General features: G+C 44.1%; 2 protein-coding genes across 2 annotated transcripts; one reads left to right on the plus strand and one right to left on the minus strand.

Annotated features, from left to right (window-relative positions):
- Positions 1-13751: 13751 nt before the first annotated feature.
- LOC125540820 (uncharacterized) lies at positions 13752-15493 on the minus strand. The gene is made up of 2 exons (XM_048704370.2): positions 15294-15493; positions 13752-15110 (listed from the first exon to the last, which is right to left on the minus strand). Exon 2 carries the CDS (start codon positions 14982-14984, stop codon positions 13869-13871), a length of 1116 nt encoding a protein of 371 aa, XP_048560327.2. The 5' UTR covers positions 14985-15110; positions 15294-15493; the 3' UTR covers positions 13752-13868.
- Positions 15494-45560: 30067 nt separating this feature from the next.
- LOC147987883 (uncharacterized) lies at positions 45561-50907 on the plus strand. The gene is made up of 2 exons (XM_087542532.1): positions 45561-46782; positions 50789-50907. The coding sequence occupies exons 1-2, from the start codon at positions 45561-45563 to the stop codon at positions 50905-50907; spliced, it is 1341 nt and encodes a 446-aa protein (XP_087398658.1).
- The last annotated feature ends 21182 nt before the right edge of the window (positions 50908-72089 follow it).

The following is a 72089-nucleotide window of genomic DNA, read 5'->3' on the forward strand; positions in this document are numbered from 1 at the left end:
GAGGAGGGCGCAGGAGGAGTCCTACTCCTTCCGGGAGTAGGACTCCCCCCCAATCCTATTCCAACTAGGATTCCCCGAAGGGGAAAGAGAGAGAGGGGGGCCGGCCACCTTCTCCTAGTCCTAATAGGACTAGGGGAGGGGGGAGGCGCGCAGCCCTTGTGGGCAGCCCTTTCACCTTTCCACTAAGTCCCATTAAGGCCCATATGTCTCCCGGGGGGTTCTGGTAACCTCCCGGTAACCCGGTAAAATCCCGATTTCACCCGGAACACTTCCGATATCCAAACATAGGCTTCCAATATATCAATCTTTATGTCTCGACCATTTCGAGACTCCTCGTCATGTCCATGATCACATCCGGGACTCCGAACAACCTTCGGTACATCAAAATGCATAAACTCATAATATAACTGTCATCGTAACCTTAAGCGTGCGGACCCTACGGGTTCGAGAACAATGTAGACATGACCGAGACACGTCTCCGGTCAATAACCAATAGCGGGACCTGGATGCCCATATTGGCTCCTACATATTCTACGAAGATCTTTATCGGTCAGACCGCATAACAACATACATTGTTCCCTTTGTCATCGGTATGTTACTTGCCCGAGATTCGATCGTCGGTATCCAATACCTAGTTCAATCTCGTTACCGGCAAGTCTCTTTACTCGTTTCGTAATACATCATCTCGCAACTAACTCATTAGTTGTAATGCTTGCAAGGCTTATGTGATGTGCATTACCGAGAGGGCCCAGAGATACCTCTCCGACAATCGGAGTGACAAATCCTAATCTCGAAATACGCCAACTCAACATCTACCTTTGGAGACACCTGTAATGCTCATTTATAATCACCCAGTTACGTTGTGACGTTTGGTAGCACCCAAAGCGTTCCTCCGGCAAACGGGAGTTGCATAATCTCATAGTCATAGGAACATGTATAAGTCATGAAGAAAAGCAATAGCAACATACTAAAACGATCGGGTGCTAAGCTAATGGAATGGGTCATGTCAATCAGATCATTCAACTAATGATGTGACCTCGTTAATCAAATAACAACTCATTGTTTATGGTCAGGAAACATAACCATCTTTGATTAACGAGCTAGTCAAGTAGAGGCATACTAGTGACACTTTGTTTGTCTATGTATTCACACATGTATTATGTTTCCGGTTAATACAATTCTAGCATGAATAATAAACATTTATCATGATTATAAGGAAATAAATAATAACTTTATTATTGCCTCTAGGGCATATTTCCTTCACATGTTACTTGACCATGACGAACCTACGAACTATGAGGAAGCGATGATGAGCTCAAATTCCGTGAAATGGCTTGAGGCCATGAAATCTGAGATAGGATCCATGTATGAGAACAAAGTGTGAACTTTGGTGGACTTTCCCGATGATCGGCAAGCCATTGAGAATAAATGGATCTTCAAGAGGAAGACGGACACTGATAGTAGTGTTACTATCTACAAAGCTCAAATTGCCGCAAAAAGTTTTCGACAAGTTCACGGTGTTGACTATGATGAGATTTTCTCACTCGTAGCGATGCTTAAGTCTTTCCGAATCATGTTAGCAATTGCCACATTTTATGAAATGTGGCAAATGGATGTCAAAACTGCATTCCCTAATGGATTTATTAAAGAAGAGTTGTATATGATACAACTAGAAGGTTTTGTCAATCCTAAAGGTGCTAAGAAAGTGTGCAAACTCCAGCGATCCATCTATGGACTGGTGCAAGCATCTCGGAGTTGGAATATACGCTTTGATGAGTTGATCAAAGCATATAGTTTTATACAGACTTGCGGTGAATACAGACTTGCGGTGAAGCCTGTATTTACAAGAAAGTGAGTGGGAGAACTACAGCATTTCTGATAAGTATATGTGAATGACATATTGTTGATCGGAAATAATGTAGAATTTTCTAGAAAGCATAAAGGAGTGTTTGAAAGGAATTTTTCAAAGAAAGACCTCGGTGAAGCTGCTTACATACTGAGCATCAAGATCTATAAAGATAGATCAAGACGCTTGATAAATTTTTTCAATGAGTACATACCTTGACAAGTTTTTTGAAGTAGTTCAAAATGGAACAGTCAAAGAAGGAGTTCTTGCATGTGTTTCAAGGTGTGAAGTTGAGTAAAGACTCAAAACCCGACCACGGCATAAAATAGAAAGAGAATGAAAAGTCATTTCCTATGCCTCAGTCATAGGTTCTTTAAAGTATGCTATGTTGTGTACGAGACCTATTATGTACCTCACCATGAGTTTGGCGAGAGGGTACAATAGTGATCCAGGAGTGGATCACTGGACAGCGGTCAAAATTATCCTTAGTGGAATAAGGAAATGTTTCTCGGTTATGGAGGTGACAAAGAGTTCGTCGTAAAGATTTACGTCGATGCAAACTTTGACACCGATCTGGATGACTCTAAGTCTCGATCTAGATACATATTGAAAGTGGGAGCAATTAGCTAGAGTAGCTCCGTGCAGAGTATTGTAGACATAGAAAATTTCAAAATACATACGGATCTGAATGTTGCAGACCCGTAGACTAGATCACTCTTTGGGTGTTAATCACATAGCGATGTGAACTAGATTATTGACTCTAGTAAACCCTTTGGGTATTAGTCACATGGAGATGTGAAGTAATCACATAAAGATGTGAACCATTAATGTTAAATCACATGACGATGTGAACTAGATTATTGACTCTAGTGCAAGTGGGAGACTGAAGGAAATATTCCCTAGAGGCAATAATAAAGTTGTTGTTTATATTTCCTTATATCATGATAAATGTTTATTATTCATGCTAGAATTGTATTAATCGGAAACTTAGTACATGTGTGAATACATAGACAAAATAGAGTGTCCCTAGTATGCCTCTACTTGACTAGCTCGTTATTCAAAGATGGTTAAGTTTCCTGACCATAGACATGTGTTGTCATTTGATGAATGGGATCACATCATTAGGAGAATGATGTGATGGACAAGACTCATCCGTTATCTTAGCATAAATGATCGTCAAGTCTTACTGCTATTGCTTTCTTCATGACTTATACATGTTCCTCTGACTATGAGATTATGCAACTGCCGAATACCAGAGGAACACTTAGTGTGCTATCAAATGTCACAATGTAACTGGTGATTATAAAGATGCTCTACAGGTGTCTCCGATGGTGTTTGTTGAGTTGGCATAGATCGAGATTAGGATTTGTCACTCCGTGTATCAGAGAGGTATTTCTGGGCCCTTTCGGTAATGCACATCACTATAAGCCTTGCAAGCAATGTGACTAATGAGTTAGTTGCGGGATGATGCATTACAAAACGAGTAAAGAGACTTGCCGGTAATCAGATTGAACTAGGTCTGAAGATACCGACGATCGAATCTCGGGCAAGTAACATAACGATGACAAAGGGAACAACGTATGTTATTGTGCGGTTTGACCGATAAAGATCTTCGTAGAATATGTAGGAACCAATATGAGCATCCAGGTTCCGCTATTGGTTATTGACCGGAGACGTGTCTCGGTCATGTCTACATAGTTCTCGAACCTGTAGGGTCCGCATGCTTAACGTTCGATGACGATATGTATTATGAGTTATGTGATTTGATGTACCGAAGCTAGTTCGGAGTCCCGGATGTGATCACGCACATGGCAAGGAATCTCTAAATGGTCGAGACGTAAAGATCGATATATTGGAAGGCTATATTAGGACATCGGAAAGGTTCTGAGTGGTTTGGGTATTTTTTGGAGTACCGAAGAGTTACGAGAATTCGCCGGGGGAAGTATTGGGCCTTCATGGGCCTTAGTGGAAAGGAGAGAAGGGCCACAAGGGGAGGCCGCGCCCCCCATGGGCTGGCCCGAATTGGACTAGGAAGGGGCCAGTGCCCCCCTCTTTCCTTCTCCCTCGCCTTCTTCCTTCTTCTCCTACTTGGACTAGGAAAGGGGGAAACCTACTCCTACTAGGAGTAGGAATCCCCCCCCTTGGGCGCACCCCTTGTGGCTGGCCCTCCTCCTCCTCCCCTCCTTTATATACGGGGGAGGGGGGCACCCCATAGACACAAAAGTTGATCTTTAGCCATGTGCGGTGCCCCCCTCCACAGTTTTCCACCTCGGTCATATTGTCGTAGTGCTTAGGCGAAGCCCTACGTCGGTAACTTCATCATCACTGTCACCATGCCGTCGTGCTGTCGAAACTCTCCCTCGACCTCAGTTGGATCTAGAGTTCGAGGGACGTCACCGAGCTGACCGTGTGCAGATCGCAGAGGTGCCGTGCGTTCGGTACTTGATCGGTTGGATCACGAAGACGTTTGACTACATCAACCGCGTTACTTAACGCTTCTGCTTTCGGTCTATGAGGGTATGTGGACACACTTTCCCCGCTCGTTGCTATGCTTCTCCTAGATAGATCTTGCGTGATCGTAGGATTTTTTTTAAATACTACGTTCCCCAACAGGGGGGGGGGTTGTAAGGAGGCTTGGGTTACCTAAACTTTGATATGAAGAATAAATCTTTCCTGGCAAAATGTTTGTGGAAGTTAGAGAATGAGGAGGGTTTATGAAAAAACATGTTAAGGGAGAAATATGTGAAGGGAGAGTGTATCTCTGGAATTAGACCAAAACCAGGAGACTCCTAGTTCTGGAAGGGAATTTTGAGAGGACTGGGTGGTGGTGGGCAGGTGACAAACCACTTAATCAATCTCATCCCAGATTATATAATCTTTGTTTTACAAAGAACATTAAACTGACATATGTGATTACAAAAGGGTGGGACCAGTCCTGTTTTAGGAGGACTTTGTGGGGAGATACTTTAGCACAATGGGAAGAAATCAAGCAGGAATGTGCTGATGTGTCCTTAAGTGATTCGAAAGATGAATTAATATGGTCCCTTAGTGCTAGTGGTAAATACTATGTCAAATCCTTCTATAGCCAGTTGATTCTTAATAATCTAAACTTTCCTTTCAAATATATGTGGAAGATAGAAGTTCCTCTAAAAATTAAAATCTTTGTTTGGCTGATAATGAGAAGTAGCATTCTCACCAAACATAATCACCTGAGGAGGGGTGGTCCATGGTCTAGAGACTCCGAGTGTGTGTTCGGCGGGGAAGAGGAAACGGTTGACCACCTGTTTCTAAAATGCTCAGTTGCAAAGTTTTTGTGGTGTATACTTCAGAATTCTTTTGGTCTGGGGTGCTACCTGATGACATGAAAACCTTGCTAACTAATTGGATTTCCAGATTTGGCAAGGAGAAGAACAGAAAGAAATTGTGTGTTGGAATTTTTGCTCTTCTATGGTCAATTTAGACTTGTATAAATGATGTTTGCTTTGAACGCAAGTCCAAATTTCTACAAGACCAGATTGTCCATGGAAGAGCAAATTTGGATTTGACCCTTTTGTGATTCTTCATAAATCTTACTTTCGCGAATATGCAAAGCTTGAGTATCATTGCATTGATAGAAGGAGCAGCGCATGCAGGCGTGAACATGGTGCCCAAAGCAGAGAGACAAGGAATGCTCGGCCTGAACAGAGGATACAACACAGCTAAACCAACCAAGCCCAAACAAAGAGCGGCAATCCCAAACCAACAAGAACACCAACATCACCGGAGCCAAGACCGAGGACACCGTGAGCGAGCAAGATGGCGCCTTCAAGAAGGAAGACGATGCCGTCGCCATCTAGTCCGGAGGGACTGGACCTAGGGTTTCCCCTGAGCTCGAAGAGGGGCTCAGCCGAGGGCCATGGCAATGCCTCCAAGGGGGACACGACATCCGCAGACGCCGTCGCTGCCAACATCGGTAAACCGAGCACGGGTTTCTCCCCGGCCTGAGGCTAAGCAAACTCAGAGCCGCTGAATCTAGAAACGAGGATGAGGAAGTCAACGTTGGTCGGAGCCACCATGACGGAAGGGGGTTGGCGGGCTGCACTTGCCGCCGGAGAATGTCACCACCTCCGAACCCACGAGCATTCTTCATAAATCTTGTCACCTGATTGAGTCTTGGTCTATTTTGCAGAAAAAAAAGAGGAAAACCTAAAGGAAATGAAGTGGGCGGTAAAACTTCTAAGAGGGAGTAACAAGTGAAGTCTTCCATGCCTCGAAAGGGTGGCGCCCTAGAGTACTTAGGAAGTTAGGATCGACGGTGGCTGATATTGAAGATCTTCAATGGATTGGTGCTCTTCTACATCCTTTTTGCTGTTGCTGGGGAAGATTGGAGCTTATGTAGTGCGCTCCGGAAGTTTCCTTTTGCTTTCTTCCTAGCTTTATTTGCAGTTTCTGACTGGCACTTGTGGGTTAGTGTTTGTAATGATGCACGAGACTGGTTATGTTTTGGTTGTGGTGGTAGGTCTAGCTTTATCTCTCTTTATCTAGGGGTCATGACTAGGTCGGCATCGGCGGGACTTGGGCACTAGGTCGCCAGGAGGGAGGCTGGGACGAAGGGAGGGCAGTCTCCTTTCTCGGCATGGTGCAACGTGCACCGGCGCGGGTTTGTTGATCTTGGGGTGCCAAAACTGCCAATAATGCCATGTTAAAAGTTAAACACGGCATACGTGACCGAGTCGGATTAGTTTTAGTCACGGATTAGTTTTTACGTCGTGAAAGCCCCACTTGACTCAAGGATTGGGTTTGGTGCTATATATACATACTAGCAAAAAGGCCCGTGCGTTGCAACGGGAGAAAAAATACCACACGCTCTTAATTTACAAAAAATGTTCTATAATCTAAGAATTTGTAACTATTTATTAAATACATGAAAAGTTGTTACAAAAGTTGTTAAAAAGATATAGGACTTTTTAATCATAAGAAGAGATGTTTTTTTTTGTCTGGAAAAGAACATTTTTTTTGTGGTCTCCTATTGACGAAAGTACTTGCGCCCCTATTTTATCACTATTTCTTGCCATACATGTCATAGGTATTGGTCCCTGTTTCATTACTATTTATATCTTATCAAATTTGTCTTTTATTTTATTTTTTGTCATGCATGTCCTCTCTTTTTTCTTCTTATATATAGGAGAATAGCGCAACATCTCATCTATATCGGATCTCCTCCGCATTTTCTCTTTTATTTATTTTATAGCGGACATTCCATTTTTATTGGTCCTTCTTTTATTTCTTGTCATGCATGTACATTCCATTTTTATTGATCCTTCTTTTATTTCTTGTCATGCATGTCCTTATTTATTGGGTGTCTCTAGCAAATTTAGATTGAATTTTATGAACAATCCTGATTTTACTGAGGTGTTCATCCCCAATCTGAATCACTACCGGTATGAAAAAAAAGACGAATAATGCATTGTTGATTAACATTGCAGCCTAGATAGTTTTTTAAAATTGTTAACAGGTAAAATAACATCATATTCAGATTCTACATATTTTTCTGATCAAATTTCATATATAACATGTTAAATTTGGAGTTACGGTTTAAAAGATATGAGTATTTTAAAAAACATTTGATATGTACTACGGGTTTAATGTCAGAAATGCCAGGGGGTTTTCTACAAAATAGCATGACGGACTAAGAATACCTATTTCTTTTATTAGTAGGTATAAATAAAATAAAATATATATGTATATATATAAATATAAATATATATATATGTATATATATATATATATATATATATATAGGTATAGAGGTATAGATATAAGCCCACCACCGTACGTCGTGAAAGCAACCAAGAAAACTCAAGGCTAGCTAGGCTCGAGACGAGTTCCCAGCCCAAAGCAAACGGCAGTTGTGTACGTGCTGGATTGATCCGTCGATGGGATCTTTATTCTCCTCCCCTGCCGCCGCCGTCAGCACCGAGTTGGATTAGGGCCGCCCTCTCTCGGTCCAAGAAGAGCACATCGCCCGCTCTATGTCAAAAGAGATGCTGGCTAGCATCCAGAAATTCCTGGACAGACCAAAGGCTGGCGTTCCCCTCTTCACACAAGAGTATGTTGTAATTCCTAGCTACTGGACTACTTTGCGTTGAGTAACCAACCAACGAACACTTACAACTGTAAAACCTTTTCATCATGTTTATTTATTTATTTGATATATTCTTGTTTATTTCATGACAGAGAGATGGTCGCCTCCCGTATTTCTGTGCTTGTCGACCTCGCCCTCGAACATTACAACTCCAACAATCCGGTACGATAAAATCAATCTCTCCCTCTCTCTCTCAACTTCTCTTACTTGGACATGCATCCGTGTGAGTGCTTAGTACTTATGCCTGAGATCGATCGCTACGAGCCTACGATGCAGGATGCCGAGTTCGAGTATCCTGCGCGATCGACCACGGAGATGAATGCCGCCTGCATCGGTTTAGGGGAACTTTCTGGTATCACCTCGGCTTTACGGCTCGCCCGATGGATGCAACCGCCGAGAAGCAGCAGTTCTTTGCCGAGCTATATTTCGATAGACGCTCCAATCAATTGGCCGTTGAAACGTGCACCATCTTAGGTACTACCTAAATTTATCTTTACATTCCTACCAACTAATTGTGTTTGTTGGCAAAACTGGAATTTATTATTGTTATGCATCTTGGCTAACTCTCTATCTCTCTCTTAATGTCAACAGAGAAGCCGTTGTGCCGCTTTACCAGGACGTGTGCATTTTGTCTAGACGAATCCAAGATTTTGCACCCAAGCCATGAAGAATTTGTGTGTGGAAAGCAAGTTCACGAAAAAGAATTCTTCCGCAAGAGGGATATGCTAATGCGGCCATTTAATTCTTTTGTGATAGCTCCTGATGTAGATAGCGCCGATGATCCATGACTCGACTCTTATGTTATAGCCTATGTATTGATGTTGTAACATAACTATGATTTTCATCATTTCTTTCCTTGGACTAGGTAATTGTTGTAACAGGGGCACACATATCCTAGCGAGTCAACACTAATCAGGTCTAATATATCCTTTTAAAATTCTCATGTGTGGTAGGCCGCATTGTTGACCCTTTTTTAACCATTAAATCACTCTTCTTCTTTTCTTTTCATGGTACATGGAGTACATATTCCTTTCTTTGGTGATCGTTCGTTCTTAATTTCTTACAACAAATCAATCAAATTGATTATGTATTCAATCTCGATTCATCATTGTCAATTAGCCTTTACATGGCCCTCTGCGATCTTGACAACTATTGATTATAAATCATATTTTTTGATAAAGGATTATAAATCATATGGCTGGTTGCTAATTTAAATTTCACATCAAGACTAAATCTAGCCTTAAACAAGTTCAGGAAATAATCCAATCCTTTTAATTCACAACTTGTAATCCCACGTAAAGCTTGCATATACTGAGATTAAAAAAAAGCAAGCAAGCGAGCAAGTCGGACACCATGTGGAGGGCACCAGGGCAGTTCCACGATGGTCACCACGTCCGGTTGCTAGCCGTGTGCACGGTATATATGTACCTGCACTCCGATGAGGATGGGCTGGGTGTCTCCCTCCACCTGCGTTCAGCGACGGCCTAAGCGTGCTCGTGGCCGACAACGCACAACCGCGGAACCACCTCACGTGCAAGGCCAATTCCAGCATGTACATTCCACCTAGATTGCACGTCGAGAGGATCCTCAGCCGTCAGCCGGCCAAGGCGCTCCAGGTGCCCCGGCGCGTGCAACCAGCCTGGAAGAGGTCGCGACGCTCGTGGCATCCGTCTCGCGAGCAGGCCAGCACATGAGCAAGTAGAAAAAGGGTCAAATATGAACCGGCACTAATGTGTCGGTTCCAACGTCTAGGCGGGAGGAGCTCTTTAGTACCGATTCGTGGCGAACCTTTAGCACCGGTTTGTGTCACGAACCGGTGCTAATGAGAGTGATGGCAGGATGTTGTCAGAGTGGGGCCCCTCCAGCACCTTTAGTACCGGTTCGTGCCACGAACCGGTACTAAAGGTCGTCCTATATAAACCCTTCGTCCATCAACACTCTGTTCTCCCCCCTTTCCCCTCTCCCTCTCCTCTGTTCTTCCCTTCTTCCTTTCGAGTTCATCACAAAATTTGCCCCAAATTTGTCAAGATTTGCAGGCCCCCATCCATTCAAATGATCATAAAGGTTAGCAACTTTGTCCTTTCATCTCTCATTGCTAGATTAGCTCTTGCATTGGTTTATATAGTGATTAATTGTGGGTTTTAGTAATTTGGGAGGAATTATCACTAGTAGAAAACAGGGCTATGGTCCAGGCCGGCTCAACCCATTAGTCCCGGTTCAAAGTAGAACCGGGACCAATGTGGGCATTGGTCCCGGTTCGTGAGCCCAGGGGGCCGGCCGGGCCACGTGGGCCATTGGTCCCGGTTCATCTGGACCTTTTGGTCCCGGTTGGTGGGACGAACCGGGACCAATGGGCCTGGCTCCTGGCCCACCACCATTGGCCCCGGTTCGTGGAATGAACCGGGACCACAGGCTCCCTTTTAGTCCCGGTTTGTGCCACGAACCGGGACTAAAGGGTTCGCCCTCGTTGCACCTAGAGTTTAGTCCCACCTTGCCAAACGAAGGGCGCCCACACCTGCTTATGAGCCCGTCCCTCTCTGCGTTGTTGAGCTCCTCTCAAAGTGAAAATAGATGCACCTATAGAGGAAAATTGGACCTAAATTCATAAATAGAAATGAATTATGAATTTATGTTTAATTTTCTCTATAAGTGCATCTATGTTCACTAACAAAGAAGTTTTTATTTTTTGTGACCTAAAATAAATAGCAAGGAAAAAGATTGACTCAAAAATCAATTTTAACTATTCTACAAAGTGTTTTCACACAAATTTAGTAAACTAGTGATTCACACAAATTTCAAAGAATTCAAATTTTAACTATTTTAATTTGAAAACTAATGGCACTAGTAAAGTTAATCACAAACTTGAGATTCACACAAATTTCAAAGAATTCAAATTTTAACTATTCTAATTTGAAAACTAGTCGCACTAGCAAAGTTAATCACAAACTTGAGATTCACACAAATTTGAAAGAATTCAAATTTTAACTATTCTAATTTGAAAACTAATGGCACTAGTAAAGTTAATCACAAACTTGAGATTCACACAAATTTCAAACAATTCAAATTTTAACTATTCTAATTTGAAAACTAGTGGCACTAGCAAAGTTAATCACAAACTTGAGATTCACACAAATTTCAAATAGTAAAGTTATTCATAAACTAGTGATTCACACAAATCTTAAAAAATTCAAATTTAAACTATTCAAATTTTAACTATTCATAAACAAATTTTGTGACCTAAAATAAAAAATAAAGCAAAAAAAAGAAAATGAATAATGCAGAAAACAAAACAAAAATCTGGAAAAAAAACTTATATTAACAGGAAAAATCTGGAAATTTTTTTGAAATTACTACGAAACCCAACATCTTGGTCCGCCCCGCAGGCTCTGCGGCCGACACCATCTCCGCCACCCTGTTTCTTGGAGGGCGCCATCTCCGACCAGCCGGTTTCTTGGCAGTCACTTCTTCGCCCTGCCAAGTTTCTTGGAGTCTACTTTCTTCGATCCGCTAGTTTCTTCGTGGACTGCTGCTCCGCCCCGCCGTGTTCTAGGAGGCGCCTGCTCTGCCCCGCCGCCGTCTTCTTGGAGGCTCCTACTTCGACACGCTGTCGTGTTCTTGGACTTCCTTGCGCCTCCTTCCCGATGGCCGCCCAAGATCCGGAGGGTGCGTACGAAGTCACCCCCTGACCCGGGCATTCAGGTGAGTCGAGTTATTTGCTGCAGCAATTTGGACTCCTGCACGAGGTCGACCATGAAATTTAGGGAAATTTGTGGAAGGGCCAAGTCCAGAACAACTCATTTTATACTAAACATTTATACTTATTTTTAACTCATTTTATCATACATTCAGAGCTAATATAGTTTTAATAACTTATGACAACATGATGTGATAACGTTGTTAAATATTAATAACAAACTCATGGTACATTTGTAATGTTCGTCGTTTAAAATATGCATCCACTGTGCACAATCTAATCGTGTTTGTAATATAAGTGACATTAGATAGTTTTGACACATTACACCTTAAAGATTTCAATCCAATCCCATATATGAGAGAAAATAAGAACAAAAAATACAGTTTTGAAATGTTTTCATGGATTCATTGGTGATACTAGCATAAATAGAGTTTATACATTTCTGGTATGAATTTATGGTCTCGAAAAATACCCTGATAGCGATGTCTAGATTATGATTAGGCTTCGTGAATAGAAAATTCTAGAATAAGAATTTTTAATAGAAACAACAGGACTGTCCTTTCCTAGGTAATTTTTGCCATTATGGCATCCACCCATCAAAGGATAAATCCAAAAATGCAAATGAGAGGCAAAACTTCTTTTTTAGGCATTTTATTAAAAAAACTTTATCCAACCCTTCCGAATTTGTATAAAATATATATAACCGATAGAATTAAAGTTGTCTTCTGGGCAAACAAGTTTCTTAGGAGTTCTGTCACTATTATTTCATAGACGATATGGTTAATTACATGACTGATGCTTTGAGGAGCTTACGACTATAACGACATGCTGAGGGTACCTACACTTGCAGGATGCCTCCATTGACCAGTGGAGTACTATCATGCGAAAAACCCTGGAAGAAAAAACTTCTTACTGCCATTACAGCCACTGCCTCACGAAAGCTTAAGACAGAACAAGAGACCTTACACACTGTACATCAAGGTTCACAGGACTAAACCCTTAAAAGACCGTTACCTTCACTAAGTCTACCTTGTTGACAATAGCGATCCACTGAACTTCAACTTCATCCCTAGGGTGCATGATTACATGGGTGACTGGGACTACGACAGCTACTGCCTAAACACCCTCCTGACCCAGACCCGGGGTTTTATCGACCGGCAAACCGGACAGCCCACTGTCTTTGAGCCCGACGTCACGGGGGTTCTGACACTGTGCAGGAACAACTCCCAGCACGCGTCCAGGTTCATGGAGCGGTTCATGGTGCTCATCTAGAGTTCGACTTCCCTGGGCTCGTGGCACGCCATCAGCACACCTTGTTTAGGGCTGGGCTACTGCACCTTTTCAACCTTGAGGCCATAATGCATGGGCTAATCTGCGCTCGCAGGAACTCTTGAGAAGATCATGCATGGCGACCTCCAAAGGGAAGAAATGCATAGAATCTCCGGCTCACGGCAGGATTTATAGTGTTTAGCCAACTGATTCATATTCATATTCGTTCGCTTGTGAATATTGCTAGTTGAAACTGTACATGCTATAGGCGAATTTTGCAATATGAATAGTCAGTAGTAGTCTGACCACGGACTCGTTTGCTTGTGATCCCCCCTACATATACAACCTGCCATCTACAAGCACCTCACGTTTCTTGCATGTTCTTCTCTCTTGTTTTTGCCCTTTGATATACTCTAGCAACAGCAACAGGCTCCTTTGCAGGCGCAGCTTCCAGCGTTTTGCCGTTGTCGTGTTTTCTGCATGCGCTTCCACCCTCCCTCCCTCCCTTGCACATCCTTCAACCGCTCCTTGCATGAGCGCCCAATAGATCGATGGCCCAGCCACACATACCTGTACAACATTATCCACTGTTAGGTGCACTAGGATCAATGATTAATAAGGTTCAATATGAGATCTAGTTAGTTTTGTTCAACCATAGGACCATGGCCATCTTCCCACATATATATGTTTCAGCAAGAGATCTAGTGACAATACTCCCTCCGTCCCAAAATAAGTGACTCAAAACCGAGTCACTTATTTTTGGACAGAGGGAGTACATCAATAACTAGCATACCAAAAAATAGAATACACGGATCAAGTATCGCACAACTTCCAAGCAAACAAAACTTTTTATTGATTCCACTTTCTAGGAGGACAAAGCACAACATGAACCAGTGACAGTCAAGCAAGGATTTTGGAACAAGCCAAACGGGTTTCTACATCCAAAATGCTACAGGCATAAAGTGATCTTTATGACTAGACACTATGAAGGAGCGCGTGGAGCGGTGATCTGTGATCCGCAGCTCTCCCTTGTGATTGAACTTGAGCTCAAATATGGTGATATGGAGCACACAGCCATCATGGTCTCCGAGATCCTGTTCCTCCTCCACTCGCTCCCGTTTCACGCACTCGACGAGGCAGAACTTGCTCGTGCCCATGTAGGTGAGAGAGGCTCCCATGTGCGGCTTCCGGTCCTTGCAGAACAACTTCTCCTTGGTTGTCTGGCAGTCCAGCTGCAACGTTGGAGTCGTGCTGTGGCAGCTGGGGGAGGCAACTTGGCAAGCAGAGATGTAGCCATCCCACCCAAGGCCAACCCAAGCGTTGAGCTCCCTGTCAAAGTGAGCTTGGCCGGTGAATGGCAAGGCCCACTCCCCATGCCATCTCCACACAGAATCCTTGGTGTTGAATGAGTAGGTGCCCATGCAACCTTTGCTAGGTGCCGTCATGAAGTTAGCTGTGGACATGAAGATGGTGCATCCATCCGGGTGTAGTGCATAGGAGTTGACTCGGCGGTGGAACGTTGGCGGTGGTGGCGGCAGAGTCTTCCAGGACCAGCCCTCGGTTGGTTGTTGCAGCGCATCCGGGGCGGTGGACCCCCATGACATGACCCCAAAGGAGTGTTGTTTCACGCGGAAGTGGTAAGATAATGCATAGAGCATCTCACCAACGACCACGGTGATGCCGAAGCCACAGACCATGTCAGCAGGGGCATGGGCGCCAATCGTCATTGCGGCCGTCTTGGTGTCGTAGATGAGGCTGCATCGCTGGTTCATGAAGGTGAAGATGTTGGTGCCCAAGGCAGAGAACGACATGCCGGGATGGGGTACAGTGCCAACCGGGCACTCTAACCGCAGGGTCGGAGGCTCCGGGAGGTGCCGGGCAGCGCCGCTGTGCTGGTCATCAGAGTCAGAGTCAGAGTCGAAGCTGTCGGCTTGGATCTTGTGGATGCTGTACCCCTTGGTCCAGTCATCCAACACGAGGTACAGATGCTTGATCCGCCGCGACCTCTTTTCACCGCCGTCGCCGGCATATCCCCGGCGCTTATTAGACATCCCCACTGCGATTTGACAGAAGACCTAATAGTAATAACAGAGTAATCTATCTAATCCCCCTCCTGCTGCAGCTCTGTGTTCACCAATCAAGCGTTCGAGCCTTGAATTTATGATGCCGCTGCCTCCCTGCAAAATCAGAGTGTTAGAATCGGAATTGGAGGGAGTGGAGGAGTTGGATTCCGAAAACGATTAGCAATCTGGTGGCGTGACGGAGACGACGGCCAGATCAGACGAGATCGGTGGTGAACACCTACCCAAATCAATTCGCATCTAGTAGCAATCACGGAAGCAAAGGGATCTGCTGTGTACCTGCCCTGCCTGCGGTGAGGGCGAATCGGGGACGGACGATGGCGCCAGACTGCGCCGCCTCGCCTCCCCGTCAAACCAGTGCGCCAGAATCAGCCCTCCAAGAATCAGTCCGGCGGCGGTGGAGTTAGCGCGACGGAGAGCGGCCGCCCAAGACCCAGGAAATATATGGCTGGTGTTTTCTTAGCAGAAAAGTATTCGTGGACGCTTCCCTTCCCGTGCGCTCGCTAATCGCCCCGCTAATGCGTGGGTTACAGCATCTCTAAAATCGTTTTAGAGAATAAACTGTAAAACATTTTTACAATATTTTTACTGGATAACGTGTGTACAGAAGAGATCCCGTATAAATCCTTCACGTCAAGTGTGGAGCCCACTAGTCAGTAGTATAATTACCTATCCATATCGTTTTCCTATCTTCCTCCCGAAGAAAGGAAAAGTGATCTAGCTTTCGGCTCGCGCTCCACCGCCGTTCTCCGGCGGCTCCCCTCGTCGACGACCCTGGTTGTCGGCGGTGAGGGAGGGTCGTCGGATCCACGCGTGTGGATAGTTTTAGGCTGAAATACCTTAGTTTTTTAGGTTGTTCATTGTCTTGCCTTCGGCGACGGCGATGGTGGCGAAAAAATTCTTCAAATCCTCCTCAGATGAGATGATTGGTCCTATCGTTGGGGATGAATTTGGAATACAGTCTGTTCAAGCAAAGATGGTGTGGCGGCGGCATCCTCGTGGTGGACATGTGTCCTCGGGCTCCGCCGTTGCGACGGCGTCTGCTCCAACGTCGGCGCGGAGTTTGGAAGATAATCCAGGAGCGGATGCATATTGTGGTCTGCATCGACGACATCTGAAAGACGGAACGTGTGCCGGGTTCATGGTTGATGGATGGCAGGTGTGATTTCCTCCTTGAGCGTCTTAGTCATGGTGGGGTGTCAGATCTGGAGTTTGATGGCGTGTCCGGGGTTTTGCCCCGGCCTGATTCGTTCAACGTCAATGGCTTCATTTTTGGGGAGCCACCTTGGAGGTCCTCAAAGCTGCTTATTAGCGATGGAGCCCTTACAAACCGGAAAAAAAACTTATATTAACAGGAAAAAAAAACTTATATTAACAAAAAATCAGGAACCGGGACTATAGGCCCTTTTTCTACCAGTGTATATGTGGTAGTATTTGATTTATATGCAAATTGAGGTCAAAATAACACTTAGTTTGCATATGTAGGTGTGGTTTACTTAATGTCTTCTAAATCTCCGTTGTAACCACCGTCGATCACCCACACCGTCCCGTCGCCGGCACCACCTTGTGGTGAGCCTCTTGTTCATGAAATTTTATATAAAAAATTGATGTTTGTGTGATTTGGATATATAGTTACTCATATAATTATCTTACCCGTACGTTGTTTGTTATACATAGTGCCATGGTTTTGATATCCGTCCCCGTCGGCCCTCGTCCTTGTTATGATTCGGATGTGGTATATTCTCTTTTAAAAGTATTTGTTGCATTTCGTGTTTATGACAAATTATGTCCATTAAGTTGACATAGATATTTTTATCTAGGAGGTATGTGAACCGGATGTGCATGCAGATTTCACTGGATCTTGTTAATCATTAAAGTTGATGAAGGAACAGTTGAAGTACTGAACTCACTACTTAAAAAAGAAAGTGACTACACCATCTTGTTTGGGATAGTCAACAGGTAATTTCAATCATTATTAACTATATCTCGGCCTATTTAGTTCGTCATTTCCTGATATGAACTATTTAATAACCCCTTTATTCATTTTCTTTGTCGGCGGGCAGGGCTTGGGCAAAGTTCATCAGCGTCACTCCAGGCCAATGAAAACGAAAGCTGAAATGGTATCGACCCAAGGTAAGTAATTAAGTAGTACTAGCTAGCTAGCTGCCATCTGTTTAATTAACATGCTTGATTAATTATTATCTGATCAAATTCCATTGTCGTAAAGGCCCTGAAGCAGGCGTCGGGGACTGATCTGTATGCACACTACGTTTGCGAGAACATTCACATGATGGCGTCCGAAAGGAGTAGATCTCAAAGACAGGACTGGGTACGTTTGTAGAACACTATTCACAATTTTTACACCATTATCGATATCTAGTCACACAACTAATACACCTGCATATTGATCTCCTTCTTAACAATTCAGAGAGGTGCGGGAGTAGCTCCTAGCAGAGGAGCGCATACAAGCAATTCAAGAGGAAATAGCGGGATTTTTGCTCGACCAGGTCATAGATCCCAAAGGAGAATACTATTACCCGCTACCGCCCCCACGAACCACTTCCAATTGTCATCGTGCTCTGAAGGCACCAATTAGGCTAATGCCACTGGCTCCGAAGGCACCAATTAGGAGAAAATGTATATAGCTAGCTAATTGTATATATATACATGTGTGTATGTGTGAATTAATGGTGGTTGTGAGACATTCGATGATATATATATGATCGGTTCTACTAGAAATTCTATTTATATATATGCATAACGTGTACAATATGTAGTATCGTAAAATATCAGCAAACAAAAAAGAATTAAATGGAAAACACAAAATTAAATGAAAAAGAAATCATAAACCCAAAACCCCCCAACCTTTTAATACCGGTTGGTGTCACCAACCGGTACTAAAGGGCTCCCTGCCCCCGGAGCTGGCTCGTGCCACGTAGTGGCACTTTAGCGCCGGTTCGTGCCAAACCGGTACTAAAGAGGAGGGGGGGCTTTAGTGCCCACCTTTTAGTGCCGGTTATGGAACCGGCAATAAAGGCCTTTACGAACCGGTGCTATTACCCGGTTCTGCACTAGTGTATGTACGCGGCACCTGCAGCGCAGGCGAACCTCGAGTCGTCGACTGCACTTGGATTGGATGGACCTATAACTAATTTCTTATTCACACGGTCATGGATTTGATTGTTGCATGAAACATAAGGTTTCTTCTTTTAGCGTACACATGTCGCGAAATCTAAAACAGCAAACACGCCCCTAAGGATCTAAGAGCATCTCTAGGGTATCCCAAAAAAATAAAACAGTTTGTTGTATACCGCAAAATCCTTTTTATGGGAGCGTGGTAGATCAGACAAAATAGATCCCTTAAAGTGTTACTGCAAATTTAAATAAAAGCTTTGCAGCTAGAACACGTTCGTCACCATAGTGCGTACATATGGATACGAAATTCGCTCTAGAAATTTAAGCTTAGCTTGACAGCGTCCTCACTCGTCGAAACAGAGGTAAAACTTCGCGCCGTCTTGCGGAGCGTGTTGGGGAGGTCATGCTCCTCCTTGGCGGCAGCGTGGCGGTCGGTGACACGTTCTTCTCCGGGCGCCAAATCTTTCTCCATGGCGATGAGCTCCACATCGGCTTCCCAACACCTCTTGAAGTGCGGAAAGAGTTGGTCGTGGAGCACGTGGAAGCCGGCCCAAGGGCTTTGCCTGTAGTCTCACACTTGCTTCAAGCGCCGTGGATCCACGGCGGGCTGGCTAGAGTTGTCGGCCTCCGCGTCATGCCGTGCGAGCTTGCCCGGAGGCAACCCGCCACAACCGCCAACACCACCAACCATCTAGGAGGCAAAAAAATGGAGGAGATGCGACGGAATTTGTCGCCGGAGTTGACGAGGGCTAGCGGCGGGGTAGGCGGATTGCGGAAAATGGGATAGGGTTTTCTAACCCTAAAAGCCCTCGGCCCGTACATATAGCACCGGAGGGGTGCATATGTGGGTCGTCTGTATTTATAGGCCGTTGGGCTTTTGCAGGATCTGCTCGGCCCGTGAAAAACCAAGAACCTACAAAATGGCCTGAATTTTACGAGCTGGTGAGGTTTTGCGTGTTGGGGATCGTAGTAGAAATTCAAAATTTTCTACGCGACACCAAGATCAATCTATGGAGTAATCTAGCACCGAGGGAAGGAGAATGCATCTACATACCCTTGTAGATCGCTAAGCGGAAGCGTTCAAGTGAACGAGGTTGATGGAGTCGTACTCGCCGTGATCCAAATCACCAATGATCCTAGTGCCGAACGGACGGCACCTCCGTGTTCAACACACATGCAGCCCGGTGACGTCTCCCACGCCTTGATCCAGCAAGGGGAGAAGGAGAGGTTGGGGAAGACTCCGTCCAGCAGCAGCACGACGGCGTGGTGGTGGTGGAGGAGCGTGGTACTCCAGCAGGGCTTCGCCAAGCACTATGAGAGACGAGGAGGAGAGAGGTAGGGCTGAGCCCCCATACCTCAAGTATATATAGGGGCAAGGGGGAGGGGGAGGCGCCCTAGGGTTTCCCCTAGGGGGGCGGCGACCAGGGCAGATGGGATCTCCCCCTTGGGTGACTTGGCCCCCAAGCCAGGAGGTGGGAACCCTAGATGGGGCGCCCCAAACCCCCTGGTCACGTGGGAATAGGTGAGGGGGGCGCACAGCCCCTTAGTGGGCTGGTTTGCCCCCTTCCATTGGCCCATGAAGCCCCCCCAACACTTGTCGGGGCTCCCGAAACACTTTTCGGTCATGCTGGTCATCACCCGGTACCTCCGGAACACTCCCGGACTCCAAAACCCTTCTTCCAATATATCAATCTTTACCTCCGGACCATTTCGGAACTCCTCGTCATGTCCGGGATCTCATCCGGGACTCCAAACAACCTTCAGTAACCACGTACATCTATTCCCTATAACCCTAGCGTCATCGAACCTTAAGTGTGTAGACCCTACGGGTTCGGGAATCATGCAGACATGACCGAGACACCTCTCCGGCCAATAACCAATAGCGGGATCTGGATACCCATGTTGGCTCCCACATGTTCCACGATGATCTCATCGGATGAACCACGATGTCAAGGATTCAGTCAATCCCGTATACAATTCCCTTTGTCCAGCGGTATTGTACTTGCCCGAGATTCGATCGTCGGTATCCGATACCTTGTTCAATCTCGTTACCGGGAAGTCTCTTTACTCGTTCCATAACACATCATCCCGTGATCAACTCCTTGGTCACATTGCGCATATGATGATGTCCTACCGAGTGGGCCCAGAGATACCTCTCCGTCACACGGAGTGACAAATCCCAGTCTCGATTCGTGCCAACCCAACAGACACTTTCGGAGATACCCGTAGTGTACCTTTATAGCCACCCAGTTACGTTATGACGTTTGGCACACCCAAAGCATTCCTACGGTATCCGGGAGTTGCACAATCTCATGGTCTAAGGAAATGATACTTGACATTAGAAAAGCTTTAGCATATGAACTACACGATCTTTGTGCTAGGCTTATGATTGGGTCTTGTCCATCACATGATTCTCCTAATGATGTGATCCCGTTATCAACGACATCCAATGTCCATGGTTAGGAAACCGTAACCATCTATTGATCAACGAGCTAGTCAACTAGAGGCTTACTAGGGACATGGTGTTGTCTATGTATCCACACATGTATCTGAGTTTCCTATCAATACAATTATAGCATGGATAATAAACGATTATCATGAACAAGGAAATATAATAATAACTAATTTGTTATTGCCTCTAGAGCATATTTCCAACAGTCTCCCACTTGCACTAGAGTCAATAATCTAGTTCACATCGCCATGTGATTAACACTCACAGGTCACATCGCCATGTGACCAACATCCAAAGAGTTTACTAGAGTTTAATAATCTAGTTCACATCACTATGTGATTAACACTCAATGAGTTCTGGGTTTGATCATGTTGCTTGTGAGAGAGGTTGTAGTCTACAGGTCTGTCACATTCAGATCCGTATGTACTTTGCAAATCTCTACGCTATACTTGGAGCCATTTCAAATAACTGTTCTACTTGGAGCTATTCTAAATTGTTGCTCCATTATATGTATCCGATATCTCTACTGAGAGCTATCCGGTTAGGTGTTAAGCTTGCATCGACGTAACTCTTTATGTCGAACTCTTTATCACCTCCGTAACCGAGAAATATATCCTTATTCCTCTAAGGATAATTTTGACCGCTATCTGGTGATCTACTCCTAGATCACCTTTGTACCCTGTTGCCAGACATGTGGCAAGGCACACATCAGTTGTGGTACTCAGCATGGCATACCGTATAGAGCCTATGACAAAAGCATAGGGGACGACCTTCGTCCTTCCTCTTTCTCCTGCCGTGGTCGAGCTTTAAGTCTTAACTTCATACCTTACAACTCAGGCAAGAACTCCTTCTTTGGCTGATCCATCTTGAACACCTTCAAGATCATGTCAAGGTATGTGCTCATTTGAAAGTACCATTAAGCGTTTTTTGATCTATCCTTATAGATCTTGATGCTCAATGTTCAAGTAGCTTAATCCAGGTTTTCCATTGAAAAACACCTTTCAAATAATCCTACATGCTTTCCAGAAATTCCACATCATTTCGGATCAACAATATGTCATCCACATATACTTATCAGAAATGTCGTAGTGCTCCCACTCACTTTATTGTAAATACAAGTTTCTAACAAACTTTGTATAAACCCATAAACTTTGATTACTCCATCAAAGTGTATATTCCGACTTCGAGATGCTTGTTCTAGTCCATGGAAGGATCGCTGGAGCTAGCATACCTTTTAGCATCCTTAGGATCGACAAAACCTTTCTGATTGTATCACATACAACCTTTCCTTACGGAAACTGGTAAGGAAACTTGTTTTGACATCCATCTGCCAGATTTCATAAATGCAGCTTATGCTAACATGATTCCGACGGACTTAAGCATCGCTATGGGTGAGAAAATCTCATCGTAGTCAACTGCTTGAACTTGTGAAAAACTCTTCGCCACAAGTAGAGCTTCATAGACGGTGACATTACCATCCACTTCCGTCTTCTTCTTAAAATCCACATGTACCTAACAGCCTTACGACCATCAAGTAGTTCTTCCAAAGTCTACACTTTGTTTTCATATATGGATCCTCTCTCGGATTTTATGGCCTCGAGCCATTCTTGGAATCCGGGCCCACCATCGCTTCTCCATAGCTCGTAGGTTCATTGTTGTCTAGCAACATGACTTCCAAGACAGGATTACGTACCACTCTGAAGCAGTACGCATCCTTGTCGTCCTATGAGGTTTGGTAGTGACTAGATCCGAAGTTTCATGATCACTATCATAAGCTTCCACTTAAATTGGTGTAGGTGCCACAGGAACAACTCATGTGCCCTGCTACACACTAGTTGAAGTGACGGTTCAATAACCTCATCAAGTCTCCACCATCCTCCCACTCAATTCTTTCGAGAGAAACTTTTCCTCGAGAAAGGACCCGATTCGAGAAACAATCCCTATTGCTTTCAGATCTGAGACAGGAGGTACACCCAACTGTTTTGGGTGTCCTATGAAGATGCATTTATCCGCTTTGGGTTCGAGCTTATCAGCCTGAAACTTTTTCACATAAGCGTCGCAGCCCCAAACTTTTAAAAAATGACAGCTTAGGTTTCTCTAAACCATAGTTCATACGGTGTCATCTCATCGGAATTACGTGGTGCCCTATTTAAAGTGAACGTGGTTGTCTCTAATGCCTAACCCATAAACTATCGTGGTAATTCGATAAGAGACATCATGGTATGCATCATATCCAATAGGGTGCAGTTATGATGTTCGGACACACCATCACACTATGGTAAATAACAATTATTTAGGTTTAACACCAACCCCGATGGTAGACGGAGCATGCGATGTTTGATCACATCAACCTTGGAAACTCTTCCAACACCTATCGTCATCTCACCTTTGGCTAGTCTCCATTTATTCTGTAGCCTTTTATTTCGAGTTACTAACACTTAGCAACCGAACCGGTATCTAATACCCTGCTGCTACTAGGAGTACTAGTAAAGTACACATTTAATATAATGTATGTCCAATACATACTTCTGTCAACCTTGCCAGCCTTCTCATCTACCAAGTATCTAGGGTGGTTCTAGTTCAGTGATCGTTCCCCTTATTACAGAAGCACTTAGTCTCGGGCTTGGGTTCAACTTTGGATTTCTTCACTAGAGCAGCAACTGATTTGTTGTTTCATGAAGTATCCCTTTCTTGCCATTGCCCTTCTTGAAACTAGTGGTTTTACTAACCATCAACAATTGATGCTCCCTTTTGATTTCTACTTTCGCGGTGTCGCGAATAGCTCAAGGATCATATCTATCCCTGATATGTTATAGTTCATCACGAAGCTCTAGTAGCTTGGTGGCAGTGACTTTGGAGAACCATCACTATCTCATCTGGAAGATCAACTCCCACTCGATTCAAGCGATTGTTGTACTCATACAATCTGAGCACATGCTCAACGATTGAGCTTTTCTCCTTAGTTTGCAGGCTTAAGAAACTTGTCAAAGGTCTCATACCTCTTGACGTGGGCACTAGCCTGAAATCCCAATTTCAGTCCTTGGAACATCTCATATGTTCTGCGATGTTTCAAAAACGTCTTTGGTGCCTCAATTCTAAACCATTTAGTATTACGCACTGAACTATCATGTAGTCATCAAAACGTGTATGTCAGATGTTCGCAACATCTATAACTGACGCTTGAGGTTCAGCTCACTGAGCGGTGCATTAAGGACATAAACCTTCTGTGCAGCAATGAGGACAATCCTCAGTTTACGGACCCAGTCCGCATAATTGCTACTCTCAACTTTCAACTAAATTTTCTCTAGGAACATATCTAAACCAGTAGAACTAAAGCGTAAGCTACGAGATAATTTGCAAAGTCCTTTTGACTATGTTCATGATAATTGAGTTCATCTTATTATTTCATGAACTCCCACTCAGATAGACATCCCTCTAGTCATCTAAGTGATACATGATCCGAATCGACTAGGTCGTGTCCGATCATCACGTGAGACGGACTAGTCATCATCGGTGAACATCTCATGTTGATCGCATCTTCTATACGACTCATGTTCGACCTTTCGGTCCTTCGTGTTCCGAGGCCATGTCTGTACATGCTAGGCTCGTCAAGTCAACCTAAGTGTTTCGCATGTGTTTCGAGGCCATGTCTGTACATGCTAGGCTCGTCAACACCCGTTGTATTCGAACGTAAGAATCTATCACGCCTGATCATCACGTGGTGCTTCGAAACGATGAACCTTCGCAATGGTGCACAGTTAGGGAGAACACTTTTCTTGAAATTTTAGGGAGGGATCATCTTATTTAAGCTACCGTCGTTCTAAGCAAATAAGATGTAAAACATGATAAACATCACATGCAATCAAATAGTGACATGATACGGCCATCATCACTTTGCTCCTTTTGATCTCCATCTTCGGGGCTCCATGATCATCATCGTCACCGGCATGACACCATGATCTCCATCATCATGATCTCCATCATCGTGTCTTCTTGAAGTTGTCTCGTCATCTATTACTTCTACTACTAAGGCTAACTGTTTAGCAATAAAGTAAAGTAATTACATGACGTTTATGTTGACACAGATCATAAACAAATTAAGACAACTCCTATGGCTCCTGCCGGTTGTCATACTCATCGACATGCAAGTCGTGATTCCTATTACAAGAACATGATCAATCTCATACATCACATATATCATTCATCACATCCTTTTTGGCCATATCACATCACACGGCATATACTGCAAAAACAAGTTAGACGTCCTCTAATTGTTGTTGCAAGTTTTTACGTGGCTGCTATAGGTTGCTACCAAGAATGTTTCTTACCTACGCCAAAACAACAACGTGAATTGCCAATTTCTATTTACCCTTCATAAGGAACCTGTTCATCGAATCCGATCCGACTAAAGTGGGAGAGACAGACACCCGCCAGCCACCTTATGCAACTAGTGCATGTCAGTCGGTGGAACCGGTCTCACGTAAGCGTACGTGTAAGGTTGGTCCGGGCCGCTTCATCCCACAATGCCGCCGAATCAAGATAAGACTAGTAACGTCAAGATGATTGACAATATCGACGCCCACAACTGCTTTGTGTTCTACTCGTGCATACAAACTACGCATAGACCTAGCTCATGATGCAACTGTTGGGGATCGTAGCAGAAATTCAAAATTTTCTACGCAACACCAAGATCAATCTATGGAGTAATCTAGCAACGAGGGAAGGAGAGTGCATCTACATACCCTTGTAGATCGCTAAACGGAAGCGTTCAAGTGAACGAGGTTGATGGAGTCGTACTCGCCGTGATCCAAATCACCGATGATCCTAGTGCCGAACGGACGGCACCTCCGTGTTCAACACACATGCAGCCCGGTGACGTCTCCCACGCCTTGATCCAGCAAGGGGAGAAGGAGAGGTTGGGGAAGACTCCGTCCAGCAGCAGCACGACGGCATGGTGGTGGTGGAGGAGCGTGGTACTCCAGCAGGGCTTCGCCAAGCACTACGAGAGACGAGGAGGAGAGAGGTAGGGCTGCGCCAAGAAAGAGATCAAATCGCGTGTTGGGCAGCCCCCATACCTCAAGCATATATAGGGGCAAGCGGGAGGGGTAGGCACCCTAGGGTTTCCCCTAGGGGGGGCGGCGGCCAGGGCAGATGGGATCTCCCCCTTGGGTGACTTGGCCCCCAAGACAGGAGGTGGGAACCCTAGATGGGGCGCCCCAAACCCCCTGGTCACGTGGGAATAGGTGAGGGGGGCGCACAGCCCCTTAGTGGGCTGGTTTGCCCACTTCCCTTGGCCCATGAAGCCCCCCAACACTTGCCGGGGCTCCCGAAACACCTTTCGGTCATGCTGGTCATCACCCGGTATTTCCGGAACACTCCCGGACTCCAAAACCCTTCGTCCAATATATCAATCTTTACCTTCGGACCATTCCGGAACTCCTCGTCATGTCCGGATCTCATCCGGGACTCCGAACAACCTTCGGTAACCACGTACATCTATTCCCTATAACCCTAGCATCATCGAACCTTAAGTGTGTAGACCCTACGGGTTCAGGAATCATGCAGACATGACCGAGACACCTCTCTGGCCAATAACCAACAGCGGGATCTGGATACCCATGTTGGCTCCCACATGTTCCACGATGATCTCATCGGATGAACCAGGATGTCAAGGATTCAGTCAATCCCGTATACAATTCCCTTTGTCCAGCGGTATTGTACTTGCCCGAGATTCGATCGTCGGTATCCGATACCTTGTTCAATCTCGTTACCGGGAAGTCTCTTTACTCGTTCCATAACACATCATCCCGTGATCAACTCCTTGGTCACATTGCGCATATGATGATGTCCTACCGAGTGGGCCCAGAGATACCTCTCCGTCACACGGAGTGACAAATCCCAGTCTCGATTCGTGCCAACCCAACAGACACTTTCGGAGATACCCGTAGTGTACCTTTATAGCCACCCAGTTACGTTATGACGTTTGGCACACCCAAAGCATTCCTACGGTATCCGGGAGTTGCACAATCTCATGGTCTAAGGAAATGATACTTGACATTAGAAAAGCTTTAGCATATGAACTACACGATCTTTGTGCTAGGCTTATGATTGGGTCTTGTCCATCACATGATTCTCCTAATGATGTGATCCCGTTATCAACGACATCCAATGTCCATGGTCAGGAAACCGTAACCATCTATTGATCAACGAGCTAGTCAACTAGAGGCTTACTAGGGACATGGTGTTGTCTATGTATCCACACATGTATCTGAGTTTCCTATCAATACAATTATAGCATGGATAATAAACGATTATCATGAACAAGGAAATATAATAATAACTAATTTGTTATTGCCTCTAGAGCATATTTCCAACATTGCGGGATCTGCTAGAGATGCTCTAAGGGCATAGGATAGTGATACGGGAGTCGGCCATCCAACCATATCTATCAAATGTCCATATACATTTCCAATAGAATTTAAACAAATCAAACAAAATTCATGCAAACCGGACGATTTTCATTTAAACCGGACCAAATTCATTGCATTTTTGACATATTTCAACTAAAAAAACAATAGACACTTTTTCAACCTTGTCTAAATCTTCACCGGCCTTGGAGGCGTTTGTGTTGTACGCCCTATCTTTCCCATGCCCTGCAAGCTCAAGGGCCAAGAGCTTCAGGAAGTGAAGTTGCGGGAGATGAACATTAGGACATGGGACACGGCCTGACGCCATCGGTGTTGGCATTTCGGCGGGGTGCAGGAGGACCAATGCTACAACCTCCAGCTCCTCGATGAGCATTGGCTCGTGGAGGGACAAATCACTAGCGAACAGACAAATGAGGATGTCGTCGTGGCCATGGTCATGGAGGATTGCATAAACAGAATGACATACGTCTGTAAGCAAAAGTAGCAAATACATTGCATAAGCAAAAGTTTTAAAAGAACAAGTAACAAGTAAAAGTAGTTTTCTCTTGATCAGGAGAGACAGGTATTTGAGAAAACCAGAATAATCATCTAGAAAGCAAAAAGTGTATACCCGTAGACAATCTTTCTAACATTTGATCTGTAAAAGACAAAGGAGAATGATCTTTTATAGTAGGCTTACTTAATTTTCTGAAATCTATAACCATACTATAACTAGCTACATTTCTTCTAGGATAAGATCATTTTTGTTATCAAGAACTGTTGGGAAACGTAGTAGAAAATAAAAAAATCGCTCTACAAACACCCAGGAACAATATGAAGATGTATAAAAGGTTTGGATCACGATCGTTACCGACTCCGGAGTGCAGCGAAAGTAGACAAGTCGGTGTAGATCTTACTTGGATTCCCTCAAACCGTTGATGACGATCCCTCGAACGGAAGACCGAAAGCACGACCTCTCTACTTGGTTGCAAACGTACGATTTTCACGATCCGACAATGCTTTGCCGTCTAGAGCTTATCATCGCTGTAGAATTAGAGGGAGAAGATTAGAACCATACATGGCTTCTAATTATGAGGATTATAGAACTAGGTCAAGATCTAATTGATCAACCAGGACCAACTAGAATTAGAGCTAGAACTAGATGAACTAGAGGAGATTCCAAAACTTGTATATCAAAAGGACCTAATACCTCAAGTATATATAGGTTACAGGGGAGGGAGGGGCTGCCACCAAGGAGGGAAAGACTCTCCTTGGGGTGTCGACCAAGGGGGAGGAGTCCTCCCCTTATAGGAATGGGGCGCCACTTCCTGTTGGGCCTTCGTGGCCCAATACTCTTTCCCCCACTAGACCTTTTAAGGCCCGTTGATATTAAATTAAATGTAAAATCCCTCTAAAAATTACTAAAGCCTTTTATCATTAATTTAATACCTTCAAAAACATTTTCCACCTATATATTATTTATCGGGAATATCCGGTATTGCTCGATAATCTCCGAAACCCTTCCGATGACCCCAAAACGCTTCCAGTTCTTCTTGAAACTATTTTGAAGATTAATGAAATAATTCAACAAATAAATCCTCGATACTCTCATCCTACTAACACTCAACATATCATGATTACCTTAAGCTTGTGACCCCATAGGTTCGGTAAGTCATAGACATGAACGAAACCCCTTCGTACAATGACCGATAGCGGAACCGTGGACGTCCATATCGATCCCTATGATTACACGAATGAAATTCGTGTAAAACTTTGGTTATCATGTGATGTTCCCTTTGCTTCATGATATTTTACAAAACCCAAGCCGATCGTTATCCTCCTGAGTCATGCACATGCTCACTATACCGTTCTTCTCGTTACCATTTTTGTTCTTCTTTCCCGTTGAAGTGTTTCGCCATCCCCGTGACATAGTCACCAGTGTCTGGCTAGACGATGATGGATGATGTCACACCGAGAGGGCCCTAAGAATATCTCTCCGTCGTCTGAGGAGCAAATTCCACTCTCGAGCTATCTAGTCCCTTGTCAAACTTTTCGATGTACCTGTAAGTTCTAATTATGATCACCTAGTTAGAGATGATGTTTGAGCAACCCCAAAGTAGACCATGCAGTAGGAAGTGACTAAGATACTCTCACGGTCTGATAAACTAAAAACACATGTTAACACTGTGTTATAATAATTGATTTCAGACAATATTATCTCAAAGTATAACAAACAAGTTTGGGTCAATTCAATATGGTCGTTTTTCTAACGTCATACTCTCAATGTTGTGTTAGGACTATCGTTACACTTAACAATATCCTAAGATTCGGAAAACATGATCACCAACAACACTTGATCCAGTCTTAGAGGCATGACCGAGAACCTATTCTTTACTTCTTATCATTCCACACGTGCATATGAGTTTTTCACCGAATCACATATTCCAGGATCATAACAATTATAGAATGAAACATAAACTCTTAATTATAAACACGAAAAATATAATAATACAATATTATTGCGTCTAGGGCACATTTCCAACAGGATCAATAATAAATGCCAACTTTTCTTAGAGACACAATGAAAATGACTTACCCATCTACCCAACTATTGGATAAATTATACCAGCCTCCAGAAGCTTTACTATTTCATTTTGTACCACTTTCTTCATCTTAGAATTTAAGCGGCGTTGATGGTCAATAATAGATTTAGCATCTGGCTCCATATGAATTTTGTGTTGACACATACTTGAGCTAACGCGCTTAGAGATCATCCACATTATATCCAATTGTAGCATGATGTTGGGTTAGAGTTTTCAACAATCTCTTTTTCTCGTGCACTGAAAGATTGGAATTGATAAATATAGTATATATCTTTTTTCATCAAGATAAGCATATTTTAGTGTATCTGGGAGTTTCTCTAGTTCAAACGCATGATCCACCTCAGGGGTGGAGGATATCCCAAAATCTGAATAGGTATTATGTTTAAGAATAGGCTCTTGCCTAAAGAATATTTTATATATCTCATTTGTTTCACTCATATGCATATCATTCTTAGGATCTAACAAATATTGTTATAAAGGATCAATAGGAGGCACAACAACAGAAGCAAGACGTACCAACAATTACATCTTCATTAGGTGAATCTCTAACATGATGTTGTTTGGTGAACATAAAAATTTAAATTCATGAGATTGATCACCAAACTTAACTTTAGCCTTTTGTTTAGAACAATCAATTTCAGCTTCAACAGTGTTACAGAAAGGTCTAACAAATATAATAGGACGGAAATTATATTGTTCAGGTCCAAGTACTAAGAAACCAGTAGGATATTCGATTTTACCACACAAGACATCAACGTCTCTAATAATCCCAATTTCTTTTATCTCGTTAGGTGAAATATCATGCATGACTTCTTAATAAAGAGAAAAAAGAATTGCACTTATACTGACACCAATATCACATAAAGCATGATAGCAATGATCATCAATTTTTACAAAGACAACAGGCAAGCTAGCTACCCCTTTATTCTATCTTTCTTATTTTGTTCATTTCTAACAGGTTTAGCAATTCTAGTAGCATCTCCACAGAAATAAATAACACGCTCATCAAAATTTTCAACCAAAAAATCCTTAACCATGACAATTGAAGGTTCTATTTTAATTTGTTCTAGGAAACGCCACCACCAGTAAGTGTAAAACACATAACCACATGTGGCTTTAAGCTCATCAGCATCAGGTACCCAATTTGCCTTGTGGTACCCTTGGATACCTGGTATAGTGAAGTCCATAGCTCGCGCTACCTTTTTTATGAAGCCACATCACATACACAGAGATGACACGTGACGACGCATATCGTTAGAATTGATGAAAATGTATAAAAAAATGTGTGGCTAAGTTGTTGTATCATTTTTATGAGAACTACGTGTCATCAGAATTGACAAAAATGTATCAAATGTGTGGTTAAGTAAGTTGATGTATCATTTTTACGGGTTTCATAGTTCAGGCATAATATTGTAATCGTGCTACAAGTTTACACATCATGGTCGTAATTAATAGTGTTAAAAAATGGTTGTAATTAACTCTTCTAAAAAAACCTTATCTTTTGCCCCCACTTTTGGTTGCTATTTGATCATTCCCTATGAGGCTATGACATCTCGGTCCCGCACACAATAACCAAATTGCCCCTCGTTCCCCCATCCTCTTCGGATCAATCTCCTCTTCGTGCTCGGCCACGGCGGCGTCCCTCCCTCCGCCCTCTGCCTTTGCCCCTCCTCTTCGTGCTCGCCCACACCCCACCCCAGCTGGTCGCCGTCCTCGGTCACGGCGGCACCCCTCTGTCTTATCCTTGCTCCGGTACCGGTACCACCACCAGATGGCCCGATTCACCCCCGTCCACCCTCTCCCCCTGGCGGCGACCTCCACTGCGGACGCAGTTAGGGACTGCAGAGGCTTCCCAACGAGCGCTGCCCCCCTCTCTCTCTCTCCGACTACCCCACTTTGACATTGGATAACATTCATATGATCCCGTCTTCCTTTGTTCAGCTATTCTACAGATGGACTTCACTATGTATCTTTTGAATCACAGGCAACAGGAAATCTGGTGATGGTGTGAAGTGTGCACCAACATTTTCAAAATTACAAGCCAGATCTGCAACAACAAAGACTTGTTTTGCTGTCTTTCATCGCATTGCAAAATACAGACATTCCGATATTCTATTATAGCAAGTTCTTAATGCATTATATCATCATTACGAGCCATGGTGATAGAATGCCCCAAAGAAACGGGTTTAATCTGCAGCACACTGTTTCAATCTCTGCCCCATTTTCATTTTTCAGTCGGCAAGTAGAAGCCCATAATGCTAAAATTTAATCCTGAACTGAGTACCTGAGTTTCTGCTTACGGACTGTATATGTTACCTTAATTCAACAGATAAAGTTTGAGCGTAGCAGTGCATGTGTGTTTGTCTTGGGTCTTCTACAGATTTGAGTTGTAACACATCATACTTGCAATCTTGTTTTGTATGTGGCTTTCTCCCACATTAATCATTCTGATGTGTTACCAGATCTTCCCTTGGATCCTCACATGGACTTCGTGTGAACTCTTAATTCTCTAAGACTAAGAAGAAAATTGAATAGAAACTGCAACGGCATAGCTAGTAGTGTCAGTTGCACGTCCAATGGAAGTGAGCATGCAGTTGGTGCTAAAGGTGATGATCGTTTAGCTGATGTTGACTCTACCACATGCCATCAGTCTGATCTGCCATTGAACATTGACATTGGTAGCAAGATGGTACTAAGTTGAATTCCATCTTATTGCAATATTTGTGCTTTATTGAACTGTTTTTTATACTTGAGACTTTCAATTTATTCCTGTGCTTTGTTAGTTAAACACTTATTTTTTATCTTCTCAGTAGTTAACTTGTATTGTTAGTACCATACCATGCTTTACTACATGCCTACGTCATTCTTGTGATCAGTAGAAAACTCTTATGCCACTATTGACATGCAGAAAAGTTTTAATGGCTCATCTCTAATTAGCTAAACACGTGAAATATGGGATATGGCCTACTCATTTTGTGTAATTGGGTGATGCTATAAGCAAAACAATGGCCAACTATGAGTACTAACTGCATCCTTTTTCCTACAGAAAACTAATCATTATACTGGTGCGCAAAAATATTCTATCATCTTTAGTGAGATTTAAATGGGAAACAGAGGCTAGGGGAATATGATTGGTTCAGTAAACATGTGCACAGTTTCTTCTTGGAAATGCATTACACTTTATGCAGCAAATAATCTAAATATTGATGGTGAATAAAATGGAACAAAAATTTGGATAGAAACAAATGATTGAATGGTGGCAGAAATTTCAGTACATGGTAGAAGATGTGCTATACAGTTCATACCTTGTGCATAAAAGTATTTGTGTAATTGTGTTTAATTTATGAGACAATACCAGTCTTTTTATGTTGAAACATCAAACACCACAACACCAAACTTTTGTGGCCTCATTTATCTGTACATGAAGTTCTGTTCTGGTAATAGTGTCCATTATACAGGGTATGCTGTTCGTTTTCTTAACATATTTTCCAATATTAATTCTTGAAAGTGATACTAGCAAACCATACAACTATTATTATGCTGTGCTACTTGAACATTGTGCCAAAGAAGTTATGATACTTCGTATTTGCTCAATCAGGTATCCAAGCGGTCTTCTCGTGCTGGCAAATAAGTTAGGGAAAACATGCAGGGAACAAACTGTTAGGGATGAATTCTTGAGGGGATGAAGAGAGGGTTGTGATGGACATCAGTATACTTCCCTCGGGGTTTGTAGATTTTAGTGACTTCTTAAGGGGGGTGAGTTAGATTTTGGTGAGGTATGCACCCTATGATCCTCTTCTAGTAGTTATTTATAGATGAAACAAGGAATAAAATATTTTAGTTAGTGACTATGCTTGGTCTGTGGTTAAGTAATGTGTGAGGATCTTCGTGATAATGACGAGCTCATCGTGCATACATCAATGATAATATTACTATGTTAGGAATCTATACTACTTTTGAAATATTGAATTAGGTTAAAGATATCATTAGTTGTTAAAGATATCATTAGTTCTATTCTTTAACTTGCAATTATGTGTTCCTTTCTTTTCCAAAAGATTGCTACTGTCGCCGCTGCTTGTTTAAGTTTCTAGATCATGACCAATGACTTTATTGCTGCTTTGTTGAGTTTCTAGATTTTAATTTAAGACCATATATTGAATTTCTCACATTTCATACCTTGAAACATGCTGCTCATGATATCACCAGAAGTTTGGGAAAAGAATTTTCCTCTACTATGCAATGCCGTCCTTTTGCCTTGTACTCTATATAGTAGACATGAAATGATTTTGGGAATTCTCTGCTTATAGGATATAAACAATGAGCACAACGTAGAACCCTTGTTTAAAGGGAAATAGTATGTTACATTTCTTGACAGGCAAATAGAGAACTGTATGCCAATATTATCATTGTGTTTTTTCTGTAACATTTGCATTTCTCATCTGGTTGCGACTTATGACCCAGCGCTGAGAATATATATACAATACAATTGAGGAAGTATAGAGAAAATGCAAAATTAAGGCTAGAAGTTAACCAGCTGCTGTGGGTAAAATGGAGAGCATCCAAAACTGTTGACCTAGTGGGATTTCAGAGCTCTCAACTCATCATCCAGGCCAAGTTGAGTATTGAGCCCAAATGTGCCTCAGGAGAGACACATACGTATACAAACATGCATGGATTGTCCAACATAGCCATAGTCCTAGATTGCCTGCTTAGGAATGATAGCCCAACCTTTTGGATCTACATGCTAAAGACCCAATGAATTGTCTGATACATGTTTAGAAGTGTAATTGAACATTTTGAGACCCCAATTTAACAAGACTAAGAGTACTCATGACCAGAGGGACTCCAACTCCATGGCGCTAGCGGATCACCAAAGAACAGCCTCCTCTCGAATTCCTTGAGCAAGAAGAGAGACAGTAGGAGTTCTCCCCTTGTAAACGCACTCATTACGATGTTTCCAAATGAGCCATGCAACCACCATGAGCAAGGAGTGGAACCCCTTGTGCTGCCGAAAATCAATCAATAGTGATGCTTCAGAGTTCAGACCACCAAATTTGGAAGGATAGATGGTGTTGACTCACTAGAACTGATTGCACTAGGCCAACAGATCGAAGGGTCTCCAACCAAACCTGTTTGGTGAAGACACAGTCAACCAACAGATGAGTAATAATTTTCTCCACCTGATCAGAGGGGACATTTTGAGGGGTGAGTCAAGCCTCGGTGTGCAAGGAAATTAGTAGTCCAGCAGCGGTTGTGGCAAACCAACCACGAAGTGCTTCCTTCACTAGTAGGAGCCCAAGATTTCCAGTGTCGGCTTGGGTCAAACTTGGTGCTGCCCTCAAAGAAGGATTTGCAAGCGGATCTGGAAGAGAAAGTACCTGAAGTAGTAGCAGTCCAATTTGCCTGTCCTCGACGTTCTCTTGCAGCTCCACTACAGCTTAAAGTTCCATAATCTGAAAAAAAAATCCTTCTAAGGCTTGAATAATTGCCAGTTATTGCTAATGACTAACCCAGCAATTATCTTTTTTCTGACAAACGTAAGCCCCCCAAAGGAGTAAAGGACCCCCCTGCATATATTAAAACAGATCATAGTATCGGAACATAGAAGTCCCAAATTTCAGAAGCAACCTGGAAATAAATATTACAATTCGTCCCAGAAGGGACACGTACACCACCCACCGCCCATGGACAGCCCGTGTGTCAGTCTGAACCACAGGAGTCGCTTCGAGCTTTGGAGCGGCTTCCATGTCACTGCTACTGACCGGAGCAGGCCTGGCGGCCGGCAACACCGCAAGTGGCCTGCGACGCACTCTAATGACCCCTCTTGGCTTGCGGGTTATGCAGCTACCACCGTGGCGAGGATGAAGCCAAGGGATATGCCGACGGCATGAAATAGGATGAAGCACATGCTCCAGAAACCAACAGATAGCCCCTGGATAGGGCAGAAGGGACCGCAAATGGTTCCAGTAAAGGACAGCCTTGATTTGGTGCATGGAGATGAAGGGGCCGTTTGGATTTATGCCCACACCAGCCCGACCAAAACGACGGCGTGCCAAAATTTTGGCGAAGGAAATAGCCACCGGGAAGTCGCCCACGCGCTAGTGCAGAATCACAAGTCTGGCCAAAAAGTTGGCTGTGAGCCAAAAACTTGGCTGCAATCCAAACGCTGCCGAACCTGTGGTCAACGTCCAAAATTTTGGAAGGGCAGCTTGGGGCTGCCATCCAAACAGCGCCGAAAGGAAAACATCACCAAATCGGAAGAACTGGTGCCAGAGCATGCCGAGAAAACATGCACCGATTCTCAACTTTCCTGCTCGAACCAGATGCACTAGTGCAGAACCGGGCAATAGCACCGGTTTGGAAGGCCCTTTAGTGCCGGTTTAGGAACCGGCACTAAAGTGTGGGCACTAAAGCCCTCCCCCTTTTAGTACCGGTTCAGCACGAACCGGTGCTAAAGGGAAACCACGTGGCACGAGCCAGCTTCGGGGACCGGGAGCCCTTTAGTACCGGTTGGTAACACCAACCGGTACTAAATATTTGTGGGTTTTTGTTTTATTTTGTATTTTTCAATTAAATTTGTGTTATCAATTTAATTTAGGATTGTTTTACGTTATAATGAGTTGTAGTCGTCGTCATCATCATCATCATCGCATATTAATAAATAAATAAACTTTAGCTAGCTAAAAATCATCATAGTCGTCTAATTACCACTATTTAATCATCATAGTCATTACCGCTAGCTATCTAATCATCACCAACGCTGGCTAGCTTAAAGAGAAAACATTCACTTTGTAACAGAAGCAAAGATATCATCAAATTCAACATAATCATCACCAACAACGAAGTTCAGGACACGGACATGAGACAAGTATTAATTAAGAGCATGAACTAGTAGCTACTCCTGCTGCTCCCTCTCAGGTAGAATAGCATAGAACATGTATAGCTCTCCTGATTCATCATACTGGAGCATGCAGATGAATCTGTCTCCTAATCTTGGGTTGCGCTTCTCCTTGCTGCCCCCTAATACTTCTCTGCGATCGTTAACAATTTTGCTCCAATCTTTCACTATTAAGCATTCTTCGCTTTCAGAAATCTTGAATGCACTCATGTGTAATGTAGGAAATCTTGGTCGTAATCTAACCATTGACATGCGACATTTTGTCTCGATCCACTGAGGCACAACTGTCACCGGAAGTCCCTGTTGAAGAACATCGTATAGTAATTAATATACTAAGCAATGAAAGTTTAACTTCAAAAATAATGTATGCAAAAGATGCACTAATTAAGGACAAATATTTAAAATCTTACCATCTTTTGATTATAGATATGACCGTAGTTCAATACGATCATCATTGGTCACACGTTTTGAGTACTAACATTTCTAAGTTCAGAAAAAAAAATTGTCTTGACAGTATTAAGATCCTCAAGCCATGAAACATAATGACTTATCTCCTCGCAGTTTAGTTGAGCCCCGGGGCAGTAGTAGGTCCTGTCTACCAAGCGCCGGACATGTTTGCTTGAACCGAAATAAGTTGACAATACAAATTAGTTGTCAACTATTTTTGAATAAACTGTATCAAAGACATAAACATATGCATGCATGGTTGAGAAAAACTTACCAAATGGTAGAACTGGAGGCGTTTGCACATCGACCCAGATGTCTATATTACCTTCAATATCATCTTCCGGACGAATATCAAAGGTGATAACCATATCAGGCTCAAATGCATAAGCCTTGCATAGTGCTTGTCAAGTTTTGCATTCAAAATGGGTGTATGTGTGTCTTCATTATATAATTTGACGTTGAAAGTATACACATGCTCCGTCTTCAAGTAAACTCTCTTTACCTCCATATCATCTATAGCACTAAAACCTATCTTATCCAAGACAAAAATTCTTGCATGGCAGGGATGCGCTAGTAGAATAGTGAAAATTTAAAATTATAAGTTGAAGCAAATGAAGCATAAGTTTTGCATTCAAATAATAATTGACAAAGTGACTTACTGTATCAACTTCGAATGTCTCATCCAGCTTGATGCTGAAGCGTCTACCATCAATAAGGAAATTTTTGTCGCACAGGCCGCGCTGGTCTTCACAGTGTTCGCACATAATGAAATCTTTTTCATCGTCAGATGACATTTCCTATGTTCATATAGGTGAAACATTAAACACCTATATCTAGCCAAATATATATTCATCTAACATTTGACATTAATATATCTAACTATATTCATCTCTAACAATTGACATTACTATATATTTAACTTTTCTATCTAATTCATCTAACATTCAACATTAATCTAACATTTATATAAACTCAAAATATATAAAAAATTAAATAAACAGAAAAACTCATTAATAAATAATATTTTAATTAGATCATCAAATCTCAGATACCTAAATTTTCTTACTAAAAATAAACTAGTTGTATTAATTATTGAACTAGTTCAAATCTCATATACCTAAATAAACTAGTTCGACAATTTTCTAACTAAAAATAAACTAGTTATATTAATTATTCAACTATAGTTCTAATCTCTAGTTCGACAATTTTTCTATCTATCTAGCTAATTCATCTAACATTCGATATTAATCTAACATTCGACCATCTAATTAACTTTTCTAAAAAACAGAAAATAAGTAAAAAAAATGTGTGTGTGTGTATGTGTGTGTGTATATATACATATATTATGTGTGTACGTATGTGTGTGTATGCTGTGTACGGGGCGGGGGCGGCGGCGTACGGGGCGGGGGCGCCGGCGTACGGGTCGGCCGGCCGGGTGCGCGTGACGAGACGACGGACGGCGCGCGGCGCGGCGGGTACGCGAGGAGAGCGAGATACGTACGTATACGGGACCGCGGCGCAGGACGACGACGGACGGTGGCGCGCGGCGTTCGGGGCGGCGGCGAGGACGACGACGATGACGACGGGCGACGGGCGGCGACGACGGGAGCGGCGCGCGAGAGGTTGGAGACGCGAAGAAGTGGGGAGATGTAACTGAAATTTTCGTAAGTGTTGTATATATAGGAGAGGCCTTTAGTACCGGTTGGAGCCACCAACCGGTACTAAAGGCCTGTTTTCCTGTTTTGGCCAGGCCAAGAGGCGGGAAGAGCAGGCCTTTAGTACCGGTTGGTGGCTCCAACCGGTACTAAAGGGTGGTCTTTATTATCGGTTGGAGCCACCAACCGGTACTAAAGGCCTTGCGCTACCACCCCGCAGTTCGCAAAGTTTAGTCCCACCTCGTCGGGCGAAGGGCAGCCGCACTGGTTTATAAGCCCAGCCGCGGCTGCCTCTTTGAACTCCTCTATATAGCAGGCTTGTGGGCCTAATTTCTGCGCGCTGCCCTGTGAGTCTGCTGGGCCTTTAGGGCCTGTAATTGCACGCCTGTGGCGTAGCAGGCCCACAGGGCGCCCCAATTTTTTTTATATTTTTTTCTTTTCTCTTTCTTTTATTTATTTCTTCGTAGTTTTTTGTATAGTTTTTTCTTTTCTGTTATATTTATTTGTGAGTAGTTTTTCATCTAGTTTGCCAAAATTCAATATTTTCAGAGTTCATTTTGTAGTGATTTTTAATTTCACGGTCATTTTGTGAACGATTGAAAAATAGCAAATATATTTTTTTCTTTTCTACTTTATTTTTTCTTCTATTTATTTCGGAGTAGTTTTTTCTTTTCTGCTATATATATTTTCTTATATTTATTTCTGAGTAGTTTTTTTATATAATTTCTTTCTTTTCTGCTATTTTTTTCTTTTCTGCAAAACTTGATGGTCAAAGTCTGGAGTTATAAACAAAGTTTTAAAAAAAGAAATGCCAACGTGTAGTGTAATAAGTCCGGAGTTGTAATAAGTTATTAAAAATAAAAAAGAGGAGCAATGCTTCGTTAATTTGCTTCAAGCCTTTCGGAATAGTATAAACTGCACTGCGCGTAGCTCCGTGCAATATACCATATTCCTGAAGGCTTGAAGCTAAGCAACGTGAGCATTGAGCCTCTTCTTCATCGTCTCTGCACTCAGGGCTTATAAACCGCTCCTAGTCCCTCTTTCTTGGCGAGGTGGGACTAAAAAACAGCTTACTAAGAAACTGTAGTACTGGTCACCCTTTAGTACCGGTTGGAGCCACCAACCGGTACTAAAGGTGGTGCTATGCCTGCACAAAATTTAGTGTCATTTAGTTCAAAAAAATCATTGAATGCATGAAAAATAGCAAATGAAGATAGAAATGGTTGAAAGTTGATGGCGTCGCTTTGAATGGTGCATACTGAATGCACAAAAATTCTGAAGTTGTAATAAGTTTAAAAAAATGAAATGCCTTTGTAACAGATGAGTTTAATTTCGTCAGAAACCTGACTACTTCGAAAGAGATTGTTCAGTTTGTAAACGAAGTGCATCCAGTTTTAGCCGTAAGCCTCTCTACTTTCTTGCACATGCTATGTGGGTGAAATGATGATATCATGCCAAGTTTCAACTTTTTCAGAGTTCATTTATAGTGCTTTTCAATTTCCAGGTCATTTAGTTTTCAAAACAAATCATTGAATGCATGAAAAATAGCAAATGAAGGCAGAAAGGGTTGAAAGTTGATGGCGTCGCTTTGAATGATGCATACTGAACGCAAAAAATATAAGAGCATTTACATCATGATCTTATATTTCTTTACAGTCTAAATTGTCAATATGATCTTATAACATAAAAAATACTTTGATCATCAATGATATTTGTGTGTACAATCTGAATTTTCAATATGAGTCATCAACGATTTATAAACCGATGAAGACTCATATTGCGGCCACAAATTCTACACATAGAGTTCAATGAAGACTAAGTGCTTGTGATAGTTTGAGAAATAACATATTTAAGGTGGTAAAAGGCTTGTTAGGGGAGCGAGGTGGGACTAAAAACAGCCTGCCACAATGTCATTAGTACCGATTCGTGGTACGAACCGACACTAAATGGTGATGGTGGGGCCATAGCCTGACCGCAGGCTGACACAGCCTCTTTAGTACCGGTTCGTGATACGAACCGGTACTACAGGTTCGCCACGAACCGGTACTATTGATCGCCGCCACGAACCGGCACTAATATACACATTAGTGCCGGCTCTAATGCAAACCGGCACTAATGTGCTTCACGTTTGACCCTTTTTCTACTAGTGATGGCACCTTAATGTACAAGCACTAGATTTCAAGCACAAGAAGAAAGCCGGTCATGGAGATCTTGTGGGGAGCAAAACCGGCAAAGTAAGAATGGATCTGAAGCAGGGGATTTTATTGGAAGGAAAGGAACGAGCCAGATCTGCTGACATAGAACCCATCTTCACCCCTTGGCAAGAAGCGAAGGATACAAAAGGATCTGGTTCAGCAAGATCTGGAAGGGGAAGGTTATTGGAGCTGGGACAACCTGGCTTTACCATGGTAGGGCCATCGCCAAGAACCACAGAGACAGCAACCACGAGCATGGAGAAAATCATATCTCGCTGATGCCCCTCACCGGCAAGAAAAACCCAGAAACAGCCATAGAGGACTCAAGAACAGCTACTACTACACCTAGACTACACAAGGGAAGGGCCCCTCGCCCTACTTGCCACCGGCTAGTCCGGGGAGGAGAGGGGAGGGGCCGGCGGAAGGAAACAGGGAAGCTTAAGCTAGAGATGAGCGAGCGGAAAGAATGAGGCTGTGGGAGGAGTGTGTTACTACGCTGGTCGTTCCGCTGCTAGATGGGTTGTGTGGTGCGCAACTATAACCCACCAATTATCAATAAGCACTAATAAGGCAGTAACAAGGGTCAATCAACTGAAATATAGCAGTTCCAAAATACTGCCATTAATAATTGAAAGAGATATTCCAACACCACTCATCGTGCATGGATCTGTACATTTCCTATGCAAACACGGATCACTCTCCATCTTTCACCAACTAAAATATAGCAGTTCCAAAACCAGCGTCAGATGAACTTTGAGGCTTATGATTCATTATTCTATTGATAGGCAGCATTAATGTGTCGATTGTAAGTTTATAATCCTCCTTAGGCTGGTCGTAATGGTAGTATCATAGCTAGTATCATGCATGCCAACTAGGCAATTTTGATGATTTGTCATAGCATTAAATGAAAAAAAATAGGGTGTAGTATCATATCATGATACCGTATCATATTAAATGTTATGCTACTTTGTGTCATGCATGGCAATAAATAGAGTACTACATGATACTAATATATGATACTATGCATTAGGGAGGTAGTATCATACACTAGTATCATATGCATGATACTAATATATGATACTCTCCATTACAACCAGCCTTACTTAGTTAAGTTAGGGTTGTAGTTGATAACTTAAATCTTGGTAGCTATTGATAACTCTATGCACATTTCTTCTTCTTAATGCAATGATATACACATCGCCTGCGTATTTGAATAAAATTATGGCACCACTGCAGTACATTTCTTGGACACATATATTAATTCAATTATTAAGGTTTTTTTTGGACAATAATAATGAGTCTACTATTCATTTACGGTCACCTGTATTCATTTCCTATTAATGTTGCCATTTCTTCTTCAGGGGATTGGTCAAAAGAGAGGATAGTATATTCTTGAGCTCCTGGAGGATCAGACCACTCAAATCTGGAAGATTTCTGTGGTATGAAATACTTAATCCTGACGGTGAAGGTCACTTGTATTTGTGAGCTTCTAACATAATGTGATTTGGCAGCTTTCAGACTTGGGAAATATACTCCCGGTGAAACAAGCTAGATCTTGACATATTCAGACTTGTGAAATATAATGTATGTGCTTACATATTTCGTGAAACAGATTCAGGATATCATACATAAATAGGCACTGGGATCTTCAAATGATCACTAGAATGGACCGTTCCCTCGCAATCACTAGAATGTTGTTGAGCATTTGTGGCACAACGGGTGTAGTTGCACTGTAAATTGTCAGCGTGTTGTTCATGTAGTTGCAGTTGTACTCATAGTAGTCGGCTTGTTGCAGATGCTATTGCTACTAACGTAGACCAATAGCCCTATCTCCTAACACTAGTTTTTATCTAATGGACCGCAATGTGTTTTCATATATGTATTTGTAATTTCTGCATATTGTTTATGCAGAATGGCAAAAAGCAATATACTCTGTTGGTTTTAACGAGGTCAAGAAGTGTCTTGCATTAAAGGAATCAATAATAGACCTATCTCCTAATGCCCTTTTCCCTACTCTCCTACAGGTGAATAGAGTGAGGGCAGCAAAGATGCGCAAACCAATCCCGACATCTATTCGGCGACGGCGTTGGCCTTGGCTCCATCTCCACTGCCTACCTTCCTCTTCCAAAGATGTAGCCGTTCTCAGTGGCGGTGGCCTCCGCTCACTGAATCGTGGCTGGAGCACTCTGCCCGCTGTGATTTCTGTGGTGATGTCACCAACAGGCGCCGTCGCATTCCAGAGCAGGGCGAGAACAAGGTGCGAGGAGATCTCGTTCCAGGCTGGGCGTCCTCGCCCAAAGTGTATATATGCGCGTGTGCTGAATTCTTTCACGTGCGAATCAAGGAAAGATTGATGAGTAATCATCTTGTTTCGGTTGGAACTTGGAAAGTTGCCGTTTGTTTGTTGGTGCTCTCCATTGTCAATCAATTACACAGTAGTATATATGCTCAGACTTGCATTACATTTTGCTGGGCTTTGTTTTGTTCATCAGTTGTCTTTCTAGTATGTTTGATTGGTTGCACAGTTTAGACCATATGAAGATACGTAGCTGCTGGGGGCAGCAAGCCCGGTCCGATGAGTGAGTAGAAAAAAGAATCGTTGTCCAGTTCATATATACTGTATGTTGCAGGAAAAGGAAGCCACAGGGTGTTAGGCTTGAGTAACACAGCGTCCATAACGTATCAAATGTAGACAGTGATACGAGTGAACCAACATATATATACATCCTACGCAGCAGGCTATACGTACGGTACACACCACTCCAAAGCTGGCCAAGTTGACGGCGCCAGTGCCACCAGGGCGTCCTCTCCCTCCAAACCTTGCGCAGAAGGCGGCGCCACCAGCTCGCCCTCGGCTCCTTCCTGAGAGCGCCGACCTCCAGCGGCTTGATCTCGACGAGCGTGAAGCTCAGAAACACCTGCTTGAGGATCCAGCGGACAGGGCCCCAGTTGAGGTGGTTGTCAACCACCTCAATGTGCATCTCGCCGGCCTGGAAGCGGAAGGAGCTGCAGACCACAATGTGGAAGACGGCCTTCTTGCCCACCCATCCCCTGTAGACCCTCCTCTCCCACCCGTCGTCGTAGTAGTCTGGCCCGGCCATGAAAGAGCCAAGCATGGGCCCTCTCAGGTGAATCATGCGCGCGAGGCTTGACGGCGCGGGCACGCACTCGGAGTTGAGCAGCTTCTCCCACGACTTCACCTGGAGCCTGCACGGCTCCCAGCCGGCCAGGTGCGGCGTCGCGTCAACCCCGCCGATCACCTGTATCACTCTGAGGACCTCCACATGCTTGGCGCCCCTTTTGGTGGTCCAGACGCCGCCCGACTTGCAAAACTCCAGCAGCTCCTTGGCCGTCTCCATGGGTATGTTATATGGGAAGGTCTCCACGCCGTACTTGCGCTCGAACACTAGCCTGTGCTGGGCCTCCAGGCACATCAAGCATGCTGACACGGTGCAACTGCCTGAAATATATGCATGGAAACCCACACCACACCAGACCAGGTTGATGAACGTTGAACATGCATGCATGGAATTAATGGAACGCACGGCCGACCGAGCTCAAAAGCGAAGCAAAGAATCACTCACCGTCTTCCTGTGGGATTGGACAGCCGATGACATCGATCCAGCTCCATGATTCTTTTGGCCGGTAGTCCCGCGTCGGACATCGTGATGGCGCGGCGGGTAACGATGTCCGATGGTGTTCTCTGGTTCCGCCGGGAGGCGCTGCGAATCGTGCTTCTAGACGAGCGTGATTGCACAGTCGACGCACGATTTCTCCGGGAACGTGAGTCCGTAGACATTGGAAATATCATCTCGTTCCCCTGTCATTTTGCTAGGGTTCGCGATCGAATTCCGGCGCCGGTCACCGGCGTCGTTCAAGCGGCGGACGAGATTCCGGCGGATAGGCCTGTGGCGCGCGGTGCGGGTACGTTTCCGCCGTCGCTGGCAGGAGGGCCAGGGCTGTTGGGGCATGGACCGGTCCATCAGGGCCCTGATGGTCGACACGTGGGGCAGACGAGATCGGACCGCCATGATAGACCCAACTCTAGGGTTTCCTTGTGCGATGCGGGTATTAAACCAAACCCCGAGCCCCCGCCCCTCACTTTCGATCTGAGCGAGTGCTTGTCTCACTTCTGGGACGCGCCGCTGGGGGCTAGATCTAGGGTTCCTGAATCCTTCGGCTGGTGGGAAGGAAAAATTCGAGGAGATAATCGTTCTTTTGCCCAAGTTGTGGCATCCCCCACACAGATCCCACCGCTCGATCCGGTTGACAAGAGCAAAATCATCATGAGGGGAGAGGGATTTGGTGCGGGGCGACATGGTCGTGGGGCTGGGCGTTTCGATCGTGGCCGGGGACGCGGCCATGGCCTTGACCACCACGTCTGGAAGCGCAAGACGGAGACGGGGGACTCGTCGACCCAGAGAGCTTCGGGATCTGGAGATGCGGGATCGGAGAAGTGGGACAAGGCGGACGGAGGCAACCAGGCTGAGCCTCTACGCCGGGAGCGGTGGGGAGCGGACGAAGGGGACATGAACATGGTCCGCACCCATGGGAAGAACACCACTCCTCCTCGTGCGCAAGATCCTCTTGCATATCCTGGTAATATCGCTCCTCGCCCCGAACCATGTCAGATCTGTAATCTGATTGGTCATTTCACTGCTAGATGCCCGCAAGCTGTGTGTGATAGATGTAAGAAGAAAGGTCATTTGCATGTGGTATGTACTGAGTTCCTGCCGTGGGAGTGTTTTCCTATGATGTGTGCGTTTCAAAGCAAGGGGCAGGGATTTTTCTATATTCCTGATTTTAGCATTGATAGACAAGCTAGAGAGAGGATTTTTAACGTGATTGTTACTATCACTGAGGGGTCTGCTCCGACCAAAGATATAGAACATGAACTAAGCATCTATGTGGGGCAGGGGTGGAGATGTTCTGCTAGGTTTTTTGCACCTCAAAAATTTGTGATGAGGATGCCTAATCCTAGGGATGTGGATCGTGCTTTGTTTGTGGAAAATGTGAGACTGAAGCAGTGTGGAGTTTCAGTTAAGTTTTCTCCTTGGTCTGAAGATATTGAATCTGAGGGCCTGTTGGAAATTGCTTGGGTTCGTATTGGAAAGATTCCTCCGAACAAGAGATGTGATAGGACTGTGGCCTATGTGGGTGGATTAGTGGGCATTACTCTTGAGGTAGATGTGTCTACTATAAATCGTTCCTCGTCTGTTAGAGCCAAAATTGGATGTCGCTCTGTTGATCAGTTGCCTGCTACGGCGGAAGGTGTCCTGGGGGGGCGTTTCTATAAGTTTACCTATGAGGTGGAAGAAGTTCTTATCAGGAATCCTGTGATCAATGACCCTATGGGTGTGGAAGCGAGAGATGCACCTACTAAACCTGATCAGACTCCTAAACGCAAACGAGCTGATCAGGAAAAAGAGGAAAAGCAAGCTGATTTCCCTGAGAGTAGCAGAGATGGTGCTGGGGCTCGTGGGGGCAAGACCTGTCGTCTGTCACCACAAGACCATGACCTCTCAGAGTCATCTGATAGTGAAAACGATACATCCCTACTTATTGAAACACTGGCAAAAGAACATGAGATGGCTGGAGGAGGTATAACTCTGGATACCTCACGCTGGATGGTGGCTATGGAGACTGATATAAATATGGCCTCGCTGGAACATGTGATTGAGCCTAAAGATGTGCAGGTAAATGATATACCCGCAACTCGCCGTTCGCTGTCTTTTGATGTTACTGGGGCTAACTCTGCTCAGGTTGTGGAGGTGGATGGTGACATATACCCAGATCTGAAGACCTCAAGTGACTACATTGTACAGCTTCCTCTTTCTGATCACAACGATGAGATCATCCTCACACCTCCCCTCGCGCCTGAAGTGGCACTAAGATTCAGCAAGCGCAATACGCAGGGGGGACAGGAGCATATTGAAGCTAAAGCCATTAATTTGGCTCAAAAGAAGAACCTGGAAGGTAACATCAGTATATCTTGCAAAAATTCTTTCGATGCTCTTTCTGATAAAGAATTAATGCATAGAGCCACTTGTATGGGGGTCAAAATACCTGATAATGATTTTACTTGTGTGAATGTTCTTAGAGAGCTGGATAGGGTGAAAAAAGTCTAGATAGTAAAAAGAATATTGGGGACAGTAATACTGATATTGAGGATGATATTGTAGTAATCAATGGACTAGGAAAATCCGTTCCTGCTACCTTGACTTGGCTTGACCAAGACGAAACTGTATTTGAGCAAAAAGCTTCTGGTAAACTGAAGAATAGGAGACATAAAAAGAAATCTGCCGTTAAGCTCTCTAGACCTGTGACTAGGAGCCAGTATAAGGCAGTATCCTCAGAAGATGTGTGCTGTAGTCCTGCAATGCCTCCTGGCAGGACTACTAGATCTTATTTTCACAAAAAACGTTCCAAATGAGAGGGCTTATTTGGAACTGCAGAGGGGTAGGCAAGAAAGGAATGGCCACCTGCCTCTCAGACATGATTAGTGACCATTCTCTGGATTTTATTGGTTTGCAAGAAACGATGAAGGAACATTTTACTCCTAAATGCATTAGGAGAATTGACCCTTTTGGTCTTTTTCATTGGGAATGGATTCCATCTATGGGGAAGTCTGGTGGCATCTTAGGAGGAGTGAGACAAGATACTATGGAAATCACCTCCTGTAAAAAAAGGAAATATGTTTTGCAGCTTAACCTGCATGACAAGAAGAAAAAAGCTGATTGGGGCCTGCTGGTGGTTTATGGGGCAGCCCATGAGGAGTTTAAAGAGGAATTTCTTATAGAGCTGGCTGCTAGTTGTAGTAGCATGACTGTGCCTTATATTGTAGGGGGGGATTTCAATGTCTTGCGCCACGGGGATGAGAAAAATAAAAAGATGCAAAATAATAGAGCTACTGACATCTTCAATTCCATCATCAATGCCTTGGCCCTGAGAGAGATTTATATAAGTGGAGGGAAATATACTTGGTCTAACAACCAAGCCCACCCTACCCTGGAAAAACTGGACCGCATCTTGATGTCTGAAAGATGGGAAGATATGTTTCCTATGGCATCTGTCAGGAAGTTGGTGCGGGAAATCTCTGACCATAATCCTTTACTTCTCTCTGATGGAGAAGAGGGGCGTGAAGCTCCGAAGCCTCGTGAGTTTCGTTTCAACTTTTCGTGGACTAAAGATGAAAATTTCCTTCCTACTGTGAGTAGGATCTGGTCGAGGAAAGTATACTCATCGGACCCTATTGATATCCTAAATATCAAACTTAAAAGGTTTAAGAATTACTTTAAAGGGTGGGGGTCCAATAAGTATGGCCATGACAAGAGAAGGAAAGAAGAGCTCAGGTTGGAGTTAGCCCTGTTGGAGGAATTGGAAGAAAATGGCCCCCTGTCCCCTGAGATGTACAGTAACAAAATGGATATTAGTATGGAACTACATGAGCTTTTGGTAAACGAAGAGATTTTTTGGTTGCAGCAATCTCATGAAAGATGGCTGCTGAAAGGGGATCTCAATACTGACTACTATCATAAGATTGCGAACGGGCGTAAAAGGAAGAACACGATCCATTCCCTGAAAGTTGGGGATGTGGAAATAGAAGGGACTAGTAATTTGATCGCTCATGCAACTGAGTACTACAAAAACCTTTTCGGACCTGCACCCGGCAATGAATTCCATATGGATCCTGATACTTGGACCATTAATGAAAAACTTGATGAGGAGCATAATGCGGATTTGTGTCGGGTCTTTACGGAGACTGAAGTCAAGGAAGCTTTGTTTGCTATGGCACACAATAGAGCACCCGGGCCGGACAATATTCCTGTAGAATTCTATCAGGTGTGCTGGGATATAGTGAAGGATGATATTATGCTCCTGTTTGAACATTTTCATAAAGGGGAATTGGACGTACAACGCCTTAACTATGGAGTGATTACTCTTCTTCCCAAAACCGCGGGCGCGGACAAGATTCAACAGTTCCCGCCGATTTGCCTCCTGAGATGTCCGTACAAACTTATAACTAAGGTCCTAGATAGGCGAGTCGAAAAATATGCTGATAAGCTTATAAATAGGGCCCAGAACGCTTTCGTGAAAAAGAGGAACATCATGGACGGGGTGATGTCGCTGCATGAAATCCTTAACTATACTCACGTGAATAAAAGAGTGGGGGTGATTCTGAAACTTGATTTTGAGAAGGCTTACGACAAAGTCAATTGGGATTTTATTCTTGAGTGTCATAAGCTCCGAGGTTTTAACGAAAAATGGTGCGGGTGGATCAGAAGTATCCTGCACAATGGGACTGTGAGCATTAAGCTGAATAATCAAGTTGGCCCTTACTTTCAAAGTGCGAAAGGGGTCCGGCAAGGTGACCCCCATTCCCCCTTCATGTTCAATTTAGCTGTGGACTGTTTGGCTAAAATGATTACTAATGCCCAAAAAAGTGGCCTGATAGTGGGGCTGGCCGCTGATCTAATTCCTAATGGAGTAGCAGTTCTCCAGTATGCGGACGACACCATCATATGTCTGGAGCATGACATTGACAAAGCTGTTAACTTGAAAATACTTCTCCATATATTTGAATTGATGTCTGGTCTTAAGGTGAACTTCCAGAAAAGTGAGATCCTCACTGTGGGAGGCGATGATAATGTGGTGAAAATGTATGCAGACCTATTTTGTTGCGAAGTGGGCAGTTTCCCCATTAAATATCTAGGGATGCCTGTCAGCTATACCAACCTTAGAAATTCAGATTGGGAATTCATTGTTACGAAATATATGAAAAAATTTGAAGCATGGATAGGCAATGCAGCTTCGATGGGGGGGAGGCTGACCTTACTGGACTCGGTTGTCACCCAATTATCTTTATATCATATGTCTATGTGGCTCATGAATAAAACTTTCATTGAGCGCTTAGACAAACACAGAAGAAAGTTTTTTTTGGCAAGTCTGCAATAAGAAGAAGAGGTACCATCTGGTTAGATGGAATAGGATCTGCAGATCCAGAGATAAGGGTGGCCTGGGTGTAAAGGATTTACACAAGCAGAATGTTAGTTTGATGGTTAAATGGTGGTGGAAACTGGAGACCCAAACGGGTATGTGGCAAGATATTGTTCGGGCACGTTACTTGACTAATAAATCTGTGGCGTCGGTAAAGCCCAGATTTTCGGATTCCCCCTGTTGGAAAGCCCTGCTTAAAGTCAAAGATATATACTCTGTGGGTAGGAAATTCATTTGGAATCTGGTGATCTTGTTAGAGTCTGGAAAGATTCCATAAACGGGTTGAGTCCTTTTCAGACCCTCTACCCTTCGCTGTTTGAGATCTGCAATAATCAGGATTGCACTATTGCTGGTTTTAAGTCTGTGGACGTCCACCCTTTCTTTAGAAGAAGACTCACCCCTGAATTATCCCGACAATGGGAGGAAATAAACAAAATGATTAATAATATTCAGTTGAGTAAGGATATGGACCGGGTTTACTGGGGGCTTAATAGCAATGGCAAATTCTCCACTAAATCTGTGTATAAATGGCTTGAAAACCCTCTTAGTGGTTGCCATTATAGATGGATTTGGCGAGCCAAGATCCCTCTCAAAATCAAAATCTTCATGTGGCAATTGTCCCAGGACGCTGTGCTCACTAGACAAGTTATGAGAACGAGGAAATGGACTGGGAATCCCACGTGTTTTTTCTGTAATGAGTTGGAAAACTCCCAACATCTGTTTTTTACTTGCCCTGTTGCTAAAGTGATCTGGAGATGCGTTGGGATAGTTCTGGGTACTGAGATGTGCCCGAATAGCTACTGGCAATATTTTGCTTGGTGCCACACTTTTCTCCTTGATGGACAAAAGTACTATACGGTGGGCTTGGCTGCTGCTTGCTGGGCCATTTGGCTAGCTCGAAATCGAGCTACGTTTGAAAAAAAGATTATCAAAACGCCGTTTGAGATTGTTTTCTCCATGTGTTCTTTCCTACTGTATTGGACAGGACTGCAGGAGGAGGAGGGCGCCAAGGAGCTGCGAAGCGGTGCTGAGATGATAAGGTCGAGCACGATGCGCATGATGGAGATGTGCAATACGGCGAGGGTGGCGATCGGAGGAGATTGAAGGGCTGCAATTCTCTCGTTGGCTGGAGCTGGACGACCGTACGATCATGTGGTGGCGTTTTGGTTCTTTTGTGGATGTCTCATGGCTCAGGCTGTAGTTTAAAACTTTTGAGTGTTTGTTGTGGATATTCGGTGCTGTCTAGGTTTTCGCCCCCATAGCATTCGTTTTGATGGCGGGCGAATGTAGTGGGTTTCCTGGCAGTGCCCGAACTCGCTTTACCTCTTTCCCTCCTCCTGACATGTTTCTAAACTTTGTATTTCCGTTCATTTGCAATGGAAAGGGGTATAGCCCGGTTCGAAAAAAAAAACTCATGCAACCCATCCTTCAGCTCCTCCAACCAGAAATTGAGCCCCAACTCAGTGATCACCCTCAGGCTCGCCGCCACCCCCGGTACCTCCCGCGTGCCAAGAAAACCTCCTTCGCTGCCTTCGTTCCCCCGACGACCAATGACTCATCCTGGGCTGCGGCTGCGAGCGGCACAACATGGGACGCCGTGCCCCTGGTGGCGACGTCCGAGTCGCGGGCATGCATACCGTCGCATTCGTCCAAGTGCACCGCCAAAACCACGTGGCTCCGGCGCCGGCGGAGGGTGCCACCCTCGTCGGAGGCCATGCCGGTGGCGGCGAGGCAACGGCCGCAGGAGGCGCCACTGCACTGACCGTCCAGCAACTCGAGGAGGGAGGAGCCCTCCCCGTACTCCTTCGAATCGGAGTAGACGCACGCGCCGTGCGCGAGGCTCCGCCGCCGCACGTGGCGCCGGTCGTGGAACTGGCGGAGGGTGTCGACCTCCCGTTCCCGGTCCTCGTGCGCGTGGCCGTGGACCAATGCCGCGGCGCTCGTGGCGCCGAGGTACGAAAGCCTCCAGTCCAGGCCCCCGGCGGCACGGAAGACCCCGCCGCCGCCGGAGTCGCCGGGGCGGCGCCGTCGAACAACGTACTCGGGCCCCTGGAGAAAAAGAAATCAAGAAACAGAGCGAAATCAAGAAAGCTTCGTAACAGAAATCAAGAAACTCGAGATAGTGGAGCGGTCATTGCGATGCGAACTCACCGTGGTAGAGTGAGAAAAGCGGCTGGCGTGCTGACGGCGCATGGACTCCGCCGCTGCCTGCTCTTGGAAGGGGCCCCGCGCCTTCGCCACGGCGTGCTGCGAGCCCCGGAGCCGGTCCTCGCCCGGGAGGAGGTGAGCGCCGACCAGCGCGGATGTGCCCGTGGCGCCGAGGTAGCAGCCGTAAGCGGCGCCGTGAAGTGGGTTCAGCGACGCACGGCTCCGGCGAAGGGAGCCGCCCTCCCCGTGCTCCTTGGCCTCGTGGCTCCTGGGGTCGACCATTGCCGTTCCTTGGCCTCGGAGTCGAAGGGAAGTGAGGTGCCTGTCGGGGAGGTGGCAGGGGGGAGATTGGTTTGTGAGCTCCGGCGAGGTACGGCGAGAGGGTTGATGACCTTTACGGGCGCGAGGCCGAGGAGTATTTAAGGTAGGATATATACCCGGCCCAGTTCTCTTCTTTAGGTTCCGGCCGGCGTAAACAAAACTTTTGATCATCTTGAGCGATACGAGCGATTGAATTGGCTCTAGGTCAGTCAGAACCTACGCCGTCTGTTCATGCATGAAGCTAGCTTGATGTTCTGACGACATGTTGTCCCCTTTCCTCCAACGGCTACTGCCCAAGGAGAGTTTTTCCTTCACCCTTCCTCGTCGTCCCTCTCCCCGGAACAAACCTCTTGACTATAAGTGGGTGTCCTTTGCACACCTTTTTTTTAGATGAACGGTTTTATAACGTGTCTTTTCCTCAAATTGTCTCTGGTTATCAACTTGTTAGTAGAAAATAACTAGAGAAAGACATGCATTTTTTGGGGTACGAAGAGTTTCCACACACCAGGGAGGAAAACTGGTTGCACTCCTCTAAGAGCATCTCCAGCCGTTGGCCCCCCAGGAGGCATAAAAATCGCCCCCCGGAGGCGAGCCGGCGATACAATCAGCGCTGGGGCGGTTGGGCATCTAATCGTCGTCCCCAGGCGCCGAGATTGGCCCAGATTTTGGCCCACTTTCGGCGAAAAAGGCTTCATATGGGCGAGAATCGGCCCATATTCGGCGTGGTTCGTCATGGCTCGGCGTTCAATTATCAACATAAATATTTTTTATCACATAGTTCATCACAGAAAATCAAATAGTTCAACAAAATAGTGCAACAACAAATAGTTCAATACAAATTATATAGTTCAACAAATAAAAACACATATTTCATCACACGTCGAGCCCGGCGTCGCCCTTGAGCCTCCATAGGTGCTCCACCAGATCCTGCTGCAGTTGATGATGCACCTGTGGGTCTCGGATCTCCTGACGCATACTGAGGTTGGCAGTCCAGGTTGCCGGTAGCTGGTGATCAACTTCGGCTAGAGGACCCTGCCTGTAGTATGGTTCAGTGTCAAAAACTGGCTCTTCCTGCTCGCTCTCGATGATCATGTTGTGCAAGATGACACAACAAGTCATGATCTCCCATATTTAATCTTTCGACCAGGTCTGAGCAGGGTAGCGGACAACAGCATATCGAGATTGGAGCACACCAAAAGCCCGCTCGACATCCTTCCTGCAAGCCTCCTGCACCTTGGCAAAGTGGGACTTCTTGCCTCATGGCACAGCGTTTGAGATAGTCTTCACAAATATAGACCATCTCGGATAGATGCCATCAGCTAGGTAGTACCCCTTGTTGTAGTGCCGCCCATTGACCTCGAAGTTCACCGGAGGAGAATGACCTTCAACAAGCTTGGAAAAGACAAGGGAGCACTGCAGCACGTTGATGTCATTGTGAGTTCCTGGCATAGCAAAGAAGGAGTGCCAAATCCAGAGGTCCTGTGTGGCCACAGCCTCAAGTACCACACTGCAACCGCCTTTGGCGCCTTTGTACATCCCCTGCCAAGCAAATGGACAGTTCTTCAATTTCCAATGCATGCAGTCGATGCTTCCAAGCATCATAGGAAATCCTCTTGCTGCATTCTGTGCTAGGATCCGAGCAGTGTCTTCCGCATTGGGTGTTCGCAAGTATTGCGGTCCAAACACTGCCACCACTGCCCGACAGAACTTGTAGAAACACTCAATGGTGGTGGACTCGGCCATGCGCCCATAGTCGTCGAGTGAATCACCGGGAGCTCCGTATGCAAGCATCCTCATCGCTATCGTGCACTTCTAGATCGAGGTGAATGCAAGTTTGCCGATGCAATCCATCTTGCACTTGAAGTAGCTGTCGAACTCCCGGATGGAGTTCACAATCCTGAGGAAGAGCTTTTGGCTCATCCGATAACGGCGCCGAAATGTTTTGTCGCCGTGCAGTGGAGCATCGGCGAAGTAGTCGGAGTAGAGCATGCAGTAGCCTTCGAGACGATGCCGGTTCTTTGCTTTCATTCGCCGCGGCGCTGAGCCACCTCGCCGCGGCTTTTCATTGCTCGCCAGCAGCTGGGCGAGGGCGGCGAGCACCATGAGATGTTCATCTTCCTGGACATCGGCCTCGGCTTCCTCCTCCAGCAGCGCGGCGAGCGCTTCCTCGTCGTCCGAGTCCATCGCCGAGGCAGGAAAATCGCCGAACACCTTGCGCCCGGTGGGCGCGTACACGCCGCTAAACTGCCCCTCCGCGGCCGGAAACGGCCTGAAAAACGCCCAACTGCTGGTGGAGGGGCTGCCTCGGCGAACCTGTGCTCTTTTTCCGGCGGGGATTGGCTATCTAGCGGTGAAGGGCGGTGTGCAGGGCTGGGATACAGCCGTTGGCGGCCGAGCGCGCGGGGGGTGGGAGGCGAGTCGGGGAAGAAAAACTTGACTTTTCGCCTGACGGTGTGGGCCAGTCGTGCTTTTACCTTGCGCCAGAGCCCCCAAGCGCCCCCAGTGCACCGGGTTCGGCCTGCGATCGCCGGGCCCAAAAATGGGCCGAACCGGCGGATTTCGGCGTCCTGGGGCGCGACTGGGGCGTTTTTTCGGTGCCGGCGCCGAAAAAATGGCCTGGGGGGCCTGTTGGGGCGCGGCTGGAGATGCTCTAAAGTTAATCACATGGTATAGGGAGCTGGAAGAGTAGACCCCTTTGTTCTCTAGTTGCCGGACCAAAGAGTCTGTGTCATTACTGAGAGCAATGCTCCCGGCAATATCTACCAGCTGGTACCATTGTTCCATGAGTTTGCTATCAAAATTTCTCCTAAACGTTAGTTTGAGGTTTTCTCCATTCCACACATCCCTGAAGCTTTTAGTTTGCTCATTGCAAATAGTATAGACCGAACAGAATTTAATAGCTAGTGGGGAGGTACCAAACCAGGTGTCTTCTCAGAATCTAATCTTGTCTCCACTACCAACTTTCCACCTATACCCAAACATGAGATTTTGGATGATAGATTGGAATCCTTTCCAAAATCTGGAGGAATTTGGGTTGGGATAGGTGGCAAACAGGTTGGGTCTCCCCATCATATATTTATAATCTATTATAGATCTCCAATGCTATGCTACCCCCTCATAGTATCTCTTGGCCGAGGATCCTAGTAAACACAGATTTACATCTTGGAGGTTTGGTATTCTCAAGCCTCTAAATTCTTTCTTCATACAAACTAATTTCCAGTTAGCTAGATGATGTTTCCTATGCCCTTCAAAGTCATTCCACTGGCAGTTAGCTGATACGTCTCCAACGTATCTATAATTTTTGATTGCTCCATGCTATATTATCTACTGTTTTAGACAATATTGGGATTTAGTATCCACTTTTATATTATTTTTGGGACTAACCTATTAACCGGAGGCCCATCCCAGATTTGCTATTTTTTGCCTATTTCAGTGTTTCGAAGAAAAGGAATATCAAACGGAGTCGAAACGGAACGAAATCAACTGGAGAAGTTATTTTTGGAAGGAAAGCTACCGGATGGACTTGGACCCCGTGTTAGGAGAGAAAGGAGGTGCTCACGAGGGTGGGGGGCGCCCCCCCCCTAGGGCGTGCCCCCGTGCCTCGTGGGGCCCCCGAAGCTCCACCGACGTACTTCCTGCACCTATATATACTCACGTACCCTAAAACTTCCAGAACGGAGAATAGATCGGTAGTTCCGCCGCCGCAAGCCTCTGTAGCCACCAAAAACCAATCAGGACCCTGTTCCGGCACCTTGCCGGAGGGGGGGAACCCTCACCGGTGGCCATCTTCATCATCCTGGCGCTCTCCATGATGAGGAGGGAGTAGTTCACCCTCAGGGCTGAGGGTATGTACCAGTAGCTATGTGTTTGATCTCTCCCTCTCGTGTTCTTGATTTGGCACGATCTTGATGTATCGCGAGCTTTGCTATTATAGTTGGATCCTATATTTCTCCCCCCCCTCTACTCTCTTGTAATAGATTGAGTTTCCCCTTTGAAGTTATCTTATCGGATTGAGTCTTTAAAGATTTGAGAACACTTGATGTATGTCTTGCCGTGCGTATCTGTGGTGACAATGGAATATCACGTGATTCACTTGATGTATGTTTTGGTGATCAACTTGCGGGTTCCTCCCATGAACCTATGCATAGGGGTTGGCACACGTTTTCGTCATGATTCTCCGGTAGAAACTTTGGGGCACTCTTTGAGGTTCTATGTGTTGGTTGAATAGATGAATCTGAGATTTTGTGATGCATATCGTATAATCATACCCACGGATACTTGAGGTGACATTGGAGTATCTAGGTGACATTAGGGTTTTGGTTGATTTGTGTCTTAAGGTGTTATTCTAGTATGAACACTAGGGTTGTTTGTGACACTTATAGGAATAGCCCCGTGTTTCTGCTTGAGCCGTACGAGATGAAATTTTCATATACGGCTCTTAGAGGGGGACTCGGGTTAGTTACCTATCTCAATAAAGTATATGATTGGTTTGAGGAACGTCTTGAGATTCAGGCAATTGCAGATGATATAACTAGTAAATATGTTCCTCCCCATGTCAACATATTTTATTGTTTAGGGGGAATTACACTTACTTGTTTTCTAGTACAAGTCGCTACCGGTTTTGCTATGACTTTTTACTACCGACCAACCGTTACAGAGGCTTTTTCCTCGGTTCAATACATAATGACCGCGGATTGATTGGAAAGAATAACTTTGAGGTGGTTTCGTACCCTACCATAATCTCTTCGTTTGTTCTCCGCTATTAGTGTCTTTGGAGTGACTCTTTGTTGCATGTTGAGGGATAGTTATATGATCCAATTATGTTATTATTGTTGAGAGAACTTGCACTAGTGAAAGTATGAACCCTAGGCCTTGTTTCCTAGCATTGCAATACCGTTTACGCTCACTTTTATCATTAGTTACCTTGCTGTTTTTATATTTTCAGAGTACAAAAACCTATATCTATCATCCATATTGCACTTGTATCACCATCTCTTCGCCGAACTAGTGCACCTATACAATTTACCATTGTATTGGGTGTGTTGGGGACACAAGAGACTCTTTGTTATTTGGTTGCAGGGTTGTTTGAGAGAGACCATCTTCAAACTACGCCTCCCACGGATTGATAAACCTTAGGTCATCCACTTGTGGGAAATTTGCTACTGTCCTACAAACCTCTGCACTTGGAGGCCCAACAACGTCTACAAGAAGAAGGTTGTGTAGTAGACATCATTAGCCATTTAGGAATTGATCAGATCAATGGCCCACTTAGTAAATTTAAAGAAGGAGAACAAATAAACAGGGATGCTAGCTAAGCATGCTTGAATAAGAAATTAATCTGCCTTTGTAGGAGAGTAGTTTCCCTCTCCAGCCAGCAATCCTCTTCATTATTTTGTCAATAAGGGGTTGGATGTTCACCCTTCTAAGTTTATCATAGTGGAGGGGAATTCCAAGATATTTAATGGGGAAGGCACCTTCAGTACAGCCCAACACATTCAAGAAACTAGCAACCTCCTCCCTATATATGTTAATGGGGATCAACTCACTTTTGTTATACTTAATCATCATCCCAGACACCTGCTCAAAGTAGTTTAAGAACATTTTAAGGTTTGCAACATGATCTATGTTCTTATCAAGAAATAATATAGTATCATCAGCATACTATAGGCCAATGATCCTCCCGGGAAAACCTCGGGGCAGAGCCCCTCAATCATTTTCATAGTTTGCAGCTTTGATTAGCATTCTAGTAAGGGAATCAACTACTAGGGTTAAATAGCAATGGGGACATCAGGTCTCCTTGCCTAAGCCCTTTACCGGTGAGGAAGGAGTCACTCTCACTGTTGTTCAGCTTCACACCAACTGATCCCCCATGAGTAATATGTTGGATCGAGTGGATCCATTTACCCCCAAAACTTCTGAATCTAAGGAGTTCATCAAGGAACTCAAGGTTAACCTTGTCAAAGGCTTTCTCATAATCTAATTTAAGGACCACCTGAGTTAATTGCAAGGAAGTACCACAATTGGGGCATTACATGCGGATTGGTACCAACTTTGGTAATTTTGGCATGTCAGTACCAAGTTTGGGGCTAGCCAATGCAGAACGGTCTAAACTCTGTGTAAACACATATTGACGCTGAAACTGACAGCCGGGGCCCGCAAGTCAGGCGTTGACGTGGCATGTTCTTTCACAGAAAAACCCCTTGCTTTATATGGAATCGCCCAGACGCCCTTGTTTGCAAAAAATGCTAACATTTTTTCCCGGAAAAACAAACCCACGCACCCGGCCGCGCCAGGATTCAAACCTGGGTCGCGCCACATTTCGCGCGACCGCTTGTGACAATGTATAGTCCGGTATTCTTTTATAACTGAACCTTTAGACACGTCCAAGCCTTTGTAGCTGTGGACCGTTTGTTTTTTATGTGTTTTTTTCCGGATCTCTTTTATCCTCCATTACGTACTCCCTCCGTCCGAAAATACTTGTCATCAAAATATGTATGGCTGACAGTGTGTATTTACAAACAATATCACATAATATAAAAAATCAATATATAAACTTTACCTTATTTAAAAAACCCATGGGATAATTAAAAAAGTTCATTGTATATTAGAAAATGTTCAATGTATATAACAAAACTGTTCATCATATATTATACAATAATGTTTGGTGTGTATTTCAAAAGGTTCGATATATATTAGAAACACTTCATTGTATATTTTTAAGAACTAAATTGTATAATTAAACAATATCATTGTATATTAATAAATGTTCAATGTATATCAGAAAATTGTTCATCCTATATTATACAGTAATGTTTAGTGTGTATGTATACAGTAATATTTGGTCCATAATTATACAGTAATTTCAGTCTGTATTTTCAAAAATATCACATAATATAAGAAAAGTTCAGTATATATTTGAAAACCTTCATCGTATATTAAGAAATGGTCACTATATATAATAAAACATTTCATCATATAGTATACAATAATAATGCCGAGTTTGTATTTACAAAAAATTTTACATCATAAATTTTTCTAAATTATACAAGAAAACCCCGAAGAATACCCAAGAGCTGAAAAAATGTACACAGTTATTAGAAAACCTATATAAAAAACTTTTTATATAAAAACATATACCTTTATAAAAAATGTAGACAGTTTATTTAAAAAAACCCCGAAGAATACCCAACAGTTTCAGTGCAAATTAAAAATCTAGTATTGGAAAAACGTACATCGTTTATTACAAAACCTATATAGAAAACGTATACCTATATAAAATACATACACCGTTTATTAAAAAAAACCCGATGAATACCCAACAGTTTCAGTGCAAATATTTGAAAAACGTACATCGTTTATTACAAAACCTATATAAAAAAGAAATGAGCAAGAATTAAAAGAAGAAAAACCCGAGGAATACCTAAGATTTGGAAAAACACAAAGGAAATCCGAAAAAAACACATACAAAAAAGGAAACAGTCAACAAAGGCCCGGACGTGTCTAAAATGTTCATTATAAAAAGATAAAAGCTTGTTCTTGCACCCAAGGTTTCTAGTGTCGCAGTGGTCTGCCCATGTTGGAATCCCGGCGGGGCGGGGCGCTTGTGTTTATGTTTTGCGGGAGGTAAAAAACGCCAGCCCAATATTTTGCATACTAGGGCTTATGCGTGATTCCATATAAAGCCAGGTTTTTTTTGCAAAAGAACATGTCACGTCAGCACCGGACTTGCGGGTCCCAGCTGTCATTTTTAGCGTCCATACGTGTTTAAGTGGAGTTTAGACCATTCTGCAACGGCTAGCCCCAGACTTGGTACTGACAATGCCAAAATTACCAAACTTGGTACCAATCCGCATATAATGTCCCAACCGTGATACTTATATACAATTAACGCGGACCACGCCTTGTCTCTTGCTAGAGTGAATAGAGTGCAACACCTCATAAGCAGTGACCACACTCTCAAGAATATACCTGCCTTTCAGGAAGGCAGATTGGTTACTGGTTACAAGCCTTTGCAAGACTTTGGAAAATCTAGTGATTGCCATAGTAAAAATCTTAAAACTACAGTTCAGAAGGCAGATTGCTTTAAATTTTTTCATGGAAGAGGCATCTCCTCTTTTGGGATTAAAGTCAACACAGCAAAGTTTAACCTATGAATGGCAAAATCTCCCTTATTAAAGTCAACGTGTTTTTTCATGCATGAGAGGCACGGCCGTGCTTCTCGTGGAAGCAAATCCGTGAAAAAAGTGTTTTTTCAAGCAAATTTGTTTGTTTTGTCCAAAAGCTAAGAAAGACCGGTAAAAACAAAAAAAAACACCTATGAAGCAAACACCTATGAAGCTGAAGACGCATGCGGAAAAAAATTTAAAGGGAGCACCCAGAGCGCGACACGTGACGATGGCTGAGAGCGCGTCAAGTGACGCACTGTCAACCCACACCAAGTGACGCTTCCAAAGGAGTACTCCTTCGTTAGTTGCTCCCGCCAGCTTTGCCGCCCGTGGGGGCAAACAGAAGTTGTTATGCCCACAGTGCCCGCGGGTTGGCCAGCCCACTTAGCGGCAGCACGTGTTGCGTGTTCGCTGCTTCCTTTTTTAGTTCATTTTTTCTGTTCAGTATTTTCTTGTTTCTTTCATTTTTTTGGTTCTTCTTTATATATTCCTTCACCTTTTATTTCATTAACACATGGTGAACAATTTTTTAATACATGATGAACAATCCGTTAATGATCGATGAACATTTTTTATTAGTTTACATAAGGAAAAATTTATTAATGATCATTGTATAAGAAAATGTGCACCGCATATTAAAAAATGTTTGCAAAAAACAAAAAGGATATATTACAGAAAAATGTTGATCTGTGTTTTTCAAAAGAAAGTTCAGTGCATATTTAAAAGAGGTTCACTTTATATTATAAAAGGTTCACCGTTTATTATACAAATGTTCAACTTATATTAAGAAACTATTCACTGCATATGACAAGTAATTCGTCGTGCATTCTAATTTTTTATGATCATTTATTAATAAAATGTTCAATTAATATTATAAAAATGTTCAATGTACATTTTAAAAACTGTTCAATGAATATTAAAAAATGTTCACCGTATAAATGTTCAATGAATATTAAAAAAATGTTAACCATATAATAAAACAATTTTCAGTGTGTATGTTAATTGATGTTCACTGTATATTATAAAAATTATTTATATTGCAAAAAATTATAAAAGAGAAATTCTAAAGAAAAAACCAGGAAGAAAACTTAAAAAAAAACAACCAAAAGACAGCCGATACGGTGAACCGACTGCCATAGTGCACTGTTCTCTATAGTAACCATGCTCCATACAGAGCGCTACCGCTACAGTAACACTTACAGGGCCGGCCCAATGCACTCACACTTGTGTGTCGCCTCAGCCGTTTTTTATTGGTTTGAGCTCTCCCCCGCGATTTCCTATTTGGCGCTCGTTGCGTCAAACTGTCGACTCAACGCAAAGGCAAGCCACCCGTGCGCAGAATCTGGGCCGGTCCAGTCACAGCGTGAGCATAGTGGGCGCCAACCGGTTTTCGGAACCTTCTAGATGGTTCCCAGAACCGGGTTCTTCTGTTCTGTTTTTTCTACTGCTTTTTTCTGTTTTTTTCCTTTTTCTTTTTTTCTTTTCTTTGTTCTTTTTGTTTTATTTTTTTCCAATTTTTATTTTTTTCCTTTTTAACGTTTATTTGTCTTTTCAAGCTTTTTCTAATTTCTATAATGATTATTTGGAACTAAAAAAAATACTTCTTTTGTAAATTCTTCAAATCTTTATAATAATGTTCGTAGTTTCAAAATTTTGTTCACGTATTTAAAAATATCTGTGTTTTCAAATTTTTGTTCACAATTTTTTTTTGGAAAATTCCAAACAATTTGTTCATGTTTTAAAAATTTGTTTGCAACTTAAAAAAACTGTTTGGAATATGATATACTGTTTGAGTTTTTACAAAAAGTGTAGAGTTTCAAATTTTGTTCGGTTCCTAAAAGTTGTTCAATTTTTTAAAATTGTTCGGAATTTCTAAATATGTCCATGTTTTCAAAATTGGTTCAAATTTGTGATTCTCAAAAAAAAATTTGAACTTTAAGGAATGTTCCCGTTTCAGTATTTGTTCACAGGTTCAAAAATGTTCCTCTTCTCAAAATTTGTTCTCGAATTAAAAAATGTCCCCTTTTTTGAAAATTTGTTCACAAATTAAAAAATGTTCCGCTTCTGAAAATTTGTTAACAAATTCAGAAAAAGTCTCGTTTTCTGAAATTTGTTCTCAAATTCAAAAATTGTTCACATATTGCCAAAACTTGTTCGTGATTATCAAAACATGCTCAGAATTTGTTTTCTTTTCAATTTGAGATTTGTTCACAAATTCTGAAAAGAATGTTGATGTTTTCAAATTTTTTTACAAATTCAAGTTCACATTTTTTGAAAACTTGTTCGCCTTTATCAAAACTGGTCATAATTTTAAGAAATGTTCGTGTTTTTCAAAAAATTTCCACAACTTCAAAAATTGTTCCTGTTTTTAAAATTTCGTTACAAATCCGAATTTTTCTTCACAATTTTTGCAAACTCGTGTATGTGTTTCCAAAAACATATTCAGAATTTTCAAAAGCTGATCAAAAACAAGAAAAGATAATCCAATCTGCCGCTGTTGCTAGTTCTAAATAGTTCGTGTGGTCTTCTAACCACGAGCACGTAGTTGGCGCAGTGGCTAGCTTCATGCCTCCACTAGATAGTCGTTGCGAGCTCGAATCCTAGCAGATACGCTCCGTTTTCTCTCATTTTTTACACCTCCCCGCCTGCGTGGGCCGGCCCAGTCCGAGCAGTGCCCTGTGCGGAGCCTCGACAAGGAGGTCTCTTCTGTCGGCGCCACTGAGGAGACGACCTCACCCGCAGACAAGGCACGTCCCAGAGGTGCGTGGCCCAGGCGCTCACGCAAGCCCATCCGGCGCCACAACGGACCCGAGTGGGTGGTGGCTACTTCTGCATCCACAAATACTTAAGCGCGGCTCACCAGAGGAGAGGGTATCCAATGGATCCCAGAACACCGTCAGCGGCGGCTACTGTTCTTCTCTCCGGATCCGCAATTCATGTATCTTTACTTGTAATTGACATTGCCACTCAAATTCAAGCACTAGAGTAATAGATCCACCACATACACCATCTCCTTCCTTACATCTGGTATCAGAGACCACCACCTCCTTCTCCCTGTGTTGAATCTGGCGCATTTCGTCTTCACCCGCAGCCTACACCAGGCGCACGATCAGCTGATGGCCATGGATCCCGCCATCAAGGCGTTTCTGGACAAGCTCGACACCGCCCTGGAAGCCAACACAGTGTCCAGCAAGGTGGCAAACACGAAGATCGATGATCTCCTCACCTGGAGGCCCGATCTAGAGCGCCGCGTCTCCGATCTGGGCAATGCAATGGTGGCGCTACAAGTTGTGCAACCCAAGGAGACCAAAGGCGCACGCACCAGCACCACCCTGCCTTAATAGCCTGCAATGCACGGTGCACCATTGCCACTGTGACCGGCGCGGCGGATGCGGTCCACGGGTCTACGAACCACGGCGAGGAACATCTACAACAGGGGCCGCGGGCGGCGTCCTGCCTGACGCCACCGCCGCTCCCGGCTAACAGTCAGCTCGCCACCCATACCCATTTCTCCATATCCTCGCCATTCACACATGTCAGCCAGCTCCTCACGGGCCTCGACCAGGCACACCCTTCCATTAATTTCCCTATTTTTGCTAGCGACAATCCACGCCTTTGGGTGTGAGCAGTATTTCGACATGTTTGGAATCCACAACACTTTTTGGATGCTCATGGCCTCAATCAATTTCGTGGGTGTGGCTTCTGTGTGGTTACGGCCGATTCAGAAGAAATTGTGTGGAATCGATTGGGAAACTTTTACATCCCTTCTCTGTACCCGTTTCGGTTGCGATCGACACCGGCTGTTGATTCGGCAGTTTTACACCATTTGTCAGACATCTACAGTTACATATTACATAGAGAAATTTGAGTCAATTATTAACAGTTTGAGTGCATATTCAGATACAATTCATCCCTATTATGTCCTTACTCATTTTGTGGAAGGTTTGAGGGCGGACATACGCACGGTGGTCCTAGTTCAGCGACCATCTGATCTGGATACGACGTGCTCCATGGAGCATTTGGCGTTGTGCGGTAGCCATCCACGTCCCGCCTGAAGGAAATATGCCCTAGAGGCAATAATAAAGTTATTATTTATTTCCTTATATCATGATAAATGTTTCTTATTCATGCTAGAATTGTATTAACCGGAAACATAATACATGTGTGAATACATAGACAAACAGAGTGTCACTAGTATGCCTCTACTTCACTAGCTCGTTAATCAAAGATGGTTATGTTTCCTAACCATGGACAAAGAGTTGTCATTTGATTAACGAGATCACATCATTAGGAGAATTAGGAGAATGATGTGATTGACTTGACCCATTCCGTTTGCTTAGCACTTGATCGTTTAGTATTCTGCTATTGCTTTCTTCATGACTTATACATGTTCCTATGACTATGAGATTATGCAACTCCCGTTTACCGGAGGAACACTTTATGTGCTACCAAACGTCACAATATAACTGGGTGATTATAAAGGTGCTCTACAGGTGTCTCCGAAGGTACTTGTTGGGTTGGCGTATTTCGAGATTAGGATTTGTCACTCCGATTGTCGAAGAGGTATCTTTGGGCCCACTCGGTAATGCACATCACTGTAAGGCTTGCAAGCATTGCAACTAATGAGTTAGTTGCGGGATGATGTATTACAGAACGAGTAAAGAGACTTGCCGGTAACGAGATTGAACTAGGTATTGAGATACCGACGATCAAATCTCGGGCAAGTAACATACCGATGACAAAGGGAACAACGTATGTTGTTATGCGGTTTGACCGATAAAGATCTTCATAGAATATGTGGCAGCCAATATGAGTATCCAGGTTCCGCTATTGGTTATTGACCGAAGACGTGTCTCGGTCATGTCTACATAGTTCTCGAACCCGTAGGGTCTGCACGCTTAAAGTTCGATGACGGTTATATTATGAGTTTATGTGTTTTGCTGTATCGAAGGTAGTTCGGAGTCCCGGATGTGATCATGGGCATGACGAGGAGTCTCGAAATGGTCGAGATGTAAAGATCGATATATTGGACGACTATGTTCGGACACCGGAATGGTTTCGGGGAGTATCGGGCATATACCGGAGTACCGGGGGGTTACCGGGACCCCCCGGGAAGACTAATGGGCCTATTGGAGAAGAGGAGGGGCGGCCTAGGGCAGCCGCGCGCCCCCTCCCCCTAGTCCGAATTGGACAAGGAGGGGGGCGGCGCCCCCCTTTACTTTCCCCCCCTCTCTCCTTCCCTCTCCTCTCGTACTCCCACATGGAAGGGGGGAGTCCTACTCCTAGTGGGAGTAGGACTCCTCATGGGGCGCGCCTAGGGTGGCCGGCCCCCTCCCCCTCCTCCACTCCTTTATATACGGGGAGGGAGGCATGAAGGAAATATGCCCTAGAAGCAATAATAAAGTTATTATTTATTTCCTTATTTCATGATAAATGTTTATTATTCATGCTAGAATTGTATTAACCGGAAACATGATACATGTGTGAATACATAGACAAACAAAGTGTCACTAGTATGCCTCTACTTGACTAGCTCGTTAATCAAAGATGGTTATGTTTCCTAGCCATAGACAAGTAGTTGTCATTTGATTAACGAGATCACATCATTAGGAGAATTAGGAGAATGATGTGATTGACTTGACCCATTCCGTTAGCTTAGCACTTGATCGTTTAGTATTCTGCTATTGCTTTCTTCATGACTTATACATGTTCCTATGACTATGAGATTATGCAACTTCCGTTTACCGGAGGAACACTTTGTGTGCTACCAAACGTCACAAGGTAACTGGGTGATTATAAAGGTGCTCTATAGGTGTCTCCGAAGGTACTTGTTGGGTTGGCGTATTTCGAGATTAGGATTTGTCACTCCGATTGTCAGAGAGGTATCTCTGGGCCCACTCGGTAATGCACATCACTATAAGGCTTGCAAGCATTGCAACTAATGAGTTAGTTGCGGGATGATGTATTACGGAACGAGTAAAGAGACTTGCCGGTAACGAGATTCAACTAGGTATTGAGATACCGACGATCAAATCTCGGGCAAGTAACATACCGATGACAAAGGGAACAACGTATGTTGTTATGCGGTTTGACCGATAAAGATCTTCATAGAATATGTGGCAGCCAATATGAGCATCCAGGTTGCGCTATTGGTTATTGACCGAAGACGTGTCTCGGTCATGTCTACATAGTTCTCGAACCCGTAGGGTCCGCACGCTTAAAGTTCGATGACGGTTATATTATGAGTTTATGTGTTTTGATGTATCGAAGGTAGTTCGGAGTCCCAGATGTGATCACGGGCATGACGAGGAGTCTCGAAATGGTCGAGATGTAAAGATCGATATATTGGATGACTATGTTCGGACACCGGAATGGTTTCGGGGAGTATCGGGCATATACCGGAGTACCGCGGGGTTACCGGAACCCCCCAGGAAGACTAATGGGCCTATTGGGCCCTATTGGAGAAGAGGAGGGGCGGCCTAGGGCAGCCGCGCGCCCCCTCCCCCTAGTCCGAATCGGACAAGGAGGGGGGCGGCGCCCCCTTTCCTTTCCCCCCCTCTCTCCTTTCCTCTCCTCTCATACTCCCACATGGAAGGTGTTGGGGAACGTAGTAATTTCAAAAAAATTCCTACGCACACGCAAGATCATGGTGATGCATAGCAACGAGAGGGGAGAGTGTTGTCTACGTACCCTCGTAGACCGACAGCGGAAGCGTTATGACAACGCGGTTGATGTAGTCGTACGTCTTCACGGCCCGACCGATCAAGTACCGAAACTACGGCACCTCCGAGTTTTAGCACACGTTCAGCTCGATGATGATCCCCGGACTCTGATCCAGCAAAGTGTCGGGGATGAGTTCCGTCAGCACGACAGCATGGTGACGATCTTGATGTTCTACCGTCGTAGGGCTTCGCCTAAGCACCGCTGCAATATTATCGAGGATTATCGTGGAGGGAGGCACCGCACACGGCTAAGAGAACGATCACGAAGATCAACTTGTGTGTCTAGAGGTGCCCCCCTGCCCCCGTATATAAAGGAGCAAGGGGGAGGCCGGCCGGCCCTTGGGGCGCGCCAAGGAGGGGGGAGTCCTCCTCCTAGTAGGAGTAGGACTCCCCTTTCCTAGTCCAACTAGGAAGAGAGAAGGGGGAAGGAAAGAGAGGGAGAGGGAGAGGGAAAGAGGGGCCGCGCCCCCTCCCCTAGTCCAATTCGGACTCCCCATGGGAGGGGGCGCGCCACCTCCTGGCTGCTGCCCTCTCTCTCCCCTCAGGCTCACTAAGGCCCAATACTTCCCCGGGGGGGGGGGGGGGGGGGGGTTTCCGGTAAACCCTCCGGCACTCCGGTTTCCTCCGAAATCACCCGGAACACTTCCGGTGTCCGAATATAGCCGTCCAATATATCGATCTTTATGTCTCGACCATTTCGAGACTCCTCGTCATGTCCGTGATCACATCCGGGACTCCGAACAACCTTCGGTACATCAAAACTCATAATATAAATATCATTGAAACCTTAAGCGTGCGGACCCTACGGGTTCGAGAACAATGTAGACATGACCGAGACACGTCTCCAGTCAATAACCAATAGCGGAACCTGGATGCTCATATTGGCTCCTACATATTCTTCGAAGATCTTTATCGGTCAGACCGCATAACAACATACGTTGTTCCCTTTGTCATCGGTAAGTTACTTGCCCGAGATTCGATCGTCGGTATCTCAATAACTAGTTCAATCTCGTTACCGGCAAGTCTCTTTACTCGTTCCGTAATACATCATCCCGCAACTAACTCATTAGTTGCAATGCTTGCAAGTCTTAAGTGATGTGCATTACCGAGAGGGCCCAGAGATACCTCTCCGACATTCGGAGTGACAAATCCTAATCTCGAAATATGCCAACCCAACAAGTACCTTCGGAGACACCTGTAGAGCACCTTTATAATCACCCAGTTACGTTGTGACGTTTGGTAGCACACAAAGTGTTCCTCCGGTAAACGGGAGTTGCATAATCTCATAGTTATAGGAACATGTATAAGTCATGAAGAAAGCAATAGCAACATACTAAACGATCGAGTGCTAAGCTAACGGAATGGGTCATGTCAATCACATCATTCTCCTAATGATGTGATCCCGTTAATCAAATGAAAACTCATGTCTATGGTTAGGAAACTTAACCATCTTTGATTAACGAGCTAGTCAAGTAGAGGCATACTAGTGACACTCTGTTTATCTATGTATTCACACATGTATTATATTTCTGGTTAATACAATTCTAGCATGAATAATAAACATTTATCATGATATAAGGAAATAAATAATAACTTTATTATTGCCTCTAGGGCATATTTCCTTCAGTCTCCCACTTGCACTAGAGTCAATAATCTAGATTACACAGTAATGATTCTAACACCCATGGAGCCATGGTGCTGATCATGTTTTGCTCGTGGAAGAGGCTTAGTCAACGGGTCTGCAACATTCAGATCCGTATGTATCTTTCAAATTTCTATGTCTCCCACCTGGACTAGATTCTGGATGGAATTGAAGCGTCTCTTGATGTGCTTGGTTCTCTTGTGAAATCTGGATTCCTTCGCTAAGGCAATTGCTCCAGTATTGTCACAAAAGATTTTCATTGGACCCGATGCACTAGGTATGACACCTAGATCGGATATGAACTCCTTCATCCAGACTCCTTCATTTTCTGCTTCCGAAGCAGCTATGTACTCCGCTTCACACGTAGATCCCGCCACGACGCTTTGTTTAGAACTACACCAACTGACAGCTCCACCATTTAATGTAAACATGTATCCGGTTTGCGATTTAGAATCGTCCGGATCAGTGTCAAAGCTTGCATCAACGTAACCATTTACGATGAGCTCTTTGTCACCTCCATAAACGAGAAACTTATCCTTAGTCCTTTTCAGGTACTTCAGGATGTTCTTGACCGCTATCCAGTGATCCACTCCTGGATTACTTTGGTACCTCCCTGCTAGACTTATAGCATGGCACACATCAGGTCTGGTACATAGCATTGCATACATGATGGAGCCTATGGCTGAAGCATAGGGAACATCTTTCATTTTCTCTCTATCTTCTGCAGTGGTCGGGCATTGAGTCTTACTCAACTTCACACCTTGTAACACAGGCAAGAACCCTTTCTTTGCTTGATCCATTTTGAACTTCTTCAAAACTTTGTCAAGGTATGTGCTTTGTGAAAGTCCAATTAAGCGTCTTGATCTATCTCTATAGATCTTAATGCCCAATATGTAAGCAGCTTCACCGAGGTCTTTCATTGAAAAACTCTTATTCAAGTATCCCTTTATGCTATCCAGAAATTCTATATCATTTCCAATCAGTAATATGTCATCCACATATAATATCAGAAATGCTACAGAGCTCCCACTCACTTTCTTGTAAATACAGGCTTCTCCAAAAGTCTGTATAAAACCAAATGCTTTGATCACACTATCAAAGCGTTTATTCCAACTCCGAGAGGCTTGCACCAGTCCATAAATGGATCGCTGGAGATTGCACACTTTGTTAGCTCCCTTTGGATCGACAAAACCTTCTGGTTGCATCATATACAACTCTTCTTCCAGAAATCCATTCAGGAATGCAGTTTTGACATCCATTTGCCAAATTTCATAATCATAAAATGCGGCAATTTCTAACATGATTCGGACAGACTTAAGCATCGCTACGGGTGAGAAGGTCTCATCGTAGTCAATCCCTTGAACTTGTCGAAAACCTTTTGCAACAAGTGGAGCTTTGTAGACAGTAACATTACCGTCAGCGTCAGTCTTCTTCTTGAAGATCCATTTATTCTCAATTGCTTGCCGATCATCGGGCAAGTCAACCAAAGTCCATACTTTGTTCTCATACATGGATCCCATATCAGATTTCATGGCTTCAAGCTATTTTGTGGGATCTAGGCTCACCATCGCTTCTTCATAGTTCGTAGGTTCATCATGATCTAGTAGCATGACTTCCAGAATAGGATTACCATACCACTCTGGTGCGGATCTTACTCTGTTTGATCTACGAAGTTCACTAACAACTTGATCTGAAGTTCTATGATCATCATCATTAACTTCCTCACTAATTGGTTTAGGTGTCACAGAAACTGGTTTCTGTGATGTACTATCTTCCAATAAGGGAGCAGGTACAGTTACCTCATCAAGTTCTACTTTCCTCCCACTCACTTCTTCCGAGAGAAACTCCTTCTCTAGAAAGGATCCATTCTTAGCAACGGATGTCTTGCCTTCGGATCTGTGATAGAAGGTGTACCCAACAGTCTCCTTTGGGTATCCTATGAAGACACGTTTCTCCGATTTGGGTTCTAGCTTATCAGGTTGAAGCTTTTTCACATAAGCATCGCAGCCCCAAACTTTAAGAAACGACAACTTTGGTTTCTTGCCAAACCACAGTTCATAAGGCGTCGCCTCAACGGATTTTGATGGTGCCCTATTTAACGTGAATGCGGCCGTCTCTAAAGCATAACCCCAAAACGATAGCGGTAAATCTGTAAGAGACATCATAGATCGCACCATATCAAGTAAAGTACGATTACGACGTTCGGACACACCATTACGCCGTGGTGTTCCGGGTGGCGTGAGCTGCGAAACTATTCCGCATTGTTTCAAATGTAGACCAAACTCGTAACTCAAATATTCTCCTCCACGATCAGATCGTAGAAACTTTATTTTCTTGTTACGATGATTTTCAACTTCACTCTGAAATTCTTTGAACTTCTCAAACGTTTCAGACTTATGCTTCATTAAGTAGATATACCCATATCTGCTTAAATCATCTGTGAAGGTGAGAAAATAACGATATCCACCACGAGCCTCAACATTCATCGGACCACATACATCTGTATGTATGATTTCCAACAAATCTGTTGCTCTCTCCATAGTACCGGAGAACGGCGTTTTAGTCATCTTGCCCATGAGGCATGGTTCGCAAGTACCAAGTGATTCATAATCAAGTGGTTCCAAAAGTCCATCAGTATGGAGTTTCTTCATGCGTTTTACACCGATATGACCTAAACGGCAGTGCCACAAATAAGTTGCACTATCATTATCAACTCTGCATCTTTTGGCTTCAACATTATGAATATGTGTATCACTACTATCGAGATTCATCAAAAATAGACCACTCTTCAAGGGTGCATGACCATAAAAGATATTACTCATATAAATAGAACAACCATTATTCTCTGATTTAAATGAATAACCGTCTCGCATCAAACAAGATCCAGACATAATGTTCATGCTCAACGCTGGCACCAAATAACAATTATTTAGGTCTAATACTAATCCCGAAGGTAGATGTAGAGTTAGTGTGCCGACCGCGATCACATCAACTTTGGAACCATTTCCCACGCGCATCGTCACCTCGTCCTTTGCCAGTGTTCGCTTAATCCGTAGTCCCTGTTTCGAGTTGCAAATATTAGCAACAGAACCAGTATCAAATACCCAGGTGCTACTGCGAGCTCTAGTAAGGTACACATCAATAATATGTATATCACATATACCTTTGTTCACCTTGCCATCCTTCTTATCCGCCAAATACTTGGGGCAGTTCCGCTTCCAGTGACCAGTCTGCTTGCAGTAGAAACACTCAGTTTCAGGCTTAGGTCCAGACTTGGGTTTCTTCTCC

The sequence above is a fragment of the Triticum urartu genome, chromosome 2A (assembly GCF_056163025.1).
Source record: "Triticum urartu cultivar PI428250 chromosome 2A, HENAU_Tu73, whole genome shotgun sequence".
In the NCBI taxonomy this organism is placed as follows: domain Eukaryota; kingdom Viridiplantae; phylum Streptophyta; class Magnoliopsida; order Poales; family Poaceae; genus Triticum; species Triticum urartu.

Excerpts from the sequence above, each read along its gene's own strand:
- LOC125540820 (XM_048704370.2), bottom strand. The coding sequence starts at position 14,984 with ATGTCTAATAAGCGCCGGGGATATGCCGGCGACGGCGGTGAAAAGAGG.
- LOC147987883 (XM_087542532.1), top strand. The coding sequence starts at position 45,561 with ATGTGTGCGTTTCAAAGCAAGGGGCAGGGATTTTTCTATATTCCTGAT. Across the intron at positions 46,783-50,788 it reads TCAAAAGAAGAACCTGGAAG|GACTGCAGGAGGAGGAGGGC; the intron begins GTAACATCAGTA and ends TGTATTGGACAG.